General features: G+C 46.2%; 1 protein-coding gene across 1 annotated transcript; it reads right to left on the bottom strand.

The window, feature by feature from the left end:
• Positions 1-12198: 12198 nt before the first annotated feature.
• Positions 12199-71023, bottom strand: LOC146839565 (uncharacterized). Its single transcript, XM_085650304.1, has 3 exons — positions 70846-71023; positions 15416-16168; positions 12199-12221 (listed from the first exon to the last, which is right to left on the bottom strand). Exons 1-3 carry the CDS (start codon positions 71021-71023, stop codon positions 12199-12201), a joined length of 954 nt encoding a protein of 317 aa, XP_085506430.1.
• Positions 71024-72089: the final 1066 nt, after the last annotated feature.

Below are 72089 nucleotides of genomic sequence, written 5' to 3'. Positions count from 1 at the left end.
ATTGTTGTGCTTCAAAATCGTCTTGTCCTTGACGTCATCCTGGCTGATAGGGGCGGAGCTTGTAGGGTCATCGGATCAAGCTGCTGCGTATTCATACCAGAAAATTCGCCATCTGTATATAAAGCCATCACTCGCCTTCATAAGATTGTAAACCAGATACACCAGAACCCAGGCACTTGGACTTGGTCCAGTTGGTTTTGGAGTGTGATATCAGCCTGGGGATGGAGAGTTTTATCCTTCCTAGGTATTGGCCTTCTCATACTATTCAGTTGCTGTCTATGTCTACAATGTGGACCAGCGATCTGTGGTCTGTGTACTACATCGTGTATTCCACCATCAAGATTTCATTCGTCACGGAAGAAGAAAGAAGAACAAATGATGCTATCTGAACAGATCAATGGATTGATGAAGATTGATATCTCTTAACGGGCAAGTAGGGGACAAGGAGGGAATGTGGAAATGTGGATTTTCCTGGTCAGTTATGTCCCCTATCTTGGACCCCAACGGTTCTATGTGCATGTCACAAGTACATGTGTGTTCCCTCCAGTTCCAATTATGAAGACGCAAATACATGTGCGTCCACCGTCAACATGTCCTCTGTCAGATCCGCCATGAATAGGCCGGATATTCCATTCCTAAGTATGAAAGGCCACCGGTTCTATATGGTTCACTTATGCCATTTTACAGTCCAGGCAAGTAGGCCCTGATTCTGTCATCAAACTCCTCTTGCCTTCTGCCTCTGAAAGCTCCAGTCTGAGCCTGCATCTGTGACCATGAACTTTGTCTCATTCTCTGCGCGGCTCACGAAGCCTGACATCAGCCTATTCTCTGCCAAGAACTGTATTTCACCTTCGAATTATCTGCTTCACTCCTTAGCCGATGCACTCCTGTCTAGCAGCTTAAGTAAACATTCCTCCAGCTACTGAGCAAAGGCTCGGCCTCTCTGTCCTCATGCAAGTAATTCATAGCCCTGTTACCAGGGAATATTCCTACCCCCTCGCATTCAGTGTAGACACTTAGACGCTTGTACACGCACGCACAGTCAGTATAGAATAGATTCTGTCCGAGAGTCCTTCTTTTGTGGATAACATAGTTCTTTAAACATAGGATGTTAGATATGATTTGGGATTAGGTTGACTTGACCCCCCAGACTTTTCGTCTCCACATGTAGAGCTAATGTCAAGTCCCCTTCACCCCCTAGTTACACGTCAATTACACGTCATGCTGCTGCGCGCGCATCTATGCCAAGTATAATCTTATAGATCCACCTATATATGACGTCATAACCAATTATGTTCCTTTTTACTCCTTATTACACCCATTTTCGGTTACGCAGGTAAAACGTCAATTTCCTTATCAATTGTTACGCCTACTGCATTCGCTTCATTGTAACGTATGTACTATAAAAGTTACTTCTTGTCAATAAAGTATGTACTTCACTTCCTGAACCCCCGTGGTGATGGAACTTGGAGCATCCGATTATAATCGATTATTGGAATAAAGCCCATTCCGAACCTCTAATATCACGGATTCTGCCTCTCATTTTACTGAGCTATTTTATTATGATTCTGTATCAAATTAAGTCCAGGTAAAGGAATTTTATTTACCACAGTACCCAGGAGAAACCTCCAAGCCGCCGACCTTGCCGAAACCCCGCGCATTCGCAGAGCCAGAATGGGTGTTAGAGCCTTCTACTACATCGTGGCAAAGACCTGGAACGAGCTTCTGATCAACATCAGACACGCACCCACTCTGCACATCTTCAGGAAGACCCTCAAGACCTGGCCCTTCGACTGACCGGAGCTGCTCCCGCCAGCCCCCCCAGCGCCTTGAGACCCTTACGGGTGAGTAGCGCACTTCACAATTCCCTGACTGATTGATTTATCATTCACAAGCCGGCTTCCTCTCCTGTTACTCATTAAATTTTCGCTTGTCTTGGACTATGTACTTCACTCGGCTACTTTTTGGCTATGTTTATGCTACAAACATACGATTTACATACATTCTTGATTTTGCTAGATGGAGGGCTGTCACAAGCACATTTAGGGCTTCATAGCACGTAGTTCACATGTCGGTCTAGGAAAGTGAGTACATTTCACCCAGGCTTTATTAGCCTTTGATGTTAGATTATTTTTGTTCTTCTTTTCTTTTGACAACTATCCTCATCTTCTTTGCATGTCAATGACACTCATTTTACACGCACAAATCCGGTGTTTTGAGTCTTCACTCCTCCTCCTACTTTCAAACGCACTCGTGTTTGAATGATTAGTTGATGCAGATGCAGAATAATTCGAGCACACACAGTGCAGATTCCAACATTCATTTCTTTCGTTGTTTTACATGTCGGGCTTGTCATAGGAATAAACATATTATAAAGCCCGTCTTATGACGAAAATGCAACCTAAAGTCAGAGGTCTGATGGCAGATTATTCTTGAAGTTTTGTTTGCATTCACAGGCAGAGACTGAAAACGAATGTGAGGTTTGATTATGTTTACTTCGGGAAAGAGATTAGGGGGTTTTGCTTCATCTCCTGCAATTCAGTTTGTGTATTTCTCTGTAAATTGACATCATGATTTAGATGCGGTACACGTTGTGCACGGAACGTACCAAGTATGGGAGGCCTTCCCCCCTCTGTGAAGCGCTGAGACTCTGAAAGGCTGTGAGAGAGGGTCTGACCCTCAGTGAGCAGCCATGGAGTCTGAGCTTCTGTGCAAGGCCCTGAGCGAGGTCGCAAGCATCGGTATGAAACCATGAGATGTCCACATCTGCAGGAGCTGCTACCCCTCTGGGGAAAACTCTGGGCCTCTTCGTGTGGCTCTGAGACACCCAGGCTTGGTGTCAGATCCTAGAGCTCAGGGCCATGGTGATTCACAACACCTTAAGGAAACCCCAATGTGAGGAAGCAGGTCTCGGTTAAAGGCTAGGCTGTCCTGTGTATCTCAAGACATTAGCGGCAGGCTGGCCATGAACATTAGTGGGCTAATGCCCAGTCGACCACCACCGGCACTATAAGCGCTCGAGAGGTCCCATGTGTACACTCAACCATGTCTGTGAGTCTGTATCAAACTAGATCTGAGCCAGCCTGTGAGAATTGTCAATAGAATGACCCTCTTAAATCTCAGCATTCGCCCGCATTCGTGAGCCAACAGGCTGACAGGTCATTCTCTGCTCCCTCCACTTTGGAAAGAGCGGGTGTAAAGTGGCTGATGCCGTGGAGCTCAAAAGATATCTCAGATACATTTCAGTATTTGACATTTCTCCACTTAATTGTCACCAGTAATTTGAACGTGTATCAACAATGCTGAAAGCATGTTGTGTAACACATTACTCTTCGAAAGCGACCAGGACCAGTCAAAAAGCGCGCTTTGAGGACGGACTGCATGTTCTCCTATTCACTGCCCAATCATGGATATTTATATAAGGAAACAATGTGTGGGACTGCATAACTTGGTCACAATTTGTTGTCTCACTTAGTAACCTAGTACACATTCACACGTTTGCGACTGCAAAATAAGTGGATTGATTCTTCTGCCCTGCAAGCGCCGGTGCATGTCCTCGACTCTTCTGTGCTGATGTGGTAAAAAACGCAGCCTGCACAGGAAAGGAAAATCCTGGGCCTCATCCCTAATGTACTGGCTAACAAACAGCCCCACAAACAGGGCTGTGCCATATTGATGATGAACACTTTACTCATCCAATACTCATCAATTGAATCCACTTTTATCATTATTTATCTGTCTTACAAGTCCCTCACTCCCACCAGTTAGTAACATTTGGTATTTTATTGAGTGCCATGACTGACTCTTTTCTTTCTCCTGTGTGGTGAGTGTGAGATTTAATTTTAGGATCTGTGACTCACGCAGGACTTTTACTTTATTTATTTTGTTTAGAGGACAGTATTGCGATGCCCTGAATGCAGGTCTTTTGATCACATTGTGGAGAGTTTGGACACGATTGCATACACCGGTTGCTAGTTTAAGGGGTCTTTTGTCTTACCTCTGCACACACACCCAGGCTAGTGTGAAGTGCACAAAAACAACATCTGAGCTTTGTGGCCTCTTTCTTTGATGCCAGAATACTAAACATCACTAGTGAGGACCCAATGGACACAGCATGCCAGGGATCCTTGTCATGGAAGATCCTGCAACAACGATGAGTTGTACCACAGTTCACCAATCAATACAGTGGTACAGGTGGACTTATTTTCACCTTATCAGACTTGTGTTGCTTGATGGAAAGTTAAAAAAGAAAGACTCCCCATGGAGAAATTCATGCAGGACATAGGCTGGGAGAATGGGTACCAAAATAGAAACGGAAGAAAAAGGCATTAGGGATAGGACTACTGTAATGGGGTAGAGGAAGGGGGCATCAGCACAGGACAGATGGGATGGAATAGCCTGGGTGAGTGGGTACCAACATGAAGGAAGAGTCTGGGCATGATGAATACACCAATAAACGTGTAATTGTTCCCTCTCTTTTCTCACTCCTTGTAAAATCTACTCAAAGTCGTATTTCTGTCTGCCTTAATCAGCATGGTTGTATTTCTATAGAATGCCAACACCTCGTTGCATAAAGAAACAATATCTCTGCACGTTACAATACCTAATCTCATGTAGCCGATCTATTTGTTCCACCATTCATATGCAAGAAATCACTTAAACCCTCCACCCTCTATTTTTACACATAACTCGTATTAATTTAATCTACAACAAAGTAACTGTAATAAATGTGCAGGACCATTTCCTTGAGAGCAGAAGACTAACTCTGATAATCAATAATCACTGGATTAACCACTTACCTCAAATTCCAGCGTAGGGTGCTACTCTCCATTAAGTGTCTGGTCGTGGGTAGCAATCACAAGACAAATGCAGTAACAATACAATACAATGTGACCTTTTCCAATTCCTAATTATGTTTTTCTGGATGTACTTAGCAATGGCTTCTTTACAGTTTATATTATTTCCAAAATATTTTGCTATTACAATTTCTCTCAGGTATTGAGACATTTCTTCTCCCTATCATGCTCCATTTTAGCATAAGCCTGGTCTCACTGGGTCAATGTTTGATGCCCACTGTTCTTAAGGGGTGGGCGCCATGTAAGGAAAAATAGTTATCAGCACAGCATGAACATTATTAGGTACCTTGAAGGCACGGGCAAACAAATCTCCATCCTAGTGTTCTGTGTATACAATTGCTATTTCTATGCTTAAAAAGGCATAGTACATGATAGGTAAGTTCATGAACAAATTGGAGAAATCAGTATGTAGCTTGCAAGTCGGAGGTGGACTCCATGAAGTGCGGGGTTAGTGCTTCATTCTTCGAGGTCAAGATGTGTGAAACCATACTCTATATAATAGTCAAATTAAATATTTTGTTTAATAAATTGTTTGGCACTTTGATGTGGCGACATTTCCAATGCAACACCTTATTGAAAAGGCCGCAAGACATGTCATCAGAGCCTACATTATCACTTTCCTAATTATTTAATCTGTGAGCACATTAACTTATCCATAAATCATCAATAAAATGAAAACACTTAAGGCTGCAAGAACACCGTGAATAACAAATAAAGAAGGGCCAATCCAGTGTTGACATTTTAAAATATATACAAGTAATGCTGTTAGCCTGTTTATGACTTTTCAACAGCCAAAAAATATTTGTTTGCAAAACATTTAACATGTATAAAATGGATGGTGTAGGTGCTGGAGCGGGTTATGCAAAATTTGTATACCCACCCCATTATGCATGTCGTTTTATTAATTAGATTAACTAATTAATTATAATCGTACTAATGGTTTGGAGTGATGTGGAAATAACTAACCAACCTTATTAATGACTGAAATACACGTGGGATTTGCATCTGCATGGCCTAATTATTGACGTGAACTAAATTCCGTACGCATATTAATATTAGATAAATAGAATGTTGCATGTTATATGTTGCTTTAGTGATGTAATTGTGATTCGTGCTTTATTTTGTAAGTATAACTCGCAACGAGTGTTGCTTTTGCTAGATAAATACATACACATATGGGTATTAGTGAGGGAATGACATTATAATAGTCATTTCTATGTATTAATTACGTTTTTGTGTCTCTTTGCTTAAGTTGTCCATTATGGCCTGCCTAAAGATGGCTGACTTTGGTGCCTAACCCGACTGCCAACGCTGAACAAGGCTTGGGTGAAGTGCGCCTGCGCGAAGATGAGCAACAATGGCCCCGTCCTGACCCCAGGCAAGATGTACTTATCAAGGCCACTGGGAATGGTGCCAACGCTACAGACAAAAGACTTTATAAAAGAACCGGAACCAGCAAGTATGCTGACATCATGGACCAAACCTTATGGGAACGGGGAGGTTGACCCCTGATCAGCCAATCAGAACAATTTAAAACTAAATTTTGTTACATTTTGTTATTGAAATTATTATAAAAACCCATAGAATAGAGAGGTCGGGGGTCGCTCCATCGATTTCCTGATGATATGCTGACGGAGAGGACAGTGACACTGCAGGACAGCTGTTAGCCCAAATCTCTGACGGACTGAATTAATGCCCAAATTCCTGATGAACTTAACCTGCTAAATTGATGTGCATAGATTTGCGAGACTGCCAGATTTGACATAGAGGACGACTTTAGCCAGAATAGGTAAATATGAATGGCAACTTGATCGAATGCATGATTTAATTTGCAATATTAATATAAAATTGGATTTGAATAACAACAGAAATGAGTTGGGTTGTTTATTGATTGAAATGTGTTAATGTAAAGGTTAATTAGAGAATTAGGGTTTCACCAAAATCTTCAACTAACAGATCCATCCCGGTCTTTGGGAGGATAATACCAAATGTGGAATCTAGGGCCTATTGAGTATTAAAAGGATTTGTAGGTGTGTTGCTCATTAGGGAAAAGTGGTATCTTCCTCCCTCATTTATTCAGCGCTTAGAAGGATATATCGCCTCTCGAACAGACTAATGGTAAGTGTGCGTTGGTGTTATGGGCCCCACCAGCGAATGTATAAATAGTGTATGTGTGTGTGAGATCATTTAGTCTGTGGCAGCTGGGAGGGATTTTGCACTCCGCGCTGCATCATAGGCAGATGGCAGAAATAGAGAGACAAAAGTGAGACAGTAAAGGTAGAGCCAGCAAAGTGGCAGAAACAATGAAATGTGCATTTAAGAGAGAGACACAGATAGATGGAGACAGCGAAGAAGTCTTCACCGTGGAAGTCTTCACCGTGGTCAAAGAATTCACTAAACCCATCATAGAGACAACAGACTTTCCTCAGTCCCAAGACCTCTGCCACAACCTCGCCACCTTCTTCCACTGCAAGATCATGAGATCTACGAAAGCTTTGCAACCCAAGACTCACCCTCCCCACCCACAACCACCGCACCAAATGGCTCCAGTCTCCAGTAGACCTTGAACAACTGAACTACCCTCACCACTGATGACACCTTCAGGATCATGCCCTCACCACATCTTCAACAGAGCCAGCAGCTTCATTGCACCCGAACTCTGCTGCACCATCAACTGCTCCATCAAATCTGCAACGCTCCAGGAAGACTGTAAGCATACAGAGATCAACCCCATGCTGAAGAAACCTTCTGCCGAACCGGTAGAACTCAAGAACTACAGACTCATCTCTCTGCTCCCCTTCCCAGCCAAAGTCATCGAGAAAGTCTTCAACGCTCAACTCTCTGAGTTAATCGAAACAAACAACATCTTGGAACTCTCCCAATCGGGCTTCAGAAGCAAACACAGCACCAAAACCGCACTCCTTGCCACGACAGATGACATCTGCACCCTCCTCGACTGAGGCGAGACTGCAGCACTCATCCTCCTGGCCGCTCAGCTGTATTTGACACTGTCTCCCACCACACCCTCTGTTCAAAACTCCATGACGCCGGCATCTGCAACAAAGCCCTAGAATGGATCCATACCTTCCTCAATTGCCGAACGCAGTGAGCCAGACTTCCACCATTCAAATCAGAATGGACAGAGGCCAGCTGCAAAGTGCCTCTGGGATCCTCCCTGAGCTCCACCCTCTTCAACATCTACATCGCCCCGCATGTAGCTATCGTCAGAAGCTACGAACTAAAAATTGTCTCCCAAGCTGACGACACCCAGCTGATTCCCTCCCTCACAGATGAACCACAGCCGCCAAAAGCAACTTCAGCAACGGGATGAATGCAGTTGACACCTGGATATAGGACAGCTGCCTCAACCTTAACCCAGACAAGACCAAAGTCCTCATTCTGGGCTACTCCCCCTCCCCCTGGTACGACTCTCAGTGGCCCGCAGTGCTCGGAATCCCTCCCACACCCACATACCATGCACAAAACCTCAGCATCATCCTGGACTCCTAGCCCTCAATGAGCAGCCAAATCAACGCCGTCTTGTCCTCCTGCTTCCACATGCTCTACATCCTTCATAAGATCTTCAAGTGGATACCCAGTAAGTCCAGGAAAACAGTCACCCATGCTCCCGTCAGCAGCAGACTCGACTACGGCAGCGCACTCTACACCAGCACCACCAGGAAACCAAAACAAACGCAGACCGTCCAGAACGCCTCCGGCAGCCTCATCCAGAACACACCACGCTGCAACCACATCACCGGCCACCTGAGAGACCTCTACCGGCTACCTGTCATCAAGACAATCACCTTCAAGCTTCTCACGCACGCCTACAAAGCCCTCCACAATGCCAGACCTACATACCTCAACCACCGCCTCTCCTTCTACACTACCACCAGACATCTCTTCTCCTCTCAACTGGCTCTGACCAGCATCCCATGGATCCACAAGACCATGGCTGGAGAAAGATCCTTCTCCTATCTTGCGGCGAAGACATGGAACTCCCTGCCTCTGCACCTCAGGCAATCACCATTGCTGCCACAATTCAGGAAGGACCTTAAGACCTGGCTCTTCGACTGAACTGCAGACCCAGCCTCCACCCCCGCCCCCCAGTGCCTTGAGATACTCTGGGTGAGTAGTCTCACTTTATAAGAATATTGATTCATTGATAGTGAAAAATTGAATGATGGTTAGAAAGAAAGATAAAGGGGGATTGGCAGTGTGTTCACATTTAGAAGTGAAGAATAGATTGAATGAGGAAGAAGGTGGGAGTCACCAGTGTGGGTTGGAGGAGACCAGCAGAGGTCAAAGTGGAGGGGATCAACCTTCACAATTTTATTTTTTTATTTTAGAGAAGAAACTGTTACTGACCTGTTAATGCTGAGCTGGAGGAGCCCCTGGGTGAAAAGGGAGTGCTTCAACTGTGTGTGATGTGAGAGAAGAAACAGACAGCTAGGAAAGAAACAAGTCTTCTCTTCAGGATGCCCTACAACCTAAAAGAAATTTACATTTTGTGGCAGCCCGTCTTATACTGTGTTTAATACAATTATAAAATAATAACTTACATACAGTGCTTTTTGGGTCTTGCCTACTAGACAGCACATACACTGTCTTATGTGAGACATTGTTATCTTACAATGGGCTTATAGCACGCCCATTGCATCCCATTGGTTGGCTTTATTGTCATTCTCATTTGCTTGCGTCCTATTCGCTAGATTGTATGGGCTTTCCTTCCTCTTTGTCCCTCCACTGGAGCATGTATCGATTACTGGTGTCCTTCCAGTGATTGTTTTTCAAGTGCTACTTTTTTTCTTTTCAAGTAATCTGCACGTGTGTGTGTTTTCCAGTTGTCTCCCTCATGTACTTCTGTACCCATTCACCACATTCAGTGTTCTTCTCTCCTGCACATGTGCTTCCCCCATTTCCAAACCCCTTGGTACTTTCTCCCGTCTGCTACTCTTAGCAGCTCTATGTAGCTCTCTTTTGCCAGTTTGCTAACTCCCGTCAGCGCCATCGGTGTTGCTTCCCTGTTGCTTCTCTTACTCGTTGTCCCCCGTTTTGCTTCCGCTCCGCACCCTCTTCCTATGTTGTTAACACTCTCATTGATCTAATTCGCTGTGTTGCTTACCTCCATTTGGTTAAAATAAAAACTTTCACACTTCTTTTTAGTTACAGATCAACACAGATTGGTAACTAAAAACAAGAAAGCTGCCGGGCCATTTTGTATCTGTGTGCATGCATGGTGTGCACGCCTACAAAATGCTGCCACTGGCAGGGTCAAACTTTTTTTTTAAATTCTATAGCCATGTTGCACAACATCAGAGAGGCATGGTTAAACACCATTAGCAAAGTCAATCAGTCCCAAAGATCAGACCAATGGGCTTTCCCAATGCTGGTTTTTAATACAGTCTGGACCTCCTAGCACTTGACTTCTGTTCTACGAAGCATTAACTTCTGTGACCCTTCGGTTACAGACACATCTGCAGTGTTTGCTTAAAATCATATACTGCATTTCTCACAGATTAGTTTCACTGCAAATGATCATTTAAGGTATCTGCTAATGCGGTTGGTTACCTGAGAGTGAAAGGCATTTAAAATCGCAACAGAATATTTTGTTTTATCCATGCCCTGAAGAGAGCCTTGCCTCGGCGCGCGCTCCCTCAGCAGGTGGCAAACAGACGGGCGCGAGCTCGCCGGAAGCGGCGGTCGCCTGTCCGCGGACGGAGCGGAGGGCGCAGTTGGCGCGGATGTTGAGAGACCGGAAGCAGATCTCCCCACGCGTTTGTTTTTGCCGCCTTCTCTCGGGCAACGGAAGCCTCGCGGAAGCGCAGAGGGCCCTGTGACCAGGCAAGCGGTCACGACACATCGTCTGTACTCCCCAGGTGCCCGTGGGAGCCCGGGCTGCTCAACCGCACCTGCCCGGCTGCACGACACGTCCGAGCTTTGACCCAGACTGAGAGGTAAAGTGTAGTGATGGCGCAGTTGTTAAAGGACTTTCCATTTTCTTCAGATATTCCTCCTTCACTTCCCTCCTTTTTTGTTCCCCTCTCCACCCTTTTCCATCATGTATCTTCATATTTACCCTTGGTTTGCCACTTGACCGGTTTTCTACCGGCACCCCCGGTATTTAAATGCCCCGGCCGGTAAAAAATAAATAAAAGCAATCTCCTAACGCTGGTATTTTTAGCTCTTATCCGAACATTCTTCAAACTGTAAATATAAACAGAAAGCACTTTTAAGCGTGTTATAGAGATGCGCCAACGACTTCTGACTAATAATTAAAGTAAACAAAGGCAGAAAAGCCGTGTTACAAGTTTATCCATAAGATTTTGTCCTATTTATATTTAGTATCACATACAGGCATTTGCAGACTGGTAAAACAGCAATAAATGGATATTTGTCTCTTAGAAAGGTGGCTAGCAAAGCAGACTTAAGTCATTCCCTCCTGTCTCCCTAGACGGGCTTGTCAATTCTTTCCTCCCTTTAGTTTTTAACTCTCTTTGTATATGCCAACTATTTAATCTTGTAAAGTGGAACATTTCGAGCATGACATTGGGGGAATATAGTCGACTTCTATTTAGGCTCAAGGCACATTCGGCAGAAAAGAAAAGAAAGTCAGTTTTGGCTTTAAAAATCAGGAGTCTCCTGCCTGAATCGGGTCTGTTGACATGTATGTCTTATAACAGTCATTCCTTCCTCTCTTCTGTCCTTCCATTCCTTCTCCGTTTAACGCGCCTGTCTTTAATCTTCCCCTCATCCTTTCCATATCTCCTGTCTGCCGCCCTCTCTTCCTCTTCGCATTCTTTCTCTCATTCCTTCACTTCTTTCTCTTTTCCTCTTCTCTCCAGTTAGGCTGACCACTTGGCCCCGAGTAATGTTATGAAAGGCGTATGATGAAATTCTATAAAAAAGTTCTTTTTTTTTTTTTTTTTTTTTATTACTTAAAAATGTACAATGTGTTAATTTTTAGGGTAGAGCCCAAGAATGTGTATAAAACGTTAGGCTCGAGAATCAAAAATTAGCTAGCATTCGCGCCAAGAATTTTCAATTCTATTAAGGACACGGAGGCGAGGATTATGCTTCTCTTTCTATTTATTGCTACCCACAGCAGCCAATGAAAACTTTTGTTACATGAAAAAACAACACTTTTCTCATGATGCATATGTCACATCACTTCCTGCAGGGCCCCATAAGAGCCAGCCATACTGGAACTAGTCCTCTTTCTTTGCTCCGAACAGAAGTCCAATAAGTATTAAAGTTCAAAAGTATTAAAGTTCAACAACAACAGCTTCCAACGTGGAAGAACACCAGACCAGCTGGGAAAAACGCCACTCCGTACAGCGGATCAATCCATCTTCTTGTCAGATCCTGAAAGAATAGAAATAACAACCCGTAACTTCTGTAAAAACAGAGTATATACAACACGGGTGGGCAAAAATTACATTACAGTAATTTAACCGGGTGGGATAATCCTCGCCTCCGTGTCCTTAATAGAATTGAAAATTCTTGGCGCGAATGCTAGCTAATTTTTGATTCTATTACAGGACCGGAGGCTTCGTATTATGCTAGTTTAACGCTGATTAAAAACAACAGAGGATATATCACCCACCGGTTTATAATAAAATTGTTTAAACGTGGATTCAGACGACCAGTCTGCAGAACGCATGATATCTTGCACCGTAGAACCCAGCATGAAAGTCTTGGAGGCCATGGCGCCTCGAACAGAATGTGAACCAAACACTTGGGTATCTACCCCTGCCTCTTGCATAACACCTTTCAGCCATCTGGCTATGGTAGCCGCAGTAACAGGTTTATACGGTTTTTGCAGAGCAATTAACAGTTGTACCACACCATCAGGCCTGAGAGACCTGGTACATTCTTCGTAAGCCTTGAGACATTGAACCACACAAAGTTTAGCATTATCAGGAAAAGCATGATAATCCACACTACGTGACAAGGTTTTTGTTCTAGACGTAATATTAAACGAAACGCCCTCTGGAGTAAATACTCTACCTGTAATATCGAGCGCTTTGACATCCGAGAAACGTCTGCAAGCCGCTAGGCAAAGTAACATGGCCAGTTTGGCCGACAACTGCTTCCTGGACAACCTATTGTTGTCCGGCCACCTATTGAAGAGGGACAGAACCAGCGAGACGTCCCACAAAGAGGAATACTTTGGTTTGGGAGGATTGGCTACTCTAATGCCCTTTAGGAGTTTACAGATGAGAGGATGCATCCCGACAGGCTTGCCCTCGATCTGAGAGTGGCCTGCCGAGATGGCGGAGCGGAAGTTATTAACCGAGCGGTAGGCTAAACCCTGCGACGCCTTCTCCGAAAGAAAATTTACAACATAGGGTAATCCTGCCCCCACGGGATCCATATGTTGTCCCACGCACCAACGAACCCAGCCCCCCCAGGCTGAAGAATATCGTTTCTTGGTAGAGGGGGCCCATGCCTGATTGATAAAGCTTGCAGCCTGGTCCGAAAATCCTGGCATTCGCCAACGCTGCCTGAAAGTCTCCAGGCCATCAGGGTCAGGTGCCCCGATAGTACCATCGGGTGTGTCTCCCCCTGAGGGCCCTAGAGCATGGTCGAGGACCAAGGGATCCGCCTGGGGAAGTCGCAACTCGCCTCCATCAGCAACGGGAACCAAGGCTGCGACTTCCACAGGGGAGTCACCAGTATCACCTCCGCTCTCTGACGCATCACTTGAGTGAACACTCGGGGAATGAGGATGAACGGTGGAAACGCGTAGTTCAACTGGTGAGTCCACTCCTGTGCCAAGGCATCTGTCGCCAGCGCCAGAGGGTCCGGCCTCCAGCTGAAAAACTGCGTCATTTGACGGTTCAGCCTGGAAGCAAATAGGTCGATCTCGCAGCGTCCCCAAATCTCCTGTAACCAGTGCACCACTCGCGGGCAAAGTTGCCAGTCGCTGTAGTCCCTGAGGTGGCGAGAGTTCCAATCCGCCACCACGTTGGACTGACCCGGAATGTACTCCGCTACCACCGATATCTGGTTGGTTAGGCAGTAATGCCAAAAGGCTTTCGCTATCTCCACCAGCATCGAAGACCTCGTGCCCCCCAATTTGTTGATGTATCGGACTGCCGACACGTTGTCCATCCGAAGAAGGATGCAACACGAGATCTGCCGGGGGGGCCAACGTCCGGATCGCAAAGGATCCCGCGAGGAGCTCCATACAATTTATGTGAAGATTTAACTCCTCCAGGGACCACCGTCCCCCTGTGGAAATATTTCCGCAGCGCGCTCCCCAACCCCAACGGCTGGCGTCGGACTCTATGACCACCTCTGGCAACGAGCCGAAGATTGCTCTGCCGTTCCACGCCTCGACGTGGGCCAACCACCATTGCATCTCCTCCCTCACCTCCTGGGTGAGGGGGACTACGTCTGTGTAAGAAAGGCCCTTCTGTAAGTGCTGGATCTTTAGGCGTTGAAGGGCCCTGTAGTGCAGGGGGCCCGGGAATATCGCTTGAATGGATGACGCAAGGAGGCCCACTATGCGGGCAATCCCCCTGAGCGAGACCATCTGTTTGGATAGGAACGAGCGTAGCTCCTTCTTGATGTCCCGTAGCTTGGAGCTCGGGAGACAGAGCTGGGCCGTCTGAGAATTTATGACGAACCCCAGAAAGTCTATCGTCTGCGTGGGAGAGAGGACGGATTTCGGTTCGTTGATCACGAACCCCAGGTTGTGCAAAATATGAATGGTCATGCGCAGATGCCGAGCCACTAGCTCTGGAGATTGCGCCATAATGAGCATGTCGTCCAAATAGACAATCATGCGAACCCCTTGTTCTCTGAGGTAGGCCACGACCGGCTTCAGCACCTTGGTGAAGCACCACGGTGCTGAGGAAAGTCCAAAAGGAAGGACCAAATACTCGTACCACCGGTTCCGCCATTGAAATTGGAGAAATCTGCGGTGGGGACGATATATGGGAACGAGATAAGCGTCCTTCAGGTCCAGACGGACCAACCAGTCCCCTTGTTTCAGTAAATCCGCCAACAGATGGATGCCCTCCATCTTGAAGTGTTTGTAAGTTAGAAAGTGGTTGAAATCCTTCAAATTGAGTACCAACCTGTAACCACCTCCTTTCTTCTGTACCAGAAAAATATTGCTGCAGAAACCGCGAGGGCCCTCTTTGCAAGGAGCTATCGCGCGTTTCTGCAGCAATGCGTCTATTTCTGAATCTATGAAATCGCACTCGAGTTGGGAAAAAGAAAGCTGCCTGGGGCGCTGTACCTGACGGGGCGTCTGAAAAAACTCTAGTTGGAACCCTTGAACAGTCTGTAGTACCCAGGCGTCTTGTGATATCTGAGCCCAATTGTGAAAGAAATACCGAGTACGCCCCCCCCAAGGGAAGAGGAAGTAAATCTGGAGCGCTCACCTGAGGAATCGGCGGCTTGGAATCCTCCACGGTAGGAGCCTTTGTTAAAGCGCCGCTTGTTGAAGCGCTGTCTGGTGGGGTAGAAAGTGCCACCGCGGGTGGAGTCCCAGTCACCCCTGCCGCGTCCGAAATCTCCTCGCTGGGGACCTTGAGAGTGCTGACGGCCAAACGAGCGTCCCCGCCCTCGTCCGGCCCTATTGAAAACACCGGCGTGAAACACGCGCTTGATCCCTGCTTGAGCCTTGTCCAGGGTAGTGAACGTGCCCACATACTTCGCTACGTCCTTAACAAACCGGTCACCAAAGAGGTTCCCATCCGCCAGCGGTCCACGTTCCGACGCGGCCAGCTCAGTAAGGTTGGCATCCATCCGCATTAATATCGATTTCCTGCGCTCTGTAGATATTGCGCAGTTGGCATTCCCTAACAAGCAGATAGCTCGTTGGGTCCAGCCTGCCAGCACGTGGGGGTCGATCGTACTCCCCGATTCCTGCGCCTCCAGGGCCATTTCCAAAATTTTTGCCAGGGGCCCGACCACGTCTAGGAGCTTGTCTTGGCAACCCCGCCAAGCGCGATCAATCCCCTTCTTGGGATCCTTGGCGAACTTTTTTAGAAACGTTAGCATGCTGGGGTCAATGTCCGGCGTCTCCGCCACTTTGTCTGAGAGGTCCGGTCTTGGGCATTCTGATTTTAGCCTACTGCGTACCTCCTTGTCAAACCCCTTACGTAAGTTCTCGTGCAGGTACGCAGCCACCTCCGGAGCCGGTAACCAGTCCGATGATCGGGGGTGCACAATATCTGCGGGATTGAAAGTAAAGGGTGTAGGAGCCGGCGGGGAAGGCTCCGCATGCTTAGTCGTCCTGGACTTCTTTTTAGGCGGGGAATCATCCGGGGTGTCCGAGGAAGTGGACGTAGACTCTGTGTCAGTGTCCTAAACCTTCTCACGCTCTCGATTTGGGCGCGGAAGCGCCTCGTAGGACTCTGAGTGCGGCCAAGGCTGACCCCGGGAGTCCCTGACGTCCCCTCTGTTTGTTTAGGGAAGCCATGCTTCTTTGCAAACCTCTCCAGCTGCTTAGTGATGGGCTTTAAAGCCGTCGCCAGAGCTTGTTGTACAGTTCCAGGAACTGCTTTTTCTAGGGCCTTGCTGACCGACTCCTGGACAGAAGCATCCAGGGCCTCAACAATATTGTCCTCAATGGTAGGTCCTCCTACCTCCTCTTCATACAAGGTATCGTCCTCCTCATAGTGCACCCACGTATCCATAGTGGAACCACACTTGTAACGGTAATTACTCATAAGGTAATATCAAGGAGGAAATCCAAGGGGGGAGCCAACCCACAGCACAGCAGCACCGGTACCTAGCTCCTCAGCAGCAGCTGTAGAACAATTATTCCAGCCCACAGGGCGTAGTGGAGCCAAGAGCAAATATCAAATACAAGGAGGTGTGCTCCCTCCAGGCCCAGGTCGTTATTACAGCCAGCCAGGCGTCAGCAGTGCTCTTCCAGTAAAAACTACAGCCCAAATGCCTAAAAAACGAAACTAATCGGGTCGTTTCGATGTGCGTAGCCCAAATCCTACTAAATCCTACTAGATTGGGCTACGCACGTGGAAACACAAACGAAACTACAACTATCCGGCTCCTGGCGTCAGCGGCGTACAAGGGAAGCCCAGCGCCCATAAATCATCAATGCTGAATCCACCGGAGGCGGGGCGGTACCAGGTGCTGAATGGTAAAGCGCAACGCGCTAGCAGGGGCATGCGACGCGGCCGAGCGTCGCGTGTAGATCACTTAAATTTGAAAACATGCGCTTTTCGCACCTCGGCCCGTTCATCGGCAAAATATGCCTTCGATCGAACCGCGCTCCACCGCGGTGTTCACAATGCGCCGCAGCGCGATTTAAATCTCCGGCAAACCAAAGGTCGCACACAAGTCAGGGCGCGCGCGCCGGAACATAGGCATTATCACAGCATAAGCAATTAGTATAAACAATAGCCATCGCTAGCAAAAAACCACATGTGCATCAAAATTAATCCAAATCGTAGCTCTCAACTTAACTGTCTGCGTGAGCAGCAAAGAAAGAGGACTAGTTCCGGTATGGCTGGCTCTTATGGGGCCCTGCAGGAAGTGATGTGACATATGCATCATGAGAAAAGTGTTGTTTTTTCATGTAACAAAAGTTTTCATTGGCTGCTGTGGGTAGCAATAAATAGAAAGAGAAGCATAATACGAAGCCTCCGGTCCTGTAATAGAATTTGTGATAAGTACGAGTTTTATGTAACACTTTTTGCGAGTGAGATTCACACATTTGGAGTTTGGGAGGAGCCCGCAGTCGTACCAGGCTGAATGTCACACCGGGTGAGATGGGCCTAAACGTGAACTTTAAATATGACTGTTTATAGCTCTGCTGTGTGCAGAGGAAGCCTTCAGGAAGTCACCCGCCCCAGTGGAGGCCATCGACAGACCCCTTGTCCTGCTCCACTACATTTGTAATCCTTAAATGGACGGTGGGTGTTATTTTGAGGTTTGTAACTGTTTAAATGGTGTCACTCTCATGTCACGAATGACATAGCTTTTGCGAAACCACTTCCTGTAATGTCATAAAAAAATTCCTAATTATTTTTCATTACTGAGAATTCTCAAACTTCAGCAATCTGGCCCTTTTCTCTCCTGATTACCGATGAGACCGATGGCTGATGTGATGACTTGTCTGCATGTTGCATAGAAGAACTTCAATAGCTTGAAGTTCAGTGACAGTTGGTGATCTTTGAAAGTAGCACTTGGTGATCTTTTAAAGTAGTAGCGTGTAATACTTGCCTAGAATTACAGTGAGCAAGCAAATTGTCCAGCCCCCTTTCTTACCCACTGCACTTTGTGTATAATTTGGTTTCTTTTTCTTGATTGTTCGTCTAAATAAATATTTTTTCCATTTGGATAATACCTACACAGGTCGTAATGTAGTATTGTGTAACATTACTCTTATCATTCTTTGATAGGGACCATTATGTCTGCAAGCATTTTGCCATGAGTGCCCCGTATGCTAAAATTAACTCCAATATGCCAGCACCAGAATTTTTCCATGTGTCCCATATTTCCATATGCCTAGAATTACAAGTGTGCCAGTGTCCGCATTTGCCACAGCTAATCGTTATGCCTAGAATTACCTCCAGTATTCCAGAATATTCCTATCTGTGCCTCCATAAAACAAGAATTAACTCCAGTATGCCAGAGCAATTCAATATTTTATTAAAGATTTGGAACTCCTATGAGGTCCACATAAAAGTACATGCATATTATTACAAATAATCAAATAGAACAGAACTCATTTTACAAACCATCATAAAATTATCAGAGGCCTGCAATAGCAAGGCTAGAGTTCCTTTAGATAACAGTCAATATTTTCAATTATCCCAATACGCAGACTACTTAAGATTTTCAACAATAACACCATTTAGCTCACGGCAAAAACAGAGGCCCAAAACCTCTACTGTAGAAGATAGCGTTTGTTTAGGACCGTAGTAAAAACAATAGCAGGTACCTTTAAGGAAAAATAATATGCATAACCTCAGTGCTTAGAGAACATTTTTCAATGATTTGGGTAGCAGCACATAGTCATTTCGACAGAAAATAGTATTTAAAATTAGCAGCACAAGGATTGAAGTAACAGAGCATATCCTAGAATTTCCAAAGGACATTAAGTAGCTGCCAGTTCAGGTACAAAATAAAATCCAAAATTCAGCTTCGGCTAAGAGTTCAATTTAGAGTTAGCAGCAAGAAGAAAGGAATAACAGAGCATATCCTAGAATGCGCTAAGGACAGTAAGTAGCAGCCAGTTCATATGCAAAATAGAGTCCAAAGTTCAGCTTCGGCTAAAAAATTCAATTCGGAGTTAGCAGCAATAACAAGCATTTGCAATGCAATAGGCCTCGCATTATTGAAAATTTGAGCTATTGTGATTGCAAATATTAATGCAACGGGGAGCCGCTTCGCTTTGTGGCAGGAGAAGGAAGGTACCAAGCGGGACTACGTTGCCCAGAGGGCTTTGAGCCTCACACCTGCAGCGCATCACACGCCCACCACCACCACCACTACAAAGAACCTCGCCGCTCCCGCTGGTGCGGGAGCCGCTTCGCTTTGTGGCAGGAGAAGGAAGGTACCAAGCGGGACTACGTTGCCCAGAGGGCTTTGAGCCTCACACCTGCAGCGCATCACACGCCCACCACCACCACCACTACAAAGAACCTCGCCGCTCCCGCTGGCGCGGGAGCCGCTTCGCTTTGTGGCAGGAGAAGGAAGGTACCAAGCGGGACTACGTTGCCCAGAGGGCTTTGAGCCTCACACCTGCAGCGCATCACACGCCCACCACCACCACCACTACAAAGAACCTCGCCGCTCCCGCTGGCGTGGGAGCCGCTTCGCTTTGTGGCAGGAGAAGGAAGGTACCAAGCGGGACTACGTTGCCCAGAGGGCTTTGAGCCTCACACCTGCAGCGCATCACACGCCCACCACCACCACCAGTACAAAGAACCTCGCCGCTCCCGCTGGTGCGGGAGCCGCTTTACTTTGTGGCAGGAGAAGGAAGGTACCAAGCGGGACTACGTTGCCCAGAGGGCTTTGAGCCTCACACCTGCAGCGCATCACACGCCCACCACCACCACCACTACAAAGAACCTCGCCGCTCCCGCTGGCGCGGGAGCCGCTTCGCTTTGTGGCAGGAGAAGGAAGGTACCAAGCGGGACTACGTTGCCCAGAGGGCTTTGAGCCTCACACCTGCAGCGCATCACATGCCCACCACCACCACCACCACTACAAAGAACCTCGCCGCTCCCGCTAGCGCGGGAGCCGCTTCGCTTTGTGGCAGGAGAAGGAAGGTACCAAGTGGGACTACGTTGCCCAGAGGGCTTTGAGCCTCACACCTGCAGCGCATCACACGCCCACCACCACCACCACTACAAAGAACCTCGCCGCTCCCGCTGGCGCGGGAGCCGCTTCACTTTGTGGCAGGAGAAGGAAGGTACCAAGCGGGACTACGTTGCCCAGAGGGCTTTGAGCCTCACACCTGCAGCGCATCACATGTCCACCACCACTACAAAGACGTGCCTGTTCCTCCGCCGCGCGGACGCACGCCGGACGAAGCCCGGAACAAGGGCGGGCCCGTTTGAGCCCGTTAGAGGACGTGTGAGGACGGGACGGGCCACCCCCCCTTCAACCTCCGCAGCAAGGTCAGTTATGCTTTGCCCCTCATAAGATTCACACGCCCAAAGGACATATATATATCTATTACGTGTTGTATGCGCAGCAGTCTGCAGAGTGTTATTGGGGCTTATGCTGAGCCATCTACATTCTACGCCCATATAATGACTGCAGCTTCTGACACGGGACGGAAGTCCCTTGCTGGCACATTAGACCAATTCTTGGTAAGGGTGTCATCTATTTTGGACAAGGAAATTGACTATACAGAGAAGCGTTTATCCCTGGGACCCCTTGCAGATAGACGTTCTTCTTTGGGCCACTTGTCTCATGCATATTCCCCGGTCCATAGCACAACTCAGGGGTCAAACAATGTTGCCAGTCCAGCGTTATGTGCGCCGGGGAAAATAATTTCTCCAACACATGGAAAATCTACCCAATGTATCCCGGAATCCGAAGGATCTAACCTTAGTACTAGATCAAGACCGGGTCAAATAAATCCAACTCAATCTGCTGGTGTATTCGAGAGTGTCAAGACCAGGTCTGCTACGAACTCCAAGACAAAAATACCACCTCTAAAAAGCAGGGTAACTACGAGAAAACAGAGAACTAAAAGAAAATGCGGTGAACTGTCAAATGGAGGCCAAAATGCTAAGACAAGGCGTATTACCCCAGAGGATACCTCTGAAATGTCCCCCCCCCCTCTCAGGAATAACCCTAACTGGTGGAAAGGACAATGGAAAGGTCGCAACATTAAGATCGTCATTTTTAGCACTACCAAAGGATCTACAAAATGTTGGAGAAGATGATTTCTGGGGGAAGATTGAGTCAATATTTTATAAAACCTGTCAACCAATATATGATAGACTGGATGGTATTGAAAACAGACTGACCTGTCTGGAGCTGGCGTATGCGTCAACCCAGACTCGTCAGAAATGTTCCAGAAATTGTCAGGTGTGTAACAAATTATCTGTCACGCCTTCTAACAAAAGTGCTACATCTGTTAATGTCTTTCCCCCTCTTGTCCCAACTATAGCTAAAGATAACCCGCGTATATTGGACCAACCAATTAATAATCTCATTAAACCAACAGCATGTAACACTGAGGTTGGGGGGAGTGCCCTGCTTAAAGTAAGCGATAATCAAGCAGGAAAGCAACCAGAGAGGGCAGCGTTCAAAACCCCTGATATAAGAAAACTGCCAAGTATACACCTCCCTCCAGAATCAAGTCCTTATGTGATAATTTTGGCAGGGGTTAAGCCCCTGGGTCAAGATAGTAGGGAAGACTATGGGGAACTGAAAAATAAATGCGTCTTTTGGTTAAATTGTAACCGCCCTTTACCCCAACATGTTTCAACTGAAATACTCTTTGCACGACGAGTTAACTGGGTAGGCCCGAAGAGGAAAACATTAGAGGGAGATTGCATAGTAATTAACTTCAGAGATATTAGGGTAGTGGAACACATCTGCAAGTGGCAGAACCATACCTCTTGTACCCCCATTCTCTCCCTGCCTCTGTCTTTCTTTTATTCTGACTATCAACAGCCCAATTCAACTGATTGTGGTCAGGGAGGTATTGGCACTTGGCCTAGACATAACAGAAGACCTAATGCCCAGTATAGGGTTTCAGGGACCTCTGGATTAGAGGATTGTGACTGACGCCCAAATCCCCTCAGTAAGAAGGAAAAAATATTAAGCAAATCAGCTTCAAAATCTGTAGGAAAACAGGTTGTTTGTACTATCCCAATTGGAACATGTGATTTTAGCAAAGAAATTGTCGAGAAAACAACATTTGACCAGTGCCAGATAGATGAGGAAAAGCAATCGAATATTGGGGCCGGAGAGACATCACTTATAAGCTGTGTCTTAGACCTAGACGTGGAAGAAGAGTTCGGTACTGAAACCATCGTATCTAGTACCACGAAGGACAATAGAGTTACCTAGAGAGTGAAAGTACTTATCTTCTACCAGGGAGCTCAAGCCTTATTTTAGGAGGGAACAGCGAGAGTGGCGTATTGTCCATTATATCCTGGAATATTGCAGGACTAGGGCCAAAAATGGTAGACCCTGACTGGCTGGGTTTTATATCTAAATTTGACATATGTCTCTTTCAAGAGACGTGGTCAATAGATCCCTTGTTATGTAATGGGTTTCTAAATTATCACGTCCCTGCATTAAAAAACGTGAGAGGTCGCCCGTTTGGCGGGCTTACTATATGGCTAAAACAAGATCTGGGATGTCGAGCTATTCAAGGACATAGAATTAGTGATGACATCTTATCTGTTAAGATCACCCCGAAATCAGGGAATACGATAGAAATTTTCAATGTCTACTCACGAGGTCAGCCGGGGGGAAAAAAGTCTCCAGTTGTAAAGTTACTGGAAGAAGAAATTGACTCCTTGCCCCCGAATATTCTACCTATTGTAGTCGGCGATTTCAATACATGTTTTGAGCCCCTGGACCATGAAATGCCTCAGCTCACTGTCGATGAAGACGTCAGCTGGGGTATTCCGCCTCTAGAGATTTCACCCGTAAAAAGATGGACGGAGGCGGCCATCCAACTAAACGGACTATGTCTAGGCAATCATATGAGAGCTGCCAATGGCAGAAGTATTTCTGATAAATCCGGGACAAATACTTTCGATAATGGTCGCAGGGCAAGCAGGATAGATTATCTGCTTATTCATGTCGCACTTTGGCATTTTTTTAGAGACATGAAGGTAGTCAATCGTCATGAGAGCGACCATCACCCATTGGTTTCATCATTTAATACGTCCTTTATGGGTAATCCGATACTGCAACAAATTTCTTATGAGCCCGACCACCTTCTGTCTAACAATATGCGCCATTTCAAATGGGATCGGATCGTAGCAGACCCAATGACTGTGCAAACAATAAACAATGAGAGGTAACTGCTGCACTTGAAGCGTTGGGTAGTGCAATTAAGAATCAAAGCCCTTGTCAGATAGTGGTGGAAGTTCATAACAGGCTTTTCCTGGGCCTAAAAAAATACTTTTTTAAATCCATTCCCAAAATCAACTGTAAATATAAAAGAAAAGAGGGATGGTATAATTCCGATTGCAGGAAGGCCCGGGTTGGACTAGGTAATGCACTTAAGCAGAAAGACACACTACTTGTAAGATCTGCTAGGTTAAACTATGGGAAGACAATGAAGGAGGCAAAGAAATCGTGGGACAATGAAAAATGGAAGGATCTTCTTGATGCATGTAGGTCCAAGAACAGCAAGGACTTCTGGGACATATATAAGTGGGACAGGGGTGGCCTAGCAGAGCAACCACAGAACAACGTGGCCCAGAATGCATGGGTCGATTACTTTAAACCCCAATATGCTGCACCCTGTGAAAACACCCCTAGTGAGACGTTTGCCCATGTGTATTATGACAAGGCAATATTCTCATTGAAAGATGTTGACAGAGCCCTAGACAAAGTGGTTGGGGGAAGGGCTCCTGGCATGGACGGAATCCCCGCGGATGCGTTTATCAATGGTAGAAGCCTTTGGTCCAGCTACATTATGTTACTTGCCAATGCAATTGCACAGGGAGCGGATATTCCCCCCTCGTGGAAGGGAGCCGAAATTGTCCCAGTATTTAAAAAAGGGGACAAATCAATTGCAAGTAACTATAGACCAATTAGCTTGATAGATTCGATCCAAAAGATCATAGGTCGTATGTTTCTTAATGTAATTCAAACTTGGATGGACGACCAGGATATCTTAAGCCCAATGCAGGCAGGGTTCCGATCCCGAACAAGCACAATTGACCAAGTTTTTCGTTTTGTCAACTTATACTGGAAGACTGTGGTCTTGGGGCACGGAGCCCTTTATGCGGTGTTCGTGGACCTCAAAGCTGCTTTTGATTTGGTCCCACGTATAAAGCTCTGGCAGGTATTGAGGGAAATGGGCATTGCTCCTGAGCTTCTGACCGTGATTATCCACCTGCATGAGGGAAATATCGCTCGGGTGCGGTGGGGGGGCGTGGGGGAGGTGACCGAGGATTTCCCGGTTGGCAGGGGCGTGCGGCAGGGTTGCGTTTTGGCACCGACCCAGTTCTCGCTCTTTGTCAACGGGGTGGCCGGCCGCCTCTCGCTTACCCCCACCGACGCGCCGGCTTTGGCAGGAGTGCGCATTCCTATCCTCATGTTCGCGGATGACACGTTAATTATCTCAAAGACCCCTAGCGGTTTACAAAAGGCCCTTGGGTGTTTTAAAGAATTTTGTACAGAAAGGGGCCTGGAAATTAATACAGGAAAAACGAAGTTCATGTCTTTCAATGCCCACAAATCCTTCAAAGGAAATTTTTTTATGAATAAGCTACCTTTGGAGGAGGTCACCTCATTCACATATCTAGGTATAACATTACAGAAAGATATGCGGTGGGGTTGCCAACTAGACCGTGTTATGTTGCAACAGAAACAAAAATCAGGTGCCCTTATGTCGAGATTTAAATCCTCGTTTACTAAGCCAATTTCTCCAGTTTTAGAAATGTATGGGACAAAGGTCCTGAGCTCTTGCCTGTATGGTGCCGAGCTTTGGGGCCTCGACAATCTGAATAGCTTGAAGACACTAGAAAATGCGTTTTTGCGCAAGGTTACAAACCTACCTTCAAGTACACCGATGCGACCTCTACTTCTGGACCTTGGCAAAAAGCCACTTGAACACCTGGCGAAGCTCCGTCCAATACTATATTGGCGTCGACTTTGGTGTACAGATGAACTTGTCCATTACAGGAGTGGCTTTGTGGACTTAATTGAATCTGACAGGTCTCAAAAATAAAGTGGTTACACGGGATCAAACTCCTCCTGGGTAGTTTAGGCTTGATTGAACTTTGGAAAGATCCCGCAAATGCGGTTTTCCCATCTAAAGAAAATCTGAAAACATTATATTGGCAATGGGCTTACAAGCTGGAAATTTCCCAAGGTCTTTCCTCCCAGCTATTGTGCCGTTTTTTCGATCTAAAAACCTATCCTCTTCTAGAGGAGTATTGGGATATTATCGAAAAAACTATAGATCGCAAGCTATATTTCCAGCTACGGGTGGGTACTTTACCCGTTGCAGAATTTACTTCTAGATGGGGGGGGCAAAGGAAGTAAGAATGATAGGTGCTATAATTGTCTGGAAGAATGCGAGACTATAGGACATGTATTATTCTTCTGCCCAATGTATGTAGCACCCCGGGAAAGATGGATAAAGCCAATTTGTAAACTCCTGGGTATCATAAGGTATGCTATAGCTCTTCGCATTCTAAGTACAGACCCTGCACCCCCGATCTGTATAGCTGTGGCCAAATTTTTAGGGTGGGCCTGGGGCATAAGGTCAAAAACCCTGAGGAATGCTGTAACCCTCCCCACCTAAAATCTAACGACATTATTGAACTTTATCCGACGTAAATACCACATACAAGTAGGCCATGTGTCCGTAAAACTTAACCTTGCTAATTTCCATGTAACACAAGTCTCCCTGGGCGGACCCTATAAAGAATGTTCCCTCTTTTTTGTCTAGTTTTAAACAAATTTTGTTAGCTTGACGGTTGTCTAAATTTAATTGTATTTTAACTCCTTTTTAGGTAATTTATTAACTATCATTTTATGTAATTATTGTAAATGTGTTTTTATGACTTAATTGCGGAATAAAGCTTATTGATTGATTGGCTAAGGACAGTAAGTAGCAGCCAGTTCATATGCAAAATAGAGTCCAAAGTTCAGCTTCGGCTAAAAAATTCAATTCGGAGTTAGCAGCAAGAACAAGCATTTGCAATGCAATAGGCCTCGCAATATTGAAAATTTGAGCTATTGTGATTGCAAATAATAATGCAACGGCAATAGTTAAAACTTGCGAGACCAATTGCATTGCAATATATATATATATATATATATATATATTCACTGAAAAAACCATAGGTTTCACACACGTTATAGTTAGGAATTAGCATTTAAAAAACCTTGCAAATTCACTGAAAAAACCATAGGTTTCACACATGTTATAGTTAGCGGAAATTTTACTGATAAAAAACCAATGAAATTCCCCCGTTATAGTTAGTGCAGGCAACTATAACTCACGCGACCGCAATCCTCTGCTGATGCTAATACTGTATTTAGACACTTATTTGCCCATGTCTTCTTCCATACATTTTTAGCTATACATATATTACAAATATTTTTTTTTCATAAAGACACATATGTCATCAGCAGAAGATTGCGGTCGCGTGAGTTATAGTTGCCTGCACTAACTATAACGGGGGAATTTCATTGGTTTTTTATCAGTAAAATTTCCGCTAACTATAACATGTGTGAAACCTATGGTTTTTTCAGTGAATTTGCAAGGTTTTTTAAATGCTAATTCCTAACTATAACGTGTGTGAAACCTATGGTTTTTTCAGTGAATTTGTACGGTTTTTTAAATGCTAAGTTACTTTACGCCATTCGTGGCGTGCGCGCCCACTTAACGCAGTTCGTTCCGTGCGCGTTCCGTGCGCGCACGGTGCGCTTCGCGCACCGTGCGCGCACAGTGAGCACGCGGTGCGCTTCGCGCACCGTGCGCCCACTTTACGCAGTTAGTGCCGTGCACGCACGGTGGGCACGCGGTGCGATGACAAAGCAAGAAAGCACGTCAACAAATCTGTTTCTGCTTTCCTCCGTGACTATGGTATGGGTGCCATTTACCACAACAACTTGCGTTATGACATGCAAGACATTTATAGAGGAGATGGTGTGCACTTCAATGATGAAGGGAACAGAGTCTTCCTCTTGAACCTTAGACTCTGCATCGGTACTTACTTGTAGGTACCACTAAAAAATCATTTCATAAACACAACGGCTCTTTTTAGAGCTCCCTAATATCTAAACTCTTAAATCTGCTTTTCATTTTTTTTTTTTTTTTTTTTCTACCGTACGCTTACCGTAAGCTTACCGTACGCGTACCCCGTGATTTTTTTTAAAATCAATAAATGTTTTCTTTGTACTTTACAGTCCTTCTTTGACCCTCTCACAAATGTTAGGGGGTCTGTAACTCTCCTCATTGCCCCCTTTCCTTGTTTTCACTCTTTTTTTTCAGAGTGAAATACACAAAATGGCGGCCGCCGCTTCCTGGTTTCGGCCGATTCGAATGTTTACTAAGATCTAAGAGCCAATCAGAATCGCGCTCGCGCACGCCACCGTACGCTTACCGTAAGCGTACGGTAAGCGTACCGTAAGCGGGCTCAGATATATATATTGATTTAAAGGCTATTTTCTCAGAATCTACTGAACAGATTTACACCAAACCTACAAAAGGCACTTCCTTGACCTAGGGACTACCTCTCTGCCAAATTTTGAGTAATTCTGTTCAGCCGCTCGGGCTGTAGCTCGTTCTAAAGGTCCTATGGAAAAATGCATGGGAAAAACGCGTTTTGGGACCCCCCCTTTTATCTCAGCCCCCGCTTGACGGATCCCCCCGAGACTTTCAGGGTAGGAGCGGAGCGTAGCGCCCCACCTATTTTGAGAAATTCGCGAGGATTCGTCGACCGGCGCCAAAGTTATTCAAAATAGAATGTTGAGGTTTTCCTATGGAAACGTGGTCCTAACTATAACTACCTACTGGCGACCGCCAGTAGGTAATATATATATATATATATATATATATATATATATATATATATATATATATATATATATATATACATATACACATACACATACACAAACACACACATCCTAAAACAATAAAAGTATGTTTTGTCTCAAAAAGCACAGTCTGTCATTGTAGCCTCCAGCATAAAGGGGGCTACTTTGTGTCCAGATGGGTTTCTTGTGAAAAGAAAACACTGTCACTATAGTGAAGTGTTATCCAATGGCTGAAGTGGTCTTAACTACTGCCCAATGCTGTAAGCTTTAGTGGGCAGAAGAAAAACTTGTCTGACACAACAAAAGACCAATGGATGAAGAGGACTGGCTAAAAGCCCCTACAAGTAAGTATAATATAGATAACAGTTTAGTAAAATAAAAAGGTCTGGGCTAATGCTACACCTATATAAAGCTTGTGGAAAAATGATTTTCGAAAGCTATCCTAAGGATACGGTTACTTCTGATTGAAAGAACAGTCGTGTTTCCTAAGATCGTAATTTGTCATATTTCATGTGCCTTTAATTTGTGTACAAATAAAATACATACAATAGTCCCTTACCATGTGGAAGTATAATCTAGAAAGGCCGGCTGAGACTATTAAAGTTCCACACAGTCAGACTTCCACGGGGTGGTTGCACATAAACTGTTTTCCTTCATGAAGAAAAAAGTGCCAGGGCTCGCGTCAGGAGTACACTGCATCTTGCACAACACATTGCCTCTGCTATGCTGTCAATGATAGTAACAACAGAGCTACTAACCATCACACTGCCACAGGTGTGACAATTCAGACTATTTCAGGTCCCCACAGCCATTAAAATGGTGTGGGTGGCAGGTAATAGTCATGTTTAATGTACATAGAATTAATAATTACCTGTTGTTGTGTTCATTTCTAAATCAACTAAACAGTGCCACTTTGCGGTACATTGTCACTAGCGCCGGTGTTGAAAACGAACTGTTGGAGCCAGCCCCGGAAACACCCGGCTCAACTTTAGCACTGGCCACAGACTACATAGAAGCATAGTCAATGGAAAGGTCTTTTTATCCTAGCCCTATGTGTGGCCTCTCTTCCATTCTCTGGAGTAATACCACATTAGAGAATCGATAGAGAGGAGCAGATAGGGTAGCCCTGGGGGCTACGATGACTGTTCACCTGCTTAATGGCTGCTCCATGCCGCGGCTGCCATTAGTAGGTCCTGGGTTGAAGGGCTGCAGGGCATGGGCGGAGGTGAGTAGGAGGGTTGCAGGAAAGGTGAGTGGTGCGATGAGCAGGTAACAAGCTGTGAGGAGGAGGCAAGAGCAACAGCGACGACGTAGAAATGTAACAGATTCAGAGATTCTTAGACCTGGCACCATTGGCGTGAGTCTCCCTTCCATTTTTCGCTGTGTCTCCTCTGTTTTTTCTGGTTATAGATGCTCTGGGCGCCGTGCAGAACTGGTTTGTCTAGTGTGTCCTCAAGGGGCCTGAATCCAGAAGAGATGGAGACAGGGAGAAGGATAGGCGGCATAATATGGAGATGGCTAAGCTTAAATTGGATGGTCAGAGAGACCTAGAGAATAAGAAGTGAGAATTTGAGATGATGAAAGTGAAACTTGAACATGAGAGGATTTTGAGGGAGTTGGAGATTAAAGCAAAGAGTATAGAGATCTCCCCCTCTGGTGGCAGCATACCAGTAGTGCAAACTGAGAGTAGAGTACATATACCTAAAGAGGTTACTAAGGATTTCCATAAAAGTGAAGATGTTGGGCAATGGTTTGCCGCTTATGAATTAGCTATGGTGTCCCACCGGGTCCCTGAGAAGGATTGGGGTGCTGGGTTGTGGAGACGCTTTGTGAGTGAGGGGAGGGATACCTTGTTGGACCTGCCCCCAGAAAGTAAGATGGTTTATGCCCACATGAAGGAAGCTTTGATTACCCGATATGGCTTGACCCTGAAATGTACAGGCAGAGATTTAGAACCTGCAAGAAGTTAGAGGGTACCACGTGGGTTGAATATGTGTATTTTTTTTTGCAGAGCAATGGAGCGCTGGGTAAAAGGTAGTAAAGTAGCAACTTTTGAGCAACTGTATGATTTGATTGCATGGGAGCATTTCTCCAGTAATTGTTTTCCTGAGCTACGGCAGCATCTGATAGATTGCAAGCTAACTAACCCTAGGAAGCTTGCTGAAGAGGCGGACCGCTGGGTGAGCACCTGAGTTCGCAAGGGTCCAGTGGGAGACTTCGCCAAAGGTGGGCAGGGTCCCCAGCAGAGAGGTGGGGGGACAGGGGTAAACCAAGGGAGTTCAACAGAGGGCCCTAAAATAATTCCCAAGGGAACCAGGCAGTGGTGTCCCAGCCTCCCCAAGATAAGCCAATGCACCCAACAGGTAGGCCTGTTCAGAGGGGGCCCCCTACTTGTTTTAAGTGTGGCCAGGTGGGCCACAGGTACTTTGATCCCCAGTGTCCCCAAAGGGATACTACTGCACCACCCCGCCAGCTTGCTAGTGTAGCCCTGGGGAGGAGGAGATGGATACCCAAGGTGGGTGGGACCCCGTAGAATTGACCCTTGTCTCACTAGGAGACTTCGAGATGGTTCCTAAGCCTGCGCTGCCTGATAACACTAAAAAGTACAGGCAGTGGGTAACCATCAATGGCCATAGAGTGGAGGCTCTGAGGGACACAGGAGCCAGTGTAACTGCTGTCAGCTCCCGGTTGGTGTCCAAAGAGCAGGTTGTTCCCCATGCATTCTACCCAGTAGTGTCTGCAGACAACACAGAGAGCCAATGTGAGGTGGCTCGGGTTCCCTTTGAGTGGGGGGGGGGGGTCTCAGGAACTCTTCAGCTGGCTGTGAGGCCCGCCATGCCTGTAGACTGTCTGATGGGCAATGATTTAGAGAACTCACCGTGGGCTACGGTGGAGAGGAAATCTCACTTGGAGATGTTGGGTCTGCCTGAGTGGGCATCTGCTACCACTCGGTCCATGGCAGCCAAGAAGGGTGTTGAGAAAGACCTGGAGCCTGAAAGTATGGCCCAGGTCCCTGCCTCAGAGAGAAGGGGCAGGGGGCACGGGAAGCCGGCCCCTTGGTTCCCACGGCCCAGTAGGGAGCAGACCCTGAGGGGGATGCCCTTGAGCCTATCGGGGAGCAGAGTGCCGACCTGGGGGACCTGCCTGAGCTGACCCAGTGGTAGCAGGAAGGAGGGCCCACCAGGGAGGAGTTTTGTGAGCAGCAGAGAATTTGCCCTTCTCTTGAGGGTATGCAGCAACAGGCTGCAGCCCAGGCAGCAGGTGATATGTCTGGTTCATATCTGACTTATTGGGAGAACAGTCTCCTGTATAGCGAGCCTAAGGCTGCTGAGCCGGGGTCAGCCCGTGTGCTGGTGGTACCCGAGTGCTTCAGAGCCTTCCTACTTGGGTTGGCTCATGACATTCCGTTGGCAGGACATCTGGGGCAGACCAAGACCTTTGAGAGGCTGGTCACCCACTTTTATTGGCCCCAGATGCGCAAGAGCTCAGATACATACCGTAGGACCTGTGAGACTTGCCAGGCAAGTGGGAAGAGTGGGGGGGAAGATCAAAGCCCCACTCCAGCCCTTTCCAGTTGTTAGTACCCCATTCGAGTGAGTGGGCATTGACATTGTGGGGCCTCTGGACCCCAAGACAGCCATGGGCAACAGGTACATCCTGGTCTTGGTGGACCATGCCACCCAGTACCCTGAAGCTATCCCGCTCAGGACAGTGACGGCCCCCGTGGTGGGACGTGCACTGATGGGGATCTTTTCCCGTGTGGGGTTCCCCAGAGACGTGGTGAGCGACAGGGGGACCAACTTCATCTCCCAGTTTATGAAGTCTCTGTGGAAGGAGTGTGGGGTAACTTACAAGTTCACCACTCCTTACCACCCCCAAGGTAACGGTCTGGTTGAAAGGTTCAACCGGACCTTGAAAGGCATGATCATGGGCCTAGAGCAGCCCCTGAGGCGTAAGTGGGACGTCCTCTTGCCATGCCTGTTGTTTGCATACCGTGAGGTGCCACAGAAGTCCTTAGGGTTAAGTCCCTTTGAATTGCTCTATGGCCATCCAGTAAGAGGGCCTCTGAGTCTGGTCAAGGAAGGCTGGGAGCAATCTCCTAGGAAACCTCCCCAGGATGTATTTAGCTACATCTTGGCCTTCAGGAACCAGACTCGGCGTTTCAGAAAAATTGCTGAGGCAAATCTGGAAGCCAGCCAGGAGGAGATGAAACGTTGGAAAACCAGAATGCCACTCTGGTCGAATTTCAACCTGGTCAGAAGGTTTGGGTACTGGCCCCAGTGGAGCCTTGTGCGCTCCAAGATAAGTGGACCGGTCCCTTTGAGGTGGTGGAGCGCAAAAATCCAGTTACCTATTTGGTGGACTTTAAATCTCCCAGGAACCCCCTGTGGGTCCTGCATGTGAATCGCCTAAAGCCCCACTTTGAGAGGTCTAAAGTGGGCATGCTTCTTGCCACAGGTGCAGGGATGGAAGAGGAGAGTGAGCCTCTTCCTGACCTCCTGTGTGCAGGAGCGAAGGATGGGTCAGTGGATGGTGTGGTCCTCTCCACCACACTGACCCCCGAGCAGCAGAGAGATTGCCACCAGCTGTTGGGGCAATTCTCTGATTTATTTTCCCTGGTGCTTGGTGTCACTGATTGGTGTGTCCATGAGGTGGACACCGGGGACAGTCCTCCTGTCAAGCACAAGGCTTACAGAGTGACTGACAGGGTAAGGGCCTACATTAAGGAGGAGGTCTCCAAAATGTTTGCCCTAGGGTTGATTGAGTCCTCTAGCAGCCCTTGGTCCAGCCCCGTGGTCTTGGTACCAAAAGCTGCAGCGCCTGGTGACACCCCAGAACTAGGTTCTGTGTGGACTACCGAGGTCTCAATTCGGTCACGAGGACCGACGCGCAATCCATCCCCAGAGCTGATGAGCTCATAGAGCGGTTAGGGGCTGCCCGGTACCTCAGCACGTTTGATCTAACGTCTGGGTACTGGCAGATCGCCTTAACTGATGGGGCAAAGGAGAGGTCAGCATTCTCCACACCAGATGGACACTACCAGTTCTGTGTGCTGCCCTTTGGAATGAAGAATGCCCCTGCCACCTTTCAGAGGTTGGTCAACCAGGTGTTGGCTGGCTGGAGGATTTCAGTGCCGCCTACCTGGATGACATTGCCGTGTTTAGTTCCTCATGGGAGGACCATTTGCACCACCTCTGGGAAGTGTTGATGGCACTGCGCAGAGCCGGCCTCACAATCAAGGCCAGTAAGTGCCAGATTGGGAAGGGTTCTGTGGTGTACTTAGAGCACCAGGTAGGAGGTGGCCAGGTGGCACCCCTACAGCCCAAGATTGAAACCATCCTGGCTTGGGAGCCCCCAAGGACCCAGACCCAGGTGAGGTCCTTCTTAGGACTCACGGGTTATTACAGGAGGTTTGCCAATGGGTATGGCAACATTGTTGCCTCCTTGACTGAGCTGACTTCCAATAAGCGGCCAAAGATTGTGAACTGGACTGACACCTGTCAGAAAGCTTTTGATGCCCTCAAGACTGCCATGTGTATTGCACCCGTACTCAGCGCCCAACTTTGCTAAGGAATTTATTGTCCAGACAGACGCTTCAGAGCATGGGGTGGGGGCTGTTCTGTCACAGATGAATGAGGAGGGACTAGACCAACCTGTAGCCTTCATCAGTAGGAGGTTACTTCCACAGGAACAGAGGTGGAGTGCAATTGAGCGTGAGGCATTTGCTGTGGTCTGGGCACTGAAGAAACTGAGACCCTACCTGTTTGGGACTCCCTTCCGGGTTCAGACAGACCACAGGCCCCTCAGATGGTTGATGCAGATGAGGGGTGAGAATCCCAAGTTGTTAAGGTGGTCCATTTCCCTACAGGGTATGGACTTCACGGTGAAACATCGCCCGGTACAGAACACGCCAATGCTGATTGTCTGTCCAGATTTTTCCACCTTAGTGATGAGAACTTCCAAGGGGATGGGTAGTTCTCCCAACATTTCAGCGTGTTAGACCTGACACATTGGCGTGAGTCTACCTTCCCTTTTTCGCTGCGTCTCCTTTATTTTTGCTGGTTATAGATGCTCTGGGCGCTATGCCACTGCCATTCAGTGCCACAGAGCGAATGCTCCCATTGTAAAGATGACATGTGAATTGGTACATCCTTGATTGGCTTATTTGGTTTACCTATTTGTCCCTAGTAGCGTGGCCTGTGTGTGCCCAGGGCTGGTAAACCGAATGCTGCTGGTGGGCCTGCAGCACTGGTTTGTGCCACCCACAGAAGCAGCTTGTAAAGTATGTCTCAGACCTGCCACTGCAGTGTCTGCGTGCAGTCCAGAACTGCCATCTTGGCTGTGAAGTGCACCCACTTCCCAGCCCCTGAACCTTCCCTTGGCATCCTGTAAGCCACCCTTATGATAGGTGACATCCCGGCGAGACTTTTTCCTTGTTCGCGATCAGCAACATCAAGATGGCGATCGCGAGCATGGAAAATAAACCTCCCAGAGAGATTCCCAACGCGAGGAGGTCAGGTTTCTCATTGCGAGGGGTTGCGTATGCTCGCGACCGCTCGCGATGAGAAACTACCAGTTCGCGTTGAGAAAGCTGCCGCTCAAGTAAAAATCTACTCGAGCAGCAGAAAACTACAGCTCGCACTGTGCAAGATGCCATTTTCAATAATTGCACAGTGCCGGTTGCTTGTCCGCACTGTGCAATCATTGAAAACAACATCTTGCACAGTGCGAACATGTTACTACGCAGTTCTCGAAGTGCTACGCGTAGCTTGCATAGTGCGAACTTCACTTTGCGTAGCTTCGCGAAGTGCTACTTCGCGAACTACGCCCACCCTTACTTTGAAGGAACTTTTATTTTTGGCTACAGCAATCACCCAAGGGCTAGAAGAGAGCTAGCCTCCTGCTGGAGTCTCAGGCACATCAGACTCCACCACCAGCCTCCTGTTTCCTCTCAGCGACGATTTCTATCTGCAGGTGAAGCTCCTGTGAGTTCCAGGGCATCCAGTTCTACTGTTGAGAAAAGAGTGCTGAAAATCGCCGCTAACCCCTGTTAGCGAGCCGCTGCAGCTAGAAAGCGTGAGGAAAATCGTCGCTCTGCTGCAGCCGAGCGCTCGCTACCGGAGATCGTCGCATCACCTATCGGCGGGCCTAAAAACGTTTGCTAACCCCGAAGATTATCGCATTACCTGTCAGCGGGCCCCAAAACGCCCGCAAACCCAAGTGCATCGCATCATCTGTCTGCGGGCCTAAGAGTGCTCGCTATCCCGAAGATTACCGCATTGCCTGTCAGCGGGCCCCAAAACGCCCGCTAATCTAAGTACGTCGCATCACCTGTCTGCGGGCCTGAAAACGCCCGCTATCCCGAAGATCATCGCAGAGCCTGTAAGTGGGTTCCAAAATGCTCGCTAACCCAAGTTATTTTCTCTCCGGACTGCGGGCCTGAAAACGCTCGCTAACCTGAAGATTGTTGCATTGTTTGTTGGCGTGCCCCAAAACGCTTGCTAAGCCAAAAATCATCACACCAAGTTCATCGCAGCGCGGACGCCATTTTCCCTGCATCGCATCAGGATCGTCGCTCCCTCGCGGAGCACCATTTTCTTTTATCGCAGCAAGATTGCACACGCAACAGGCTCGGCCCATCATCCTCCCTTAGCGGCAAGGATTTTATCGCATCGCCGGCTTAGCGTGCAGAAGTTTGTCGCTTTGTCCTGCCCGCAACCCAGCGCATCATCCTCCCTTGCAGTAAGGATTCAACGCATTGCTGGTTAGCGTGTGGAAATTTATCGCTACAACTCTTTAGCGAAATTTTTGTTGCTTTACCACAGATTCCAGATACCTTGTGAGTAAAAGGGTCGCAGAGACCACTGCCTTGAACTGAACATCATTTTGTGCACCTTGAACTATTTTTGCAGCATTTTTAAAGTGACCCTATGGTCTTAGTATTGTGGATTTTTTACTGTAATTGGTATTGTGTTAAGTCTATATAAATATACTTATTTTTTATAATTACTTGAGTGGTGTCCATTTGTAGTGTTCCTCATTGTGTTACTGTATATGGTCATAAATGCTTCACACACTGCCTCTGAGATAAGCCTAGCTGCTCGTGCTACGTTACCACAGGGTTGAGCAGGGGTTATCAAAGGGTGTAGGCTGCTTACTCTGACTTAGGAAGAAGGGTCCCTACTTGGACAGTGGCCAGCCATTTCTAACAGAGATGCAGCAAAAAGCAAATGAGAGACTGGTGAAATAGGTCAAGACAGATAAAGAAAAGTGGAAAAGGGAACAGGACAAAAGGGAGAAAGGCAAAAGAGAAACACAGCAACAGTGGCAGTTATCAGAAGTAGATAAATCAGTGGCAAAATAGAACTAGTGGATATCATACGTGCACAAGGAGCATACCCACTTCATTTTGTGGTGTGAATCATTTCTCTTGACATATAGTGGAGGATGGTGCACGCACACCCACCCACGGCTAGCACTACATGCACAGAGTACTCTCGTTGTGCAGCCCCAGTTCCAGAGGTGTCTGCAACACCCGGACTCGGTGACTGCCGTGTGCAGAGTGTGCGCACAGAGCACACGCACCGTGCATTCCCTGTACCCACACGAGGCTGTAGCACCCAGACTCGGCGACCACCGTGTGCACAGCCTGTGTGCTGAGGACACTCGCGGTGTAGCCTCAGTGCCCACACGGGGCTGCAGCACTCACACTTGGTCAGCGAAGATTGCGTGTAGAGTGTGAATAGCACTCGAGTTTTTACGCATTCTACTACTACCAGCGAGCGAGAAATCATGATAAAAATGCCGGTAAAAAAGCTGCACTGATCAGTTATGGATCAATGCGTAGAGAAGGAAACGTAGACACGCTCTAATGCAAATCTTATTGTGCTGTGGAAATTCGGTGGACTTTAACAAAGGGCGTGTGGCCGTTGAAGCTACCGGGGTGAAAAGGGGAGGGGCTCACAAGGAACATTTCAAAATAAGTTTGCCTGAAAGGGCGGTGAAAGTATAAGGCCCCCTGTCGCGGAGGAGATTACACAAAAACATAGGAAAATAATACAAACGATAAGTGTGGACTATAACAGAAAGAGAGGAACAGCGCTGGACAACCGGGACTACTAATGCCGGACACCTTGTGGGTCTGTCCTGGTAGGCAGGGGCAGCTGACAGCGTGGCCAGCGGTCTCCTTCTGACATCACGTTCTATCTACTACCATAAGGCGCCAAGGAGCAATACTGCCCCTCCATGAGCGGCTGTGATGAAGAGGGGGTCTAGACCTGTGCAGAGGGAAGCACCAATACCCGGCGCTGCAAGGCACAAGTCACAGCTCTGTAGTAACACACACAAGCTGCGAGGAGAGGTGTGAAACCACGGACATTCCCTCAAGCACGAATCGCAGCTCCGCGGCTTGCGCGAGAGTAGTGTGTGACATGCCCCTGGTGTGTGCAATATGATTCACAGTTCAGCAGCGTATAAAAGATGTGATCTGTGGGAAGAAAGAAGTGACGTGTCCCTTGTGAATACCCGCATGAGTCATAGCCTTACCTCCCCCTTATCCCCTCCCCTGTACCGCAAACCGTGTAACAAATATCTACAGCGTCTGTGTGCCAGAGCCCAGAACCGAGGAAGGGAGCGCACTCCCTGCAGGGGTAGAAGGGCTTGGAAACGATGACCAAGATCACACAGAGCGCCCTCTGGGGAGGATCGCGACGTGTTGGATTCCCTGAAAAAGGACCTGTCAAAATTCTTTTACGTGCCATAAACTGCCTAAACTCCGCAAATGCGTCTGCCTCATGTTTCTAGACTGGACGAGCTCCTGAATACAGCCTCCTCAGCCTGCAGAGGGCACTTTTTATTTGCTTGCACCAGTTCATGTGTCTGCAACGTGTTCAGCAGAGTCTTCAGAACAATTTTATGTCTATATCGATCAACAACAATTCGGTCTCCATGGAAGAAATAAAAAATATGACTATAAACCGCATTGCATAAGCGCTTCGAAGCAATTACATTTTTAACCATATGCTATGCAAACACAATAAAAACAAAAACAATACAACATACATGTGCCATTGCAGGATGCACGCTTTCCTAGGAGCTCTACCTCGCTTGTGGTATCACAGAGTATTCAGGCAGATCCCTCGGATGGAAGAACTGGGGGGGGCAGCATGACTCTGTTTTAGGGCACACACTGTGTGACTGAAAGTGGTCTGGACAATCCCATTGAAAGCATGGGTTGCTCGAGGAAATATAAATGTGTGGTGCGCGCGCGCCACTGCGAAACATGTGTTTTTCAATTATCGCGCCTGTGTCTGGGCACGATAATTGAAACCACATGACGGCCGGTGTGCGTAATAGACACCAATAGGCCATGGGCGGAGCAAAGCGCCCGCCTTTGGCCTATTGCGTGCTCTGTTTGTGAAAAACACGCATGCACAAGCCAATCACGGGGATCAAAAGAAAAAGCACACGCACAAGCTTGTGCGACTTCTAGCTACGTTTTGAAACCCCCTACAAGAGGTGTCTCGCTGCGCGAGCAGTTCTACGCACTGCAACGCTAGGCGCGAGACCTAAAAAGGAATAACAAAGCATATCCTAACCTGTGCAAAAAGCAATTCAGTAGCAGCCAGTTCATATGCTAAATACATCCAAAATCCCACTTCAAATAAGTTTAAAAGTTAACACCAAGAACGTAGTGGGAAACGAACGCAACATATCCCTATTGTGCAAAATAGCAGTAAAAAACAGCCAATCAGTGTACAAAATACAATTTGAATAAGTAGAAAATACTAATACTTCGTAAGAAGATGACAAACAAGGGGGTTAACCGCACAAATAAAAGAATATGTAAAAGATTTAAAATATATACATAAACTCCTTAAAATAATTTAAAAGTTTTACACACACTGCTTTGTTTTTTGTACAAAAAAGATAATCTCGGGCTGAAGCTACATTTTTAACACAATTTTGTAAAAACATCGGCCGAAGCCAACGATGATGACTCAAAACCAATGCTGGACAGGCAATCAAGACGTGGTCCAGGGTCTGAATGCTCAACTTACACAAATTACAAGTTTTTCCATTTTTCAAATTCTGGGACCAGTTTGCTGTTAAGTCGTTTAGAATTAAGAGATCATACGACAACGAATGAGCAAACGTCGAGTTCCGTGTTCTAAATTCCAAAATAAGTATTTTTGTGGAATTCTCGGTGAGTTTGTCCTGGCTATTAGCTTCAGTCTCTCTTTAGAGTTACAAAATTTAGTATCTCTATTAAAGTTGATTTTGCCACTTAAGGTTTTTAAGAGAGATTTAAATTCTAATGGTGGAAGGGTGATTACTGATTCTTCTTGTATACCAAAGAATTTTAGTGTCAATGAGAAATCACAATAAAAAGAGTAATTACCTGCCTTAACACCGAAGATTTCATGACACATGAAACCTCTTAATGAATCTGGCTTGCTATTTTTTAGCTGATATCCCCAGCGTAAAACCCTGGATAAACCTTGGATATAAGAACTTATCAAGCCGAATTCCAGTGTAATTGCTGCCGTTGGAACTAACGTGTTAAAATTACATGTTTTACGTAGTATCTGACCTTCAATCATATCTAAAAAACTCCAGTCCTTAACAGGGATTGATTCAATCGCATAGAGCAGGGTTGGAGGAATATTTGCCTTAAAAACCATCAGTAGATGTAAAAAATGTCTTCTGCCCATAGCACTATAAAAAATCCGTAAACCATTAGCGTGGGATGTAGCTTTACAAGTGCTATGTTCAATATGAAGTTTGTTCTTCATACTACCTGTTAAGTTTCCCTAAATAAAGGTATGAATCTACCACCTCCAGCTTTTCAGGTCCAATTTGCCTCTTAAAGTTACATGATTTTTACATTTGTTACTTTTCGTAATTAAGATTTTACATTTAGAAACATTTATTTTCAAAAAATGGCCCACTGTATAATTCTGTAGTGATATCAGCTTTCTATTCAACCCAATAGGGGTTAGGTCCATTACTACTATATCATCTGCATATAAAAGACATGCAAAAGGCCGGCTGCTTATCTTTGGTGCATCTACATCTGTTTGAGCAAAGCAATCGTGTAAATCTGCTATATAAAGAGAAAATAGCAGCGGTGCTAACAAGCAACCTTGTTTCAAACCATTTTCTGTAGAGATTACATCGGATAAACCTTGATTTCTACCCATTAGTATCTGGCACCAAGTTTGCGAATGTAGTGCAATAATTAAGGATAGCAGGGGTTAGGGCAATCCCATTTTTTGCAATTTTCTCCATAGTAGAGTTCGATCTACCTTAGCAAAGCCTGTTGAAAAATCTACGAAAGCCATGTATACATTTAAGTTACGATAAATTGTGTATTTCTCCTCAATTAGTTTCAGGGCCAGCTGCAGTCTCACAAGCATAACACACTTATGAGTACTAGTGCTCACAGACTCATGCTTAATCTCTCTCTCTTACTGTTATTCTCGCTCTGACTCACACTCACAGGTTAGACCGTCTCAGTTGCCAGCGCTGTATAGACCCTTGGGTCAGGAACACAGCTTCCTTCTTCCTCAAGCACTGACTCAGCATAGTGAAAGCTGAAGTCTGCCGTGGTGCGTAGGCTTCTGCTTTCGATTGGAAAACTATATTCGGAATGTAAAAAACCATAAAAATAGTTGACAATAAAATAATAACACATGAGTATACCAAGAATAAAAGCAAGAGCCCTTACAAATAGCTATGTATATCAATAACAGTAGCAAAAGTACATGACTAAAAATTTGGAAGACTTCCGTCCAGTATCCTTAAAATTACTTATACCATAATAAGTGCAACATTATGAGAAACCCTAATATCATTTAGCTCAAGCATATATTTCGTGGTAGACAATCCCTAATCTGAATCTGGTTAATACAAAACAGACATTCCCCATTTTGTTGAAAAGGGAGTATTTTGCGGTGGTCTTTCGAAAAGAGATTTTTTTTTATGGCTGCATTTTACTGAGTTTTTCCACAATGAATACATAGTAATTCCTTTTGAATAGTCCCAGCAGTGATCGTGCAGCCGATACATATTTTAAGGCTGAGCTAGAGTTGCTAATTATCCAATTCACCCAACTGGCAACATCCTACGCAAAAGGAATAGTAAAACTATAAATAGAGAGACCAAGAGTAGCAGCACACACTCTTACTACTTTTCAGTACTATTCACTCTTGATGTATGTGAATTATTGGAAAAACAGAAACTGAGAAACCACTTTGGATGAAACCATGTAATGCAAACCAATTTTAAGGAAATACAAATAAATCGAAAAATAATGGAATCCTTTTAAAGGAAAGTTAATTTTGAGTAAATCACACACTTGCGTGAAGATTAGGGGTAGGGAGGGTTTTTTGGGCCCAGGTATGAGTGATGAGAGTATTTTAAGGTTTAGAGATGGGTGGAGTTTAAGGGTTTGTGGGTTTTTAGGGATCAGGCATGTGTAGATTTGAGGGTGTTTAGGGTTTTTAAGGTTCAAAGATGAGTTGAGTTTAGGGATGGTGACTGTTTTCAGGGTTTTATAATGGGTAGAGTTTTGGGGTGGTCAAGATAAATTCTTTTTTTAAGAACAAATTTTATTTGTCAAATAACAAATATAGCGCAGAGCACTGTACCCCAGCAACTTCTGCATACAAAATGTACATTTAACTGACTTTGACAGTTTCAATAATCAAAATAGGACAACTGAAAAGCAATATATATGAAATATCAACGAAAGAAAAATAAAACAAGAACCCCACGAACCCACCCCCCATCGCACTTGCACCTACTGTAGAACAGCACCACAAAAAGAACAGCATTGTTCACATAGACATGATCTGTCAGTGCCCAAGGGGCAATATCGTATGTCAGCTAAGGTGGAAGTGAAGCCGGGTCGGGGGACCTGGCTATGGAGACGGGTTCCAGCTCTAAGCCGTGATAATCCGCCCACCACTTCCAGATTTAAAAATGCTTAAGCGGGCACCCCCTGGCCACGAAGATGGGAATCGCCAAACCCATACAGAAATCCATGCCATTATTCCACGCAGACACCGAGGACGCCCTCGGAGCCTTCTAGGCCCTAACGATATCCCTCTTCGCTAAGGTAAACCCTAGTAACATAAGATGGTGCTTGTATATGTTTCCTCCTATGTCATCCTTAACATGTAACAGGACCAGCTTCGGTGAGCTGGGAAGGTCTCAATCCAGCATTTCGGAGAGGCACGCCATAACCCCCCTCCAGAATCTCGCTAATGCGGATCAGTGCCAAACAGTGTGCAGTAGAGTACCTTCTTCATGTTCACATCGAAGACAGATCGGGGAGGCTACCAGTCCCACCCTCCAGAGCCTGACCCTGGTAAAATAGACCCGGTGGAGATATTTAAACTGGATAAGGCGCAGGCTTACGGCCAAGGCTGACCCCCGCGGAGAAGCTAGAGCCTCCGTCCAGTCCTCCTCCTCCAGTGGGCCTATGTCACTCTCCCAGGCCTTCCTAAGGCACTGCAGCGTGGGGGAGCTATGGGTAACCAGGGACTGATACATTTTGGAAATCTTGTGGTCATGGAGGTCCCCCATAAATACCTTTGCCTCTATGGAACTAAACTCAGCCAGGGACCCCAGGCCTCCAATGTGCGGAGAGATGGCGTGTCGGAACTGCAGGTATCTGTAAAATTGGGTTTTAGGCATCTGAAAGTCCTTCTGTAGATCCTGAAAAGATTTCTGGATCGACCCCCGCATTACGTCACCAAGAGTAGAGATTCCGATGCGGTCCCAGTTCCGAAAGCCAGACAATGTAGCCTGTTGCGGTAGTCACCCATTATGCCAAAGAAGGGTCTCCCGGATCAACCTATTTCACCACCCGATCCTCCGCAACGCCTGCCGCCAAATTTGGAATACAAGTTTCGTAGCAGATGGCAATGAGTTACGTATCGGTTCAGAGTAGAGTATAGTGTGTAAAGTGTAATCACCCATACACTGCCTCTCGACCGCGTAACCCGGGTCGTTCCTGTCCCCATACCACCACTCATTGAGGACCAGTAGATGTGAGGCCATGTAAAATGACAGAATATCAGAGGTTGCCAACCCCCCACAGTATGTGGACTGGAAGCAGGCCTGCAGGGCCACCCTCGCCACTCCGCCAGCCCACAGAAACTGCCCCAGGGCCGCATTGACCTGTCGGAACCATCTGGGAGGAATCGGATATGGATGGTTTTGTAGCTGATAAAGTAGGCGTGGGAGCGATACCATCTTAAAGATGGCCGACCGGCCATAAATAGACAGGGGCATATGAGACCAGGTTTTAAGATCCTCCCGCACATGATCGCACACAGGGGCCAGATTCCTATCCCAAGATGTAACAAGCGAATCCGATAAAAACACTCCCAGATACTTCAACCTCCCAGAAGCGACTTGAACGGTGGAGGCCCAGGAACCGTTCTGGCTGATTTCAGAGGGAGTTGGGAACCAGCAGCATCAACGAAGGAACAAACCGGAGTTCAGGTGGGTGATTTCGTAACACCAAAGGGTAGATTTGCGAGGGTTCATATATACGCCCGTGGTCTCCCGAAAGATCTGCATGATGCGAAGCAACCACGGTCATGTGTTGTCTATATCCGTGAGAAAAAATAAAACATCATCGGCGCCCACTCAAGACCAGTCACCTGGGCGTCTATCCGCACCCAGGACACCAAGGGTTCCATAACTAACGCAAGCAGGTAGGGGGACAGTGGGCAACCCTGTCTAGTGCCTCGTACGATAGAAAACGTAGAGGAGATGGAGCCCGCCACCCGCACAGACGCAGTCAGGTCTGTATAGAGCAGAGCCAGGTATGACAAGAATCGTGGTCCAAAATTCAGTCTGCGGAGGAGTGTGAATAAACATACCCAGCTAAGGGAATCAAATTCCCTATCCATATCCGTAAGTAGCAATGCAGCCCGTTCCCCCAACCCCTGGTCAGTTGCCACGGCAACGTGCGCGCGCCGAATATTGTGGCGGGTCACCCGCTGGGGCATGAACCAGGCCTGATCGGGATGAACCAATGATGTAATATGGGAATGGAGGCTGTTAGCCAAAGCCTTAGCCAGGATATTGGCCTCTACGTTCAAAAGGGATATAGGGCGGTACAACGTGTGCTGATCTGGAGGTCTACCAGACTTGTGGAACACCACAACTTCCGCATGTCTCCAATCGCGAGGCAGACGGCCCTGCTCCCTGGCCTCTACTACCACTCTGCAATAGTGGGACCCCAGCTGTAGAAAATATCATTTGAAAAATTCACATGGGAAGCCATTCGGTCCCGGGGCCTTCCCGGGTTGCATGTCAACCAACGCAGCACTCAGTTCTTCCTCTGTGAGCGGGAGATCCAACTCCACACTCACTGCGTCAGGTAGGGCCCTAGGCGGCAGGTCATTTAGGAAGCGACCAATCACATCTGCAAGACAAAGCTTTCGACAATAGCGTAGGAGTCCGTGAGATGGGACCCATCCGGGCCTGCAATGCCAGGCAGGACCTGGGGGTATAGCGACCCCTGACACAGTCTATGCAACAGCTAACTGGACTTGTCCCCCCACTGGTAGATCCCGCTGCGGGTCGCTAGCCACGCCTGTCAGGCTTCATCTAAGAAGAGGTGTGCATTGTCTTGCTGTGTTAATAGGAGTTGGCGACGAGCCTGCAGGTCCCCACCATCCCTCCTGCGCGTTTCCAACTCAAATAGTTTTGCCTCCGCCTGAACGAGGGAATCCCTACGCAATCTACTGGCCGCTGTGCAAAAGGAAATGTCTACACCACGGAGCGTGGGTTTCATCGCCTCCCACAGACATTCAGCCCCCTCCACCGATCCCACGTTACATGTCCGGTATTTGTCAATAGCACCTTCCATATGTTCTCGATAGTCCTCCCTCTGGAGGTTCCAGGCCGAAAGACGCCACCGAAAAGGCTGGTGTGCCCGCCCCACCCGCAAGGTGAGAGCGACCGGTGAGTGGTCTGAGAGTCCACGCGGAAGAATATCAGCCGCGACCACTCTGCTATCCACTATCTGGGGGACAAAGATATAATCAAGGCGAGAGAAGGAGTCATGGACGGCCGACAGGTAAGTGTAGCCCTGTGTTGTCCCGTGCAGGCGACGCCATGGGTCCACCCAATCTAGGCCCATCACCAGGGAGTGTAACTTGGTAGATCGTCTGGCATCCATAGAGCCTCCGGGCGGCCAGCGGTCCGTAGACCGATCCAGCACGTCATTCCAATCACCCCCCACAGCAGCTAGACCACCCGGCATATCCGCCCACTAGGTCATGATTTTCTCCACCATGCCCCAGGAGAAGGGCGGGGGGGGCGTAATCGCATCCCAGTACTATGAATTCAGTCCCTATTGCCCCTTGGAGAAACAGATATCTACCCTGTGTATCCCCCCATGTCTTCACACGTGTGTAGGGAACCCGCCTATGGATCAGGATCGCAACTCCCCGGGACCCCCTCACAAACCCGGAATGGGATACGTGAATATAGCCATAGCGTTGAAAGCATAGCGCCTTAGTCCCCATAAGATGTGTTTCCTGCAACATAAGAATGTCTGCGTGTGCTCGTTTTGCCTGTTTGAGTATAGCTCCTCGCTTGATCTTGTCTAGTGCCCCCCTGACATTCCAACTAATTATCCGAAGGGTCCCAAGGGGATCCCGCTGGTCACCAGAAAACACTGCCATGTGAGGACTCGGTGCACAACATTTATATAGACAGGAGCATGTGGTCTGAGTAAGGTGACTCTGAAGCAATGTAGGTCAGTGTGATCAAACAACAAACCCCACCCCCAAACAACCCAATAACACCCCCCCCTCCCCACCCTACACCTCAAGAACAATGAAGTACCTGTCGTGGCAGGCAGACCCCAACAGGAGGTCCCTGCCCGCCTATGGATCACCAACTTACAACCCATTGTCTGCTGGCTCTCTCCCTGTCAGCTGATGTCCAACAGGGATACCGGCCCTCATCTGTGCTTCTCGGGTCAAGGCAAGCGTATCAAAGACCCATAGAGCTAAAGCACCCCCAAAAGTCTGATGATGTAGGCAGTCGCTGGGCCGACACAGCTCGGGAGGATGTGCCACACGACTGGGACTGACGTCTGGACCTGGAGCGTCTGTTCCCCCTCCCTTTCTGCGTAGGCTGTTTCCGCACCATCTCGCTCGATGAAGAATCTGATTCCCTCCGGGGCGGCGTGTGTGGGCGAAGACGCACCTTCTCATCCGTCCACTGTAAGACCTCCTCTGGTGAATCAAAGAAATGAGTGTGGAATTGGTATACCACCCGCAGTCTGGCCGGGTACAACAAAGCATAGGGAAGCTTGAGATCTCGGAGACGGGCTTTCGCCGCCATGAAGGACTGCCTTTGTTGCTGGACCTGTTTAGTATAATCGGGAAATATTAGGGTATGGGCATTGTCAAACAGCAGGGGTTCCTTGGCCCGAGGTTGCTTCAGGATAACGTCCTGGTCATGGTAATTGAGCAACTTTGCAATAACAGGTCTCAACGGGCTCCAGGCGGTGGTTTCTGAATCAGTGCCCTGTGTGCGCGCTCCACCACAAAACATTTGGACAGCAACCCCGGAGGGATCCAACTCTCAAGCCACAGAGTAAGGAACCGCTCCATGTTACCCTCCTTGCACCCGTCCGGAGACCCAACGAAGCAAAAGTTGTTGCGCCTGGCCCTCCCCTCAGCGTCCTCCACCCGGGATGCCAGTCCACGTTGGATCGTCTCCAATGAGGCTACTCGCTTCTGTAAAGTGTCGTCTCGTCTCCGTAATCTGCGCCACTGCATTGCGTAAGTCCTAGCGCAGCAGCATAATGTCGGCGCCAACCGCCCCAATCTTGGCGTCCAGGGCATCTCTCGACTGAGTGATGGCAGCTATTAGAGCAGCATTATCTGGCACTTTACTAGGCGTCCCTCCCCGACGCCACTGCAGAGTCCCCTGGGCCCGTGAATTTGTCCATTGTACTCTGCCTGCCCGATCCTTAACCCGGTTTGTCTCTCGTCATGGCAAACTTAGGACCCCTCCGCGTCCCAGAGAATGTCGCACCTGCCCTCCATGCAGCGCAGTCCAGATACTGTAAGACTCAAATCACCGACGGGGGATGGGATATAGCGCACCCTTACATGGCAACGATTCACCCCAGCGCAGAAAGCCAGTGACCATCAGAGGGGTCCAGCCCAGCCGGCCTGACCTGGCTGCCGATCGCGGGGCCGTCAACAGGACGTAGGGGAAGGGGCCCAAGGAACCCTGCACAGCTGGGGCCACACACGATAGGGGCACCGCTCACCGGGCCGGTCCACAGTCCAACGCCCCTGTCCAACCGCCGCTCCCAGCCTGGAGCTCGAGGGGGGGCCCCAAAAGTCCCGCTCCAGCCCCTCAAGGGCCTCCACACAGTGCACAGATGACGTTATTGCAGCCCTGCGGGGCCAAGCAGAGGCTCCGCAGCAAGCTTGCGCGGCCCAACCGACCACCGTGGCGAGCAGGCCACTCCACAGGAGATGAAAGAGGTAGGGGGGTCCCTCAGCCAGCTGCTGGGGAACCAGAGGCATCACAGGAGGTGCTCGGGCCAAGATCCACCAAGAGAGGCCCTGGATGCGGCCACATGGTGCAGCAGGCCGCTGGCTCGGGTTCTCTGTGCAGCAAAGGGGGAGAGAGGCCAGGGGAAGGCCCTCCATCAGGCCCCGGAAAGGCCACAATCGCTCACCAACACAATGGTCTCCACTTCCTCTATCCAACCGCACTCACAGAAGACACTCCGGGCCCGATTCACAGAACTAACTTAAGACAAAATCCTAAACTTACTACCATTTTGGTATTCACAGAAGGCACTTACTCATTTTGGTATTCACAGAAGTTAGGAGTCCTAACTTTAGGACTCCTAAATGCCTTCTGTGAATACCGAAAGTCTTAAAATTAGGATTTTTCGCAGTTTAGTAGTAGTAAAGTTAGGACTCCTAACTTTAGGACTCCTAAATGCCTTCTGTGACCACCGAAAGCCTTAAAATTAGGATTTTTCTCAGTTTAGTAGTACTATAGTTAGGACTCCTAACTTGGGGACTCCTAAATGCCTTCTTTGAATACCGAAAGTCTTAAAATTAGGATTTTTCTCAATTTAGTAGTAGTAAAGTTAGGACTCCTAAGTTTAGGACTCCTAAATGCCTTCTGTGAATACCGAAAGCCTTAAAATTAGGATTTTTCTCAGTTTAGTAGTACTATAGTTAGGACTCCTAACTTTAGGACTCCTAAATGCCTTCTCTGAATACCGAAAGTCTTAAAATTAGGATTTTTCTCAATTTAGTAGTAGTGAACTTAGGACTCCTAACTTTAGGACTCCTAAATGCCTTCTGTGAATACCGAAAGCCTTAAAATTAGGATTTTTCTGAGTTTAGTAGTAGTAAAGTTAGGAGTCCTAACTTTAGGACTTCTAAACTGAGAAAAATCCTAATTTTAAGACTTTCGGTATTCACAGAAGGCATTTAGGAGTCCTAAAGTTAGGACTCCTAACTTCTGTGAATACCGAAGTGAGTAAGTGTCTTCTGTGAATACCAAAATGAGTAAGTGCCTTCTGTAAATACGAAAATGGTAGTAAGTTTAGGATTTTGTCTTAAGTTAGTTCTGTGAATCGGGCCCTCCCTGCGGCCCGATATAGCCGTCGATGGGCTGCTCCCGGAGGGGTGGGGGGGGGGGGGGCAGCGACGCTCCATGAAATACTCCATGTAACAATAACTTTCTTTAAAGTATAGCAGAGCATCCGTGTAAATTTGCCTGTTGGCCTTTTCTTTTTATGTTCTATACTGTGGATTCCATAATCACAAAATGCACTGTTTTAAATTTTAGAGGGTTTTTTGTGGATGCTATCAAATTAAAGAAATCTCACATGAATGTAACTTTAGTTTTGCACTAAGACCTACACTAGGATAGGTTTGTGTTTTGTGTTTTAACTGGGTTGCACAAGTAATTTTGTAGTTAGAATATCTTATACCTAGATAGAATATTTCAAGTTAACATTTCATTTTATGAAGTACATATATTATTTGTTTATAGCACAAATAAAAGTGTTTTCCATTCCTGTGAATCGAAGAATACAATTCAGAGTGTTATATGTATTGTTCATTGTACAATCTTTAAGATTACCTCTAAATTTTGAGGAATTAAATCACTCTTTATCAGCTGACCTTCATTTCATGTTCTAGCTTCTAGTTTTATGGTTTTCTAGACAGAGAAAAGAAGGTTATTTCCTTTGTTGAACTTTCTCCCTTTCTCTGTCATTCAATGACAATTATGTTGCCTTCTGGAGGATCCTATGAGATGGCCTTCTAGGCGGACACACTAACCAGAGATGCTGCAGCTTCGGCATGCCATCGCTCCAGCTGACAGTGGTCTGACGATCCCTTGCGGGGTGTCCAGCTCAAGTCCAGGAAGAAGTCCCACACTCTCATTATGCAGGATTCTTGACTCTTAGGCTTAGGCTCTGTAGCACCTACTCACATGCTAGGTACACTTAGGTACACCTAGTCAGGCATCTTAGGAGTACACACTTTATTTTATAAATGTTTTTTATAATCATGTATGTGTTCATGACTATTGCAAAATGGTAGAACAATACTATTCCTTTTTATTCACTGTACTGCTGGTCTTATATCTCTGCTACTGTGTTACAGTTGTAGCAGCACACTTATTTTATATGAGAAGAACAACGGTACAATAAATTCTTATTGTATACATGCTCAACTGTTTTCTTCTATGTATCTCTCTGCGAGCAAAACAAGCATGCACGAGTGACATGATGAGAAGTAGTATATTGTTTCCACGAGTCTGAGGTTATTGTGTTCTGACATTGCCAAAAACGAATCTCTCTGATAACAGGAGATTCTAGTGCCACTGCGAGCTAATACAAAACATAGGCTAACATATGCGGCGGGGGTGTATGGAGTCAGGCTGCCACCAGACCCACGGTATATGTTATCCGTAAACAGCGTAGGTCTTGCATGAAAGGGTACTATTGGAACTACATTACATGGCGCCCAACGTGGTATATACATGGCGCACTTACTCAACAGTAGAATCTGAGTAGCCCAGTCGTGCTTATTCTCAGAGACCCTGCTTACAAAACCCAGAGACGTCTGGAGTAAGTGGAGAAACTCCGCCACAGCTGAGTAGGCGAGACATCCCATATATTGGCTGTTGGTTAATCAAGCTTTAAAGGAAAACTCCCAAAACTGTGCATAAAACCTTTGCATAAGACCTTTTCATAAATTTCTTGGACAGTTCGTCTTAAACACGATGTCTGACCAAGAGGGGGTCTTAAACCAAGGACTTCATCAGTCTGGTGAGGAAGACGCAAATGCAATAGAAGTTGCACCCAAAGTAAGACAAACTTTGACAGTTTAACTACTCAAACATGGGTTACCACCCAGAGGAGGTGTAGTAATATTTGTGATAGAGGCACACGAATATTTCAGAACAGAGGTATTCTACTCATTGGTTATATTCCCAGCAGCAGATGCTGTAACAAAAACTTTTCATTATTACTTACATGAAGAGATTTCAGCGGCTATTGAGAAGCTACCCCCTTTGGACATACTCAAATGAAAATGGGAGGTAGATGTGGGGGGAGAGAGCTTGGGCTGAGATTGTAGAGCGAGCGTGGAAGAGTACCATAAATGTCCGGTTTCAATTGCTTCATTTTTAGGGCTCGCCCCTCGTGATGCACTGCGCAGCAGTGCTCGCTCAGGCGAGCCGTTTTGTAGGGGGTTTAGAAACGGACCCTGGAATAGCACACGCTCGTGCGTGTGCTTTTCCTTTTGGGTTCCGCTATTGGGTTTTGCGTGCATGTTTTTTTTTTTTTTAACAGACCACGCAATAGGTCAAAGGCGGACGCATTGCTCTGCCCATGGCCTAATGGTGTCTGTTACGCGCACCAAAGCCCATGTGTCTTCAATTATCGTGCCCAGACAAGGGGCGCGATAATTGAAGACATATGGCTTGCAGTGGCGCACGCACCACTCGCGGGCGTGTTTTATTTTTTTTTTTAAATTTTTTTACGTAGCTCTCCTTGTTTGTTGTTTTTTTGGGTATGATCTCGTTAGTAGACAATAAATAAGATATTAGTTCTATAGCACTAAAAATGGTCCATACACCCGTACTGAGAGCGCTGATACTATTATGATCGTTTTTTAAATGTTTTGTTAAGACTTTCATCAGGCCTGCTTCGTGTAAAGTGCAAATGTTTTTAATAAGTGAAAGTGAGCTTAATATATCACGTAAGACAGGGGAGGGTCACAAAACGGGTTCAGGGGTCCTTCGACCTCAGACACTCTGCTCTGTTAGACTTCGGGAGGGGTATCTGACAGGGGTGCGGGGTGTGCGGGTCAGAGGTGGGGCCCCATATCTACCATCTCGCAGACGTGCTCGGTTAGTACAGCCTCAGAGGTTTTCTGACCATCTGATCGCACATCAGGCGGGGTAATGTACACGGCTTGGAAATCTATGTGTAATCAGGCCGCGCGCGCTGACTCAGACTTTCATCCTCCTGGGGTCGATACAAGTGAGTAGCATTTGAAGCGGATGATACTTACGCGCCTGTTTTAAATGTAGGCAGGTCGTTTCCTATTGAACGGGAAAAGCTGTATATTGACTATGTTTGCAAGTTCAGAATTCTTCACCTGAGGAAATAAAAGCGAATGTATGTATGCACATGTGCGTGTAAGAAGAATCTCTAATATAAGGAAAAACACATAACTATCTCCAAACCTTATGTACTGGTACTGGATGTATAGTTAGTTTACTAACGGTCAGTTGTGGCTCCAATACAAGCGAAATATGACCCCGGCTAACCCGCTTGACCAAACTGTGATCCTTGGAAAATCGCGGTCGCAGTTGCTTGCAATTGTAATAAAATAACTCTGCCACTTTCTTTGAGTAAGACAATTCATTGTAAGAGCAACAGAGCTCAGTGGTTTGCATTTAATTTAATCGCGTTTTAGTAAGACAGAAGTCTAGCACACAGAATGAAAGAAACAACAGTATGCAAGCTGTGTGTGTTTTTTAAATGAACTCGGCAAAGCATCTGAATACGCCAAGTGTATGTTTCTTTACAGCAAGCTGACTCGCTGTAACATTGGCGCGTATTTACATACACTCATGCTAGTAACTCGGCCTGAAGCAAATATAGCGCATTCATTATTAATGGAGGATGCGGCATAAGGGTTGCTGACTTTGGCAATGGTGAGAGCAGGTTTGAGTCTGACATTGGCTCAACATCCCGTGATTCTGGGCAAATCACTTAATCTCCCCATGCCTACCAAAAATGAACGTGTCCTTGTGTAACGTTACTGGTGCTCATGTGAAGCCAGGGCTTTAAGTGGGGCGGGTCTTGCCGGTGCTCAGCACAGGCCGTTCTATAAAGTAGGTGCCGAGATGGGTCCCTATCGGGCTGTCAATTTTCGCCCTTACCCTCCATGAACAGATACATCTTAACTCTGCGACAGTACCACTGCTCACTGCCTTTTAGATAACTTCTAAGAGACTCGTTATAGTTCTTTCACAGTCTCATAATTTGAAAATGGAAGCATTTTCAATATTCTGTATGCAACGAAGCCATAGTTGCTGCTTATTTATCTTATGCAGCTAACAACCATTGGCAAAGCCAATAGTCCTGGCTTGTTGTAGGTGTAATGTTACTTGCTGTAGTATATATCTGAATGCAAGGATAGAAACAGCAAAATGCCCGACGGGCGGCACACTATGATAAGCACAGATTTTTTGCGTGGGGTATGTTTAAGCCACGCCCTTAATTACATCGGCCACGCCCCAGAGACCCTCCACAGTTTTTTCATCCCACTTAAAGCACTGTGTAAAGCTCTCCAATATTTTCGGGTTGAGTTCACGCTATATAAAACTGCAAAAAAAAATTATTGTGCATATACACTGCTTGCTGACAAGGCCTGGCTTCTAAGTGCTGTAGTAGCAGATGCCGTATCTGAGATGCGGCTATTTACACAAATCATTTGTACGGTGGAAGGGAAAGGTTGAGCCAGCCGTGGCAGAGCTTGAGGCCTGTACTATAAGCGCACAGCACTGCAGCATGTGCACAAACCCTCTGAAGGTCCTTACTCTGTGTCAGTATGTTAGTATGGGAGCTAAAAAAAAGCATTTGCAATGCAATTGGTCTCGCATTACTGAATGTTTGCGCTATTGGTGTTGCATTATTATTAGCAATGCCAATAGCTCAAACTTTAATAATGCGAGACCTATTAGATTGCAAATGCTTTTTTTCTTAGCCTGGAACGAGCCCAAGCTACTGTTCAAGCTATTTACAGAGTTTGCTGAATGCATGACATTAACTGCAACGTGGCTTCATGTCTGGTGTGACACCCTCTCGCTCCAGGCCTATGTCAACAGCACTTTGAATGCTGGATTCTGAGGATGGAAGTAATGTTTAGGGCCGACCTTTACCATGAGCAAGCTAGGCCCACACCCGGGCACCGCAGCACAGATCATGACAGACCCCTCTGATTTGGCTCCTATAAAACCTGCTCTTAAATCATGTTCTCCTCCAGCCACCTGTGCCTCTCCATACATTCCTCATCTTCTCGCCCTCCTCTCTTCTCCCCCCTATCACCAGGCCATTCTTCTTCCATTTGGTGGTGGTGTGAAAGAGCCAGATGAGGGTATGTACCGGAAGGTGGGGAGGAGCAGGGAGATGTGTGCTCATGGCAAGGCCAGGCCTTGCTTTGAGTCCATCAGCCTTGGAGGGAGGCAGACGATCGATGTCCGACAGGGAGGGCCAGACTGGCCGTAGTGGACATCAGGCGTATCCCAATGGTTGATTTTGTAAAAAAATAAATAAAAAATAAGCGCCGGGGCTCTGGTCAGGAGGCAGCTTGCACCAGCCCTTTTCTCCTGTTAGCACTGCCTAAAACAGAACCAACTATTAACCATGAAAGTTGGGAGAGGATGGGGCATAATGGCCAAAGCTGTTGACTTCGGAGCTAGGGAACCAGGTTCGAGTCTCAGCGTTGGCTCAAAATCCTGCAATTCTGGGCAAATCACTTAATCGATCCGTAAATGAATGTGTCATTAACAGATACTCGTGAAAAGCGCCGGAATTGATGATTAAGTGCTGGCGCACCAGCACACCACTGGCTTAAATTAAGCACTGGTTTTCCCCGGGAGGCTGGAAGGGTGGGGGCCGGTTTTGTTACTAGGGGGTGGTGCAATATCACCCCCCCAGTAAGAAAAGCAGCAAACAAGCATCTCTAGTCTCCCGGGGCCAGGAAGTGCTTCCTCAGGGGCTGGTCTGAGAAAATTGCCAGGGCTGCTTTGGGTTCCAAGTCGAGCCCTGCCAACGGGAGTGATCAGCATGTCATCGGGGAGCAGGTAAGGGCTTGGGGAACATGGGAACCTCCATCTCTACTCGCCAACTTTTCCTCCTTTTCCCAGGAAAGAGGCAAGAGGGGTGATGGGATGGGGGGTGCTAGGCCAGCCCCAGAGTGCAAGAGCTCTAAAGTTACTTTGCGTTTTGTACTACCTCTGCGCACAGGCTCACTACGCTTATTATTGGTTCAGATCACATGACTTTATACCACACTTCGCGGTGGAGGACGGGGATGCACATCCTATTCCACTTGCGAGCGTACTGACACACACTCGCAGACACACGCCAAAAACAAAAATCAACACCATAAACGTTCCCATTGCGGCGTGGCAAGCGATTGGCACACGTGCACATAAACTCGCATTGTATGCACAAGCAGTACCTCCAGCTCATCATGCAGCTTTGTCCGTTACCCAGGAGGTGGGACCCATAACATCTCTAAAAGAAGCTGGCATTACTCATATGCGCGATCTATATCCGGAGGGTGGCTACCTTACAGGGTGCGATCTGGACTACATACGAAACCCCACGTTACTTTTTCAATATTCCTGCTATCGCCTAAAACGTGCACTACGAGACCATTACCCTGACTTTCCTGCTGAGCACCCTACACTTCTTTCCCTGCAACTTTTGCTAGTGGCTCCAACCAAGAAAAAATTGATTACTAAATTATATAGAGCTGCACAGGAAGAAACAGTCAGGGGGCCCGATAAAAGCCTTGGGCGATGGAATGATATATTGGTCCCCCAGATCACTAGGGAGGAATGGGAGCAAATATGCAGGTTAACGGGCCGCCTCACACCCAATGGCAATCTACGCTTTATTCATTTTAAATTTCTCCATCAAATATATCACACCCCTGCCAAGTTGTACAAAATGGGTCTCAGGGAGTCTGACCAGTGCAAACTATGTGGGCAAACTAATGCCGATTTTCTCCACCTTGCCTGGCAATACAGATTGGTGCTGAAATACTGGGAGGAGGTGGTAGAATGCATCCACACTATGTCGGGCACTGTAATACCATGCACACCCCGTGAGTGCTTACTTGGTTATGTCCCTCAATTGAAAGGTACCCTGGGCAGCTTTGTGAGGGTTGCCCTACTGTTTGCTAAACGTCGCATCATGTTCACATGGGAAAGTACACTTTCCCCGAAAATTGCAGGCTGGATAAAGGACCTGGTGTATTGCCGAGAAAATTTGGACTTATATGCTGAAGAACTGCCTGTAACCTCTAGGCCTAAAGCTATTTGGGGACTGCTTAGACACTTCTTAGTTATTCAAACCCACGATGATGGCGAGTGACTTGAATAGCCTATTTATGCTACTGTTTTTGTTTTATATTCTATGATTATGTCCATTGTATCACTGTTGAAGCACCTATACATTGCATATGTTGTAACTCAGATCACAGATGATCCGCATAACACCACTCTTTACTGTTGCTATGTTTTATACTGCCCTGTGAGGCAGCATTGTTTGTATTACATCAAGAAACTAATAAAAAGAAATTAAAAGAAATAAAGTTACTTTGCGTTTACTTTGTATGTACAGTAACGTTTGTGTTTTCACTCTGGTGATTATAAAGGGAGGACAACTAGTAACAGGTTAAAACAAGTATTCACCAAGCCCTTGGTTACTAATTCTCTGGCTAGTAATAATAATGTGCCGTAGCAAGTACTGCACGGTGCCATTTCCTTCATGCAGACACAATGACTGCAACAGTGGTAGGCCGCAAACCAGTCTCTTCATGTGCACAGAAAAAGTGCGGCAATCAAGCAGCTGCGTGAAGGCATCTTAGACCTTGACAAACGGGCAGAGAGTTGAGAGCTCACTGCTGCCATTTGATGTGCTCTGAAGGTCACTAATTCAAAACCTAGCAAGAGATTCAGCCTTCCATCCTCCTGAGGTCGGTAAAGTGATTAATAATAGCATCCGTTACTTACAGTGCTTAGAAATGGTTGAAGTGCTACATGAAAAAACAAGTTCTAATTATTAGAACAAACAGCTCAGGCTGCAACAAAAAGGCTCTCTTCCAAGCGGCCAAGTACAGGAAAGACTGCAACAGTCACAGACACATGGTGGAATATAGGTAGCAGCGAGTGAACCTGCAATCACACACAGACCAGGTACATCAGAGGATGCACACAGTTCTTTTACACAGAACTCACACTAAGCATAGCCAGCAGCAGTGCACGCTTCCCTCCCACTCACATGTAATCGGCCCCTACAGGTGGCTGCGCTTCCATAGTAGAAAGGGAGTCTGGGATGGATGGTGTCTTGGGTTTGTGATGGAAGTTCGCTCTCTTTTTCGCAAGTTGAAAAGAGGCCTCAATGTGTTGAAGGCAGGGACGTCTTAAGGATTTTGGGGGCCCTGGGCCAAAAGTATTTTGGGGGCCCCTGTTCAGAAAAGCTTTGAGTTTAGGATCCAGTTTCAACTCTTTCAAGCCTTCTTGTACCACGTCACTGCCAGTGCATATGCACACTGGCGCACATTCTAAATGTGTTTACATCTCATAATCCGGGACAGTGATGTGTGTTTTCAGTATTGTAACAGCAGCAGCTCAGTAATATAACTGCAAATAATCTCTGTGATGCCCTCCCATTTCTCATATGTGAGGTCTTGTTTTGAGCTAAAAGAAACTTTTTTTGATGGCTGTTACATGAAATATAAACACAGCATATTTCTGCAAAATGTCTGTAAAAGACTCTCACACATCACCCACATTAGAACACTATTTGCAACAATCAGTTTAACAATTATTCAAGTCATCAGAGCAAGACTCTTTGCAGAACTGAGATGGCTCTATTGTGGGCCCCCCTTAAAGGTTGGGGCCCTGGGCCAGAGCCCACTTTGCCTATGCCTTAAAACATGTATTACCCTGCAGGTCATAAAGGGCTGCTGATCTTAATTAGGTAGACTAATGATTTAATATGCCTCTTCCTGAGACCATTGCAACCTGAAGGTCACACGTTTGTGTTGGTGAGCTTAGTGGTTTAATCACCTATTGCGGAGGTACATCTCTGTATAAACCGACATGTCAAAAGCTCCAATCACAGTGGTGGCTGGCATCTATGGGGAGTTGTGAGGCGGGCAAATGGGTGGTGGGTAAAAATAATAACACTTACCTGCGACATGTCCTAGTCCGATCCCTTCCTCGCTGCACACCTTCCTCCTGCAGCATGAGCCCTTGAGAAGTGTCTTAATCAATTCTGGCACTGCTCTCATGCAGTGAGAGCAGTGCCCTGATTGGACGTAGTGGCCTCACTCGCCCCTCACAAGGACACTTGAGCCGTGCACTTACTCTAACCCAGCTGTCCTAAGACATCTGGGTTAGAGGTTTCAAAGTGCACATATCTGGCTGGCCAAAAAGACGTGCACTTTGAAAAATGCTGAGGCAGCCCACTCTCCTCCCTTCTTCTGTCACTCAGCAGCGGCCCCGGCCCCGTCATGGCGCGATAGTCAGGACAGGGTTATATTGAAATATAAATAAATAGTGGTTCACGCACTCCTGAGTTTGTAAACTAAAATGAAGCTGTTAAGGTCGCAGCGTGCAACAGGGTATCGCTTTCTGATCGCAGAAGCGTAGTAAATAATCAACAAATATCGTTCCTCTCACTGGGGAACGTCCCCTTGGTGCACTGCCAATTTCCCAATAGATGGGAGTATTCAACTTCATCCAGTTCAACTAGTGAATTGATTTTCAATGGTGAACTTTATTTCAGTCATAATTGTTTTTATTTTTTGTGTTGGGTAATCTTCATCAATCCCAACTTTATATCGATAGTAGCTTTATATCGATTGTCTTCAATGACTCTTATTCCAAATGAGTATCAGAACATTTTCTTCATGGGAACAGTCCAGCCCGAACTGCCAAGCCATGTCTTCCCTGGACCGGAATCATGAGGCACAGGGTCAAGACTGATTTGCATATGGCCATGTCTGAACTGGAGTGGCGTGGTGAGCAATATAATGATGGATTAAACCCAGATCTGTGACTGGGGGTGAATGTTTTGCAAATGTGCAACATTCCGTCCATCATCTTGTGTGTTTTGCTGTTCGCCCTATGTGGGAAGGGTATGCCCAGACGTGGGTACCGTGCTCACTACGCCACTGGAGTCAAGCTATCCTGGCTGATGACGGCTGATAGCCAGAAACCGGTCCTAGGATGCTTGATTCCGGTCCAGGGAAGACACAGCTTGGCAGTTCGGGCTGGACTGTTCCCATGAGGCACAGGGTCAAGACTGATTTGCATATGGCCATGTCTAAACTGGGGTGGTGTAGTGGGCAAAAGAACGATGGATTTAACCCAGATCTCTTGACTGGGGGAGAATGTATGCATTGTCAGCATTCCGTCCATCATTTGTTTGTTGTAACGCTTTTCGCCCTAAGTGGGATGGGTATTCCCAGACGTGGGACCCGTGCTCACTACGCCACTGGAGTCAAGCTATCCTGGCTGATGACGGCTGATAGCCAGAAACCGGTCCTAGGATGCTTGATTCCGGTCCAGGGAAGACATAGCTTGGCAGTTTGGGCTGGACTGTTCCCATGAGGCACAGGGTCAAGACTGATTTGCATATGGCCATGTCTAAACTGGGGTGGTGTAGTGGGCAAAAGAACGATGGATTTAACCCAGATCTCTTGACTGGGGGAGAATGTATGCATTGTCAGCATTCTGTCCATCATTTGTTTGTTGTAACGCTGTTCCCATGAGGCACAGGGTCAAGACTGATTTGCATATGGCCATGTTTGAACTGGGGTGGCGTGGTGAGCAAAATAACGATGGATTAAACCCATAATCTTGTGTGTTTTGCTGTACAGTCTTTGCTACCATATATACAAGAACTCATGGTATTCCTTCATTAGCAGTAGTACCAGATGTATTAAGACAAATACAAAAGGACTACGGAGCAGAAACTTAGGGATGAAGTTATTAAATAACTACGACCAGGTATCAGCCATAATACTAGCTTACATTAAAGGGGAAGCAGCATCAGTGGCAATCCGCCAACCCCTAAGGGAGTTCACTCCATTAGAACAGGAGAATGAACTACCCTAAATGATTGAAACTGCGTATGCAGAGTTAGGCAGGGATCGTTTGGGGGGAAAAGCTTTAAAACCTCAACTACATTGCAGTCCTGAAAAGGACGCTTTTAAGCAAACAACTAATTCTTGAAAAAGAAGTGGGCTAATAATAAAGAAAATTCTAAAGACAAGAGATCTCAGTCCCGAGTTAGATCTCCTCAACAGGAGCACTCTGAAAAGAGGTACAACCTCAGGAATAGGGATAATATTAGGAAACCTGAACGGTATCAGGATACTGATACACGTTCCTCTCGTTCCTTTCAGGGCTCAAAGAAAAGTTCTGAAAGAGAAGGATGGTCAGAGAGGAGCACACACAGTCCAGAGACAAGCAGCACACTCAAAACTTTACTTCTAAAAAAGAAGATAAGCAAAATCCAAAACCTCAATTTAAAAAAAAAAGAAAGTTGCTGGCCGGAAAATCAGACATGCCCAGAATTCTGAGGACACAACTTCCGAACGGGGAATGGGCTCTGACGATGCGAAACAGTGCGGCAGAAGTAACAATAGCTCGCCAGAACCTGAAGGAATTTCTGGTGACAGCGGAGTTGAATGATTACATCACGGTGGAAACACCAGACACCAGGGTGAGAATCACACATACGTTATATGAAATAACACTCCGGATGGAGGGGGACAAGACCAGGAAAGTAAAAGGTCTTTTTTGGAGGAACTTATCATCTGGTTATGACATCCTGTTAGCAGAACAAGATTGGCCGCCTGCATTCGTAATGGAGTGCCCCAGGTGAGAAAGTATAATTTTTCTTGAATTTTCCAACTACGTTCCCGTTCACCTTAAACATACAGATGCACAGGAGTAGCCCAAGCAATGTACAAAAATCACGCTGGGTGGGATGAGAACTCAACCTACCCCGTGATCCCGTTAAAAGTTTCACCTACTGCTCAGAGGCAATATCCAATAAAGCAAGAAGCTAAAAAACAGGTCAGGGAGATCCTAGATCAACTTGAATACCAGGGGGTCATTGAAAAATGTACCTCTCCAATTAATTCTTTGTTTCCCGTCTCTAAACCCAACAATACATATCGTCTAGTTTTAGATTATAGACATTTAAACTCATGCACAAAGACATTTGCTGTCCAAAATGCACACAGTGCCGCATTAAGGAATAACATTGTGCGCAAAAAATACAAAGCCACACTTGATATCTCAAATGGATTTTTCTGTCAAAATATAGCGCCTGGAAGCAGGTATCTGACGGCATTCAGAACGTTAGGGTTCCAGCGACAATTCTGTAGACTCGCCCATGGGTATAAAAACAGCCCAGGGGTATTTTCAGCAAGAGTAACAGAGTTATTTCAAGAATTTGATGAAGAAGCGTTGTCCTATGTGGATGATATTTATCTGACAGATGCCGACTTAGAGAGGCACTTGACCAGGGTAAGCACCATTATTATGGGATTTACCACAGAGGGCTACAAATGTAACTTTAAAAAATCAAAAATAGCCCACCTCAATGTCCTATTTTTGGGACATGAGCTGTCAAGTGAAGGCAAAAGTCTGTCATCTAACTTTTTAGAAAAGTGTGCTCTGCTCCAGCCTCAAAAACCATTAAAAAATTTACAGTCAATTCTAGGATTCCTAAATTTCGGCAGGACATACATTTTAGAGTACGCACAAAGGGTAAAACCTTTCTATGACTTAATAAAACCTGACTTTTCAGCCAGAGATTGGACACAAGAACATACTAATATTCTTCCTTTACTCCAGGAAGACATGATTACTTCCAAACACGCGTAAACGTATGCCACTTAGTGATCCGAATAATTGCGGGTCAATGCGGGTACACTTATTTGACCTTCAATGAGGGAGAAACTGTACCAATCGCTTACAAATCACACCGGTACATTAATGCAGAAATGCGTTTCACTTCAACAGAAAAAATCCTGACAGCAGTTCAGACTGCTGTAGCAAGAGAAAGAGCACTGGCTCAGGGAAAATGCATTATTGCCGTACTCTGGTACCAGCTTTAGAAGCTGTTACAAAGGCCAGCATCTCAAATGTGAAAGCATTACATCCAAGATGGATACAATGGGCTAATTCTCTTACTGCAACAGACGTTGAATACAGATTTGATCCAAGTTTAAAAACACAAGCATTCCTGCAATACGAACAAGAATATCCTCTACCAAATGAAATCTTGCATCTGGATAAGTATGAATATATTATCTATACTGACGGATCTGAGCGACCTGCCATAGGAAGTCAGCAGCAATATTTTTCGGCATGTGCAATCGTTAAAGGTAGCATGCATGATGGCAAGTTCCATCCTAGCTGCACAAAGACGCAATCTCTAGAGACTGCACGGCTCAGTTGGCAGAATTAAAAGCACTGATACTGGCACTTGTAAATACGGATCGCGAATTCCCCACACTAATTGTGTGTAATTCTTTTTACTGTGTGCAGTCATACAATGAGTACTTACAACATTGGGAACAAAACGGGTTTAAGAACGCAAAAGGTGGCACAATTAAGCACAAAATACTATGGGAACAGGTAGCAGAGTTGAAAGCCGAGCTACCGAGGACTCACGTGATCCATACACTGATTCATCAACGTGATGGCGTGCATGTTGAAGGGAATTCATTGGCTGATGAAGTTGCAATGAGGGCTGTTCGCACAGCTTCCTTAGCTGCACTGACTTGTTCAAGAACGAGAATAGACGGAGATATAATGGTAGCTGTCATTGCATCACGCAAAGGCAGCACAGAACTACCTAAAACATCTCCACTCAAATGCTCCGACAAGTTAGATGCACAAAACATTCCATATGCTCAGATTCCTGGAGTGGGGTACAGAGTAATACCAAATATGGATCGTAGGCAAGATTTAATTCTAGCTGCATACGAGGGTTTGGGCTCTGCGGACACAGGCGTTACAGAAACAATTTCTTTACTGAAACAGCGCTATTGGTGGCCTGGGTTATCTAAGCAAACTAAAGACTATGTCTTGAAATGCGACATCTGCCAGCACAGACGCCATTACTGAAGTAAGACAAACCTCTCGCATGTGTGTACTTGGACCACTGCGGCCCCTTACAAACGGACAGGGCTTATAGATATATCATGGTTGCAGTGGATTCATGCTCGAGATTCCCATGGGTATGGCCTCATCTTTTTGCTGACGCTCAAACTGTTATAAAAGATTTGCGAGTCTTTATCGGTACATGCGCAGTTAGCACGTTACATTCTGACCTCGGCCCCGCGTTTAGCTCTCGGGCTTACAAAGAGGCCATGGAAGGAATAGGCGTAGCATTGCGGTTCTCATCTCCGTACCATCCTGAGGGAAATTCGGCTGTGGCGAGAACATTTTTTGACTTTTAAAACAATCTTTAACAGCTAGGGTATTAGGCAAGGGCGGTAGTTGGGTCACACACCTTTATGGGGTACAGCGGGCATTAAATAACCAGCCAAGAAGCTCTCTGGGGGAGTCACTCCATATGAAGTCCTCTTTGGGATACGAATGTGGGTACCTGATCTTGGTTGTGAAGGCGCAGTGGCAGATGAAAAACCATTTGATATCCATGATCGTTTGGCTGTTTTACAGGATCTAAATGAATACAGGACCAAAGAAAGCGATGTCCATCTAAAGCAGACCACCACTGAAGAAGTCAAGGTAGTCACGGCAAGACCTGTCTGGATCCTAAAAGTTGGGGATCTGGTCAGAGAGAAAATTGCGGACAAAAAGGAATTTGGACCTTCTTACAGAAAACCTGTACCAGTCCTTGCAGTACACGGAACAAGAACTCCGCCTCTTGCCGGAAGAAAGGAGAAAAGATTTGTCTCAATCGACTTAATCAAATCACACTATGTGGCCGATACTAAACAGTAGGCCCAGTGGACTCCACTGTAGCAGACGTCCTCCTCTAGCTGCAATCCAAGAAGTTCAAACAGAAAGACTCCTCTCGTTTTGAAGAGCCACCTGTAAGGAATGAAGGATTAAGCATCAATGCTATGGAACTTGTTCCACTTGAACCAGAAAGTCAAATTCAAAATAAAGATCTGAATAATTCACAAGTTGCAATTAGACCTAATGCAGACGTCTACATCAACATGCCTCTTCGAGAGGAGAATAACATTTCAACCAATCCCGAAGCAATTCCAACAATTGATCACACTGCTTCTGGCTATTTCATTAACTTTGATACGTTTTCTCTGGATCCAAGCGAGCCGGAAACGACGCCAGCGAAAACACCATTCAAGCAAGAATTAAAGAACTTTCTTGTCTTTTTCAAAAGACATACCTGGTATCACCTTGGATTGAACTCTGGGTAATTTCTGGGATAATGTTTTTTCTATTCTGGCTAGGTTTAGTATTGACTTTTAGTATGCTTATTATTGGACATTATCTTCAACAAGATTCCACAACCCGAAAGGTCAACATCCTCCTGTAGCCACACACATTGTCATATCGTAAACAAAGAGACTTGTCATCAGTGAACATCACAGCTGTTCCTATACCGGATGGTATAGTATGGGACAAGGTTGATTTCAACATATTCGGCCCGACCCAGCTTTTAAAAATTAATCATGCATTTAAAATCTTATTTAGTGATTTCATTACCTCCAGTACATTTTCTGATGATTGGGACACTGAAACAGTTAATATGTTATCTGATTTAGAGAAAACTGCTGCATTTTCTAATAATGTAATGTTAGAGGGTTCTTCAGATTATGACAAATTGTACTGTTACCAACATTATGGTCATCATTTCCTGCATAAATCCATTTCGCCTAGGAATGTATTTGAATACAATCAGTGGGACCAACACCACCAAAAAGTAGTTCGCAAACGTTTGCACAGATATTTGCATACTTTTCAGGATTTAACACAACAGATCCAGCCTCACTTTACTATAAGGCTGCACCAACATCAGCACTGAAAATTATGTTGACAAACACCAAACAGATTTACTCTGCTTCCTTTTTAACCCAATTGTCTGAACAGGGACGAAATTGACTTAAAATCAATTTGGGGTTCAAGGGTCTGGAAAGTCCAGGGTACAGAGGCGCTATTTAGAGCATGCCTCATTCCACAGCAGATGATCTTTTTAAATGATACTGTGCAACTGACATCCTGTCTTGGAATAGCTAACATAAATGACCTGAACACTCCAAGGTTAAATGACCTACACCATCAAATGGGTTGCAGAATTCCTCTACAAGGGAAGGGGCAACAGTTGATGACATACCAAAGTACAATAGAACAGACCCCAATTGGAAGGAGTGGGTGGTTTGACCCTTAGACACAAACACATGTCATAGAAGGTTCCTGCACATCTCCGAGGGACTCAATATGCATAGGCCAGACCCACGTTATGTACAGAGAGAATACTGAATACTGAATACTGAAATATTTATAGAGCGCACGAATGCCGAGGCGTCTTGGCGCTATAGAGACATTGAGAGCGGTGGAAGCGGATCTCAATTGGAAGAAAAGAGCCAGGTCTTTAATGCTTTTCTGAAACATTGTTTGGATTTTTGTGAGCGCAGGTGAGAGGGCAGAGAATTCCATAATCTAGAGAACAGGGTAGTGACATCCTATAGTGTTGGGAAGTTGTGCCTAGAATGGCTAGAAACCTCAACACTTGCAGAAGTGAAACAACACTTATCGTTTCACAAGACATTGATCTTAGGGACCTTTTTACTGGGACCTAGGAAACAACGTCAAAAACGTTTCCTATATGCAGGCAGTTATGCTGCCTATAATGAAATCTGGAAGATTTCCCAACAAGAAGCCGCAGAGAGAATACGGGAAATAGACCTTATTAACTTAGAAAAAGCTTTTGCTTTGGTGGATAATGGGTTAACAACTTTGACCCCCAGAGTATATTCATTGGGCACATTGTATCTTCTGCTATTGACATACTGGAACAGGATTTAGCCATATTACAACACGGCCAATCATAGTTATGTTCTATTATGTTATTGAGCTGGACGCTGCAAACTTTGCGTGCAGGCCTTGTGCCTTGGCGTGTTATAAACAGTACGTCTCTGTTTTCAGAATACAATCTAACTGATACACAGATAGAAATGGCACATAGGGGAGCTAAATATACAGTGCTGCAAATTGAAAAACTGGACAGACTACCATTTACAGTAGCTGAATTACCATCAACTGAGTGGCTAATCCCTGGCCAAATCACTCTCGCGGTCACTACATTTTAGTTTCACTATTGCCTTGAGCAAAGGCAGGCAGGGCAGATATGAAAGACTGGGTAAACAATACATTAAGAAATCCTGGGATTTACCATATACATTTCGATACCGGCGTGGGGATCGAGAAGTGTTTCTTAGTGGTATCAACTGCAAGAACGCTTTAAGCGGTTCTCTCATGTGCCAAGATATTGTTTTGCACGGAGCCTTTAACGGTTCAGTTTAAAATCTGTCTTGCCACATGAAAAGTACACCAGCTGCCGTGATAACGCCAGTGTTCGAGTTACTTTCGTATGGGAGTTACTTGATGCTGAACGATCAAGGTTGTTGTGGCATGCTTCCCGGCATTGCATATCTGGTCACCGTGAACACCAGAGTTACTTGCTGTATGCAAGTAGTGTTTCCTCCCACAAATACAGTCCGGGAGGCAGTAGTATGGCCTTAACTGAATGTTTTGTTGATACAGTTGGATGCCTTGAGCAGAATGAAAGCCATGCTTTTACACAACAAACCGTGCTGTTAACCTCCGCTCGAGAAACTTTGAACTTCAAGTTGCAAGGACCTCGACAGAGATACAGGCGCTAATCCGCACCAACTGCCCCCTACATTTCGTAGAAATGGTGGGACGTATCTTTAAAATTTCTGATACGAGTGGCATTATACACCTATTTAAGACCATAGGGTCTGGATTCCTTAGCACTTTCCAGACAATACTCGTAGTTATTCCTAACTTCATACACTCCGTGTTTGGAAGCATTTTCGGGGGTCTACCTCTGATTATGCTCGCTGTAGCTGGGATCCTGATTATCGTCTACCTGCTGCACAATGGACGGACCATCCGCCAGCGAGATTGCGAAAGCTCTCCTGGAAATACATTACCATGAGCGCATGATACAGCATCTCGGTGCACCTCGCCTATGAGAACTAAGTGCTTCTTGGTTCTTCTCCTTCAGACCAGTCTTTGAGGACTGCATCGTACCTGTCTTCCGATGCCTGTTCTGTGGAGGTGAATGTGAGTTGGACATCTGTCTGACACCTGACACGGAGACGCCAGTGGACTTAGACTCCAGGCTGGAGCCCTTGTGGTCCCATGCACGACTCTGTCCCCAGCGTATTCCCATCTTGACGCATGCCTTCCTTGTGGAACCGCAGGTGCCTTTCCCGACTGAATTAAATTTCAGCTCCAGGTATCGAATTCAGCACTGGATGCCTACACACCAGCTGTTGGCGAAGAGGAATTACATCTATGCACACTTGACGTGCTATGCGAGGTATTGCAATGTTTGTCCCCTGCTGTAGCAGGCAGCGATAATGTTATTTCTCCCAGCCAGGATATTTAATATAAATCTGCCTCACCGTGTGCTGGGAACGAATATGGAACTTTTTCCTTCCCTTTATATTTCTAAATACATTTTTCAAATTGACACTTTCTTTCACGAAGCATGGCCTTCTAAGTATGCTTGCAGTAGTTCAACTTGTGTGATCGAACACATTTGATTTGCGGAACTTTACAATAATATCAAACCTTACCAAAGAACATTTTTCCTAACTTTTTTTAAACTGTTTTTAAATGATTTTAATGTTTTTGGAAACATTTTAAATGACTGCTTGATAATTTTATGCACTGACACTGTTATAAATGTGTATTATTATTGTTAAGTATAAGGTGGAGTGGGTGTTATATTTCATATCGGTACCCTAACATAGGTCTAGGGAACATCGTACAATTTCCCTACATCATCTCCCGTTATTTCATATAAACAAGCCTTATAAGGACATAACTCAAAATAAGGACAGAATGCCTTATAGGGACATCACGCCTTATAAGGACTGCAGCCTTTTATGGACTAAACCTTTCACCTAGTTCCATGCAGAGGGTGGGTTTTTCCCAATCGATATTGCTAAGACGTCATCCTCGGCGCATATGAATAATTGATGAGTACACTCTCCAGGGGGTATACTTCACCTCTCCCATTGACGCACCTCTTGCTATCAGTAAGCAGCAGGGAACTGAGACTTCAAGGCCGACACACTAAACAGAGACGCTGCAGCTCCGGCATGCCATCGCTCCAGCTGACAGTGGTCTGACGATCCCTGCAGGGTGTCCACCTCAAGTCCAAGACAAAGTCCCACACTCTCACTATTCAGAGGGGCTCGACCAAATCCTAGCATGATTCTTGGCTCTTAGACTACTCACATGCTAGGTACACTTAGGTACACCTAGTCAGGCATCTTAGGAGTACGAACTTTATTTTATAAATGCATTTTATAATAATGTATGTGTTCATGACTATTGCAAAATGGTAGAACAATACTATTTCTTTTTATTCAATGTACTGCTGGTCCTATATCTCTGCTACTGTGTTATATGAGAAGAACAACGGTACAATAAATTCATATTGTATACATGCTCAACTGTTTTCTTCAATGTATCTCGTAGAAATGGTGGGACGTATCTTTAAAATTTCTGATACGAGTGGCATTATACACCTATTTAAGACCATAGGGTCTGGATTCCTTAGCACTTTCCAGACAATACTCGTAGTTATTCCTAACTTCATACACTCCGTGTTTGGAAGCATTTTCGGGGGTCTACCTCTGATTATGCTCGCTGTAGCTGGGATCCTGATTATCGTCTACCTGCTGCACAATGGACGGACCATCCGCCAGCGAGATTGCGAAAGCTCTCCTGGAAATACATTACCATGAGCGCATGATACAGCATCTCGGTGCACCTCGCCTATGAGAACTAAGTGCTTCTTGGTTCTTCTCCTTCAGACCAGTCTTTGAGGACTGCATCGTACCTGTCTTCCGATGCCTGTTCTGTGGAGGTGAATGTGAGTTGGACATCTGTCTGACACCTGACACGGAGACGCCAGTGGACTTAGACTCCAGGCTGGAGCCCTTGTGGTCCCATGCACGACTCTGTCCCCAGCGTATTCCCATCTTGACGCATGCCTTCCTTGTGGAACCGCAGGTGCCTTTCCCGACTGAATTAAATTTCAGCTCCAGGTATCGAATTCAGCACTGGATGCCTACACACCAGCTGTTGGCGAAGAGGAATTACATCTATGCACACTTGACGTGCTATGCGAGGTATTGCAATGTTTGTCCCCTGCTGTAGCAGGCAGCGACAATGTTATTTCTCCCAGCCAGGATATTTAATATAAATCTGCCTCACCGTGTGCTGGGAACGAATATGGAACTTTTTCCTTCCCTTTATATTTCTAAATACATTTTTCAAATTGACACTTTCTTTCACGAAGCATGGCCTTCTAAGTATGCTTGCAGTAGTTCAACTTGTGTGATCGAACACATTTGATTTGCGGAACTTTACAATAATATCAAACCTTACCAAAGAACATTTTTCCTAACTTTTTTTAAACTGTTTTTAAATGATTTTAATGTTTTTGGAAACATTTTAAATGACTGCTTGATAATTTTATGCACTGACACTGTTATAAATGTGTATTATTATTGTTAAGTATAAGGTGGAGTGAGTGTTATATTTCATATCGGTACCCTAACATAGGTCTAGGGAACATCGTACAATTTCCCTACATCATCTCCCGTTATTTCATATAAACAAGCCTTATAAGGACATAACTCAAAATAAGGACAGAATGCCTTATAGGGACATCACGCCTTATAAGGACTGCAGCCTTTTATGGACTAAACCTTTCACCTAGTTCCATGCAGAGGGTGGGTTTTTCCCAATCGATATTGCTAAGACGTCATCCTCGGCGCATATGAATAATTGATGAGTACACTCTCCAGGGGGTATACTTCACCTCTCCCATTGACGCACCTCTTGCTATCAGTAAGCAGCAGGGAACTGAGACTTCAAGGCCGACACACTAAACAGAGACGCTGCAGCTCCGGCATGCCATCGCTCCAGCTGACAGTGGTCTGACGATCCCTGCAGGGTGTCCACCTCAAGTCCAAGACAAAGTCCCACACTCTCACTATTCAGAGGGGCTCGACCAAATCCTAGCATGATTCTTGGCTCTTAGACTACTCACATGCTAGGTACACTTAGGTACACCTAGTCAGGCATCTTAGGAGTACGAACTTTATTTTATAAATGCATTTTATAATAATGTATGTGTTCATGACTATTGCAAAATGGTAGAACAATACTATTTCTTTTTATTCAATGTACTGCTGGTCCTATATCTCTGCTACTGTGTTATATGAGAAGAACAACGGTACAATAAATTCATATTGTATACATGCTCAACTGTTTTCTTCAATGTATCTCTCTGAGAACAAAACAAGCATGCACGAGTGATTGGATGAGAAGTAGTATACTGTTTCCACAAGTCTGGGGTTATTGTGTTCTGAGGTTGCCAAAAACTAATCTCTCTGATAACAGGAGATTCTTGTGGCGCTGCGAGCTAGCTAATGCAAAACCTAGGCTAACATATGCAGCGGGGGTGTACGGAGGCAGTCTGCCACCAGACTCACGGTATATGTTATCCGTAAACAGCATAGGTCCTGCATGAAAGGGTACTATTGGAACTAAACTACATGGCGCCCAAAGGGGGCTGAGGCCAACTCAACAAGGTGCGGATAGATGCGCAAAAGGACGGACTTGCGCCCCTCGGACGCGATCTATGCCCTTTTTTGGATCCTTCTTAGATTTTTGCAAAAAAGTGGTCATAGATAAATCTATATCAGAGGTAACTGCCACCTTGTGAGCCAGATCAGGTCGGGGCATTCAGATTTAAGGCGGGCTCGAACTTCTTTATCGAAGCTCTTGCGCAAGTGGGTTTACATATTTTCCGCCACCGCAGGGGTGTGAGCCCAGTCCGAGGAGCAGGGGTGGACAATGTCTGAGGGATCAAGGGAGAAGGTTGGACGTGCGGGGAGAAGGTTTGCGCTTCTTGGCGCGCTTGCGGGGTCTGGATTCCCGGGATGAGTCAGTGTCCATGTCAGCGTCAGTAGTGTGACCAGGGATAGAAAAAGTAGGGGGGAGAGGGAAGAGGGGGCGGCGGAGTCACCCTGGGCCTGCTCTTTAGCAGTGTGCAGTTTGAGTAAACCTTAACATGGGGCCAAGGAAGCCCTGCTGGCTCGAGGGAGGGGGGCGGGGGCCAGAGTGCCAGAGGGGGCAGGGTTTTTACCCACTAGTTGTAATGGGCGTTGAGAGATAGGCAAAAGGGCGGAGAAGAGGACTTTATCTAGTTTAGAATCAAGTCTCTTATCCATGAGGGCTTCCATAGATTCCTCGTAATAGCAATCATCATCCTCAGGGAGGTCAAACGCAGCTACCTCTTCCTCGTAAACTGCGCAGTCTGACATAGCAAAGGTATATAAGGTATATATATGTCTCCAAAACTCTCGAGAGAAGCCAAATGTTTTTTACGACCCTCCTTCCCAAGAGAGCGGGCGTCGGTCGGGAGCAAAGCTGGGGCAGAGGGGGCCACACAGGTACCACAATAGCCCTTGCCAATAGGACTAATGGAGGGTGAAAGAACCTTGTCTGCCGAATACAGCACGAGAGTGTTATAAGCACATTAAAACACGGCAATAATCATATTTCAACAATAATACCATAAACCATTAAAATATATATACTTCACAATACAGAGTATTACAGATAAAGCATCAGCAAAATAATGAGGCACTTATCTTGATTGTGGAGCAACAAAGAAAGAGGAAGCCAAAATGGTGCCTCAATATTTTGTATGATTATCTCTCAGGTTATTGGTTGATGAAGGAGGCATGGTTCAAAGCCTCATGGGAAATGTAGTTCTGTGTAATGTTATTACTTTTTTCTCATTGGCTGCTGTGAGTAGTAAAGGAATTGAGAAAGCATAATCTGAGCCTCCGGTCCTGCCATAGAATTTGGAGAGTAGCTGCAAAATGGGGAATTCTTTACTGCTAAATGGATGGGGTTCAGAGAAGAGAAAGTAGGGATTCAGAGAGGGTTAAAGATGGGTTTAGGGAGGGACAAACATACACGCGCAAACGAGTAAGACCATTGCTATTCACAAACTGCACTTACTGCAGCCAAAAAGGACGCAAAACAATTGTAAATGTACTTCTGCTCAACCTTAGTTTGTAGATTTATATAGCGCGGTTTATCACCCATGACGGTTTCCAGGGGCTGTCCTTGGGCACTGGGAGATTAAGGGATTTGCCCAGACTCACAGTATGTTGCTTCGATGGAGAGGCTCGAACCCGGATCCCCAGCTCCTGAGTCAGCAGCTCGGGTCGTTGGGCCACATCCTCTCCCTTATTAAGCTTAAGTAAGGGTCACCTCCGACAACATTGGTATCTCACAGGCAAGCCGGTCTCAATACGCACATCAGGTACCAACTGAAGTGTGCACCAGTTTTTTTTTTGTCAAACTTTCTTTATTGAG

Source organism: Triturus cristatus, chromosome 4_1 (genome assembly GCF_964204655.1).
Source record: "Triturus cristatus chromosome 4_1, aTriCri1.1, whole genome shotgun sequence".
Classification (NCBI taxonomy): domain Eukaryota; kingdom Metazoa; phylum Chordata; class Amphibia; order Caudata; family Salamandridae; genus Triturus; species Triturus cristatus.
The sequence above is the reverse complement of the archived record's forward strand: the minus strand, read 5'-3'. Positions and strand labels throughout refer to the sequence as shown.

What these genes read in the sequence shown, in the direction of transcription:
- LOC146839565 (XM_085650304.1), bottom strand. Translation starts at nt 71,023, where the DNA reads ATGTCAGACTGCGCAGTTTACGAGGAAGAGGTAGCTGCGTTTGACCTC. An exon ending in ACGCCCATTACAACTAGTGG is followed by an intron (nt 16,169 to 70,845) that starts GTAAAAACCCTG and finishes ACACTGACACAG; the next exon opens with AGTCTACGTCCACTTCCTCG. An exon ending in GCGGGGACGCTCGTTTGGCC is followed by an intron (nt 12,222 to 15,415) that starts GTCAGCACTCTC and finishes CTATTCTTTCAG; the next exon opens with GATCTGACAAGAAGATGGAT.